Source organism: Aplidium turbinatum, chromosome 1 (assembly GCF_918807975.1).
Source record: "Aplidium turbinatum chromosome 1, kaAplTurb1.1, whole genome shotgun sequence".
NCBI lineage: Eukaryota > Metazoa > Chordata > Ascidiacea > Aplousobranchia > Polyclinidae > Aplidium > Aplidium turbinatum.
Window position 1 is genome coordinate 39,999,690 of NC_137472.1, and position 56,870 is coordinate 40,056,559.

The following is a 56,870-nucleotide window of genomic DNA, read 5'->3' on the forward strand; positions in this document are numbered from 1 at the left end:
ACAAAAACAGGATTTTGAAGAACTCGTATACAATCAAGTCATAAAACATCAATGCTTTCGTTTGTTGGCTCTATGTGTTCAAAATAGTCGCCCATTAGTTGTTTATGCCAATTTTGAAGACTAGGGATATTCCAGTAATATGCTTTACTACTCGGTATACACCAGCGAAAGGAAATACTTTTACCAATCGTAAAGACTTCGCGTGACCTACAACGCAAACAATTCCGAATGGTCATGCCAGTGTGATGTGTCCGGATTTAACAAAGGATGTGTGCATGAAGCGATATGTAAAGCATATTATGAAGAAGCATCAAAACAACATCTTTTGTAACAACCAGCGCAGGTGAAAAGTTTTGTTTTTTCCACTATTTGTGAATAAGGCACGCGATTTGTACATTGATTTTTTCTTTTCTAAAATTGGATGCTTTTGGAGTTGTAATGAAAGCAGTTATTACAACACTCTTCAACAAAAAATAACAATAGTTTGTAAACTCATTTAGGTTTGGAGAAATATCTCTTCAAGACAACAATAGAAAGATGATGGAGTACCTCTTCAAAGAAAAACGTATTCCCGACATAATTCCAGACAGATTTCTGAAAGAAGTCAATTCACCATCTTTGCTTTCACCTAGTGAAACCCTTTGTCCTTTGTGCGAAACGACATTGACAAATGAAAAGCGTACAACCGGAACTGTCTATGGAGTCGGAGTGATACATCATGGTAAGTGTATGGGAATGAAACAGGAAACAAATATTGTTTTAAAAGAGAAAAAGGTGGAAGCTATCTTCTATTCCGCATTATGCAAACTCACAACTAGCCTATATGTGAAATATGTTGCAATGAGTACATCTGCACACAACAAAAATCGAACACAGTCGCACTACTACCTATAGCCTACTGTGGAGCTTTACTCTGAATTATTATATCACATTGGGCAAATTTAGCAGACTACATTGTTAAAAGTTGTAAGTTATTCAAGTTTTAGAAACTTCTCGTTTTCTCATCTTCCACTGCCTTTTCTGGGCCACATGAAAGTTACAACATTTCCTGGCAATAAATATCAAACATAAGAACACACATATGCACTCACTACTGGGAATGTCAGCATGGTAGAGATGACAATAAAGCAAGAAATGAAAAGAGGAGACTAACAGAACAACATGTCAGTTAGTTAAAAAAAAGTTAAATTGAAGATATAGCCTACATTGATACTTTATTGCATGGGTCAGTTGGGTCACCAAACTATCTTTCATCAAGAGAAGCATAAGTAGATAACCGAGAAGGACTTTTTTTAATACAGTAGATGCAGTAGTGTTTTACGATAAACGTTCACAGTTGATGGATCGAAGTGGGTCAAGAAGAAATCTAATGATTCAGAGTACAAAAAAATGCAACTGCCGTGCTACTGTGATTCTCACTTAAACCTTCATGTTTCTTCAATATGCGGTATGTAATTGTGAACAATGACATCACCGCATTGCACAGGAGTGGCTTACTTTCTGATACAACATTCTACTTCCACTACTATTACACCTTAAATTGTGTGCTTTCAACGGCATGTTCTTCATTTGTGCTCTTTTAATTAGCTCACACCTGAAAATATCCTGCTGCGAAAAAGCAAAGCGTCAAAGGAAATAAATGAAGCTTTGTCCAAGGATGAAAACGGCATAAGCAAAGAGTACGCTTGTCTTGTCAAGTTCCCTCACATCAATCAACATTCCGGGCATGCTATTGCAGAAGTTAGTCATTCTCGGATCATAGTACTTCAAACCACTTATTGTTTTTACTGTTTTAGAGTGGTATTGCTAATTTAGAGCAGGGCTTTTTGTAAATGATGACTGTAGATATACAGTCGATTGGAAATAGTACAAAAAACGTAATAAAAAGCAATAAAACAAACGACGACAATATAAAAAACGTTTTTAACCATCCCTAATTATGATACAACTTCATTGCAGAACGGTGGCATACTTCAAAGAATGAATAACAAATTAATCCAAAAAATTCATGACTTAGTAGCCGATGAAGCATGCAACATTGCGGAAATTAAGCGAGGTTTGCAGTCGTACGTAAAACACGTCCTATTCAAACATGATGAAATGCCACACAAAGACAATCGAAGATACAGTCGAAATCGTTTAAGCGCATAGTCAATTTGTCAAGCTTTTTTATGCGCTTAAACGGTATATGCGCTTAACCGTTTACATTGTTTGACAGTATCCTATACGTCAATACTGAACGTTTATCTAACGCAAAAGCGTGAAAACAGACCGCTGGACTTTTTCGATGAACGAAGGCATTGAGCCTTAATACGTAACCCGGAGTGTTAGGAGATTTACAGAATATTCTAGAATAGTACTGTACAACCGAATTCCAAATAACGGTACTACTTTGTTTGGCTGTTGGTCAGCGAAGTGTGACGCAGCAACAACTGTTCACGCGCGTTCCTCATGGCTTTCGGGTAGCTGCCGTGATCACCCAACCGTAACGAATTCGCTTCAGCGAGCAAGAAAGAAAATTCACTAATCATGCGATTTAGATTTTCCTTAGTCTTGTGGTTCTACAGTTCGTACTGCGACGTAATGATACTTGTTTATGATGTAACAATCCATAAATGAAATGTGGTCTTGTGATTCATACAGCACTGTACTCAAATCATAGAGAAGAGAAGGCCTTTTTTCGTGCGGTTTTACTTTATTGTTTAAATCATGTAGGCGCTAACTGTCTGTCTTGAGGTGTTATCTTGAACAACTTTGCTTTGCCAAAGGAAATATGCGGTTAAGTGATAAAAGTCTACAAATCTATCAAGAATTCCTAGTCGCTTAGCCGATTTATGCGATTAATCATTATGCGACTAACCGTTGAATTTTCTTCACAAGTGAATGGGAATGGTTTGGGATTATGCAATGCTATGCTCTAAAGCGATTTATGCTCTTAACCGATATGCGACTAGCCGATTTCGACTGTATTACCAAACCAATGAAGATATTCAAAACTACTTCTTCATGGCGTACACAAAGCAAAAAGTTTCAAAAATGGATCAAGAGAATTTACATTCATTGGTTGAAGAGTGGCAAAAGAACTGCGGAAAACATGACAAGATTTTCTTTCGTCCCTACATTTCTATTAATAACGATTCGATTGCCACAGCTTCCGATGGTGCACCTGAGATGCAATGTGCTTAGAAGTTGTTGTTTGTGCATCAAATGTCGTGGCAAAGGAGACTGTTGCATCGGTATGGCCAAGGCATTTGCTTGTTAGATGCAACGTACAAGGCATCAAAGTATGCTTTACCTTTGTTTTTCTTAAGTGTGAAAACCAATGTTGGCTACCAGGTTGTGGGTACATTTATTATCCAGAATGAGCAAGCCTCTGACATTGCGGAAGCACTAAGCATGATAAAGTTGTGGTCACAAGACTGGAATCCTCCGTTTTTCATGACAGACAAAAATGAAGCGGAAATAAAAGCGATTGAAAGCGTTTTCACAGGTTAGTATATTGTGGAACTATGGTTTGTCTTTTTCCAGCTTATTCAATAACCTTGGTCCATACGATATTTTAGCAATTACTTTTTTTCTCGTATTTCTTTTGCAGATTGTTTAGTGCTTCTGTGCGATTTCCATAGAGAGCAAGCTTGGGAAAGATGGACTAGAAGATGCGACAATGGTGTTGGTGACAAGGCAGGTTCATTGAATGAGTAACACAATGCAAGCATTCACAGCATAAATTTTGTATGCAACGTCCACTTCTGGATACAATTGCAATGTACTGAGCTAAGAATATTTGCAGCGTTGGGTGTGGTTTTATCGAGCCAACAAGTGGATCGTAACCTTCCATACAAACAATGGAGTGGAATGCCAAAACAGAACACTGAAGGAGTTATACATCCGGACACGGAGGGATAAATCTTTGTCAGCTCTTGTAGCGATAATTCATAAAGAATTCTTTCCTGACAACAAGCGTCGGTGAGTGAGAATTACCATGCTTCGTTATTGTGGTAGAACTGCAATTACAGTACTACCATTTATTCTAAGCCTTGATGGGTTAGAATGCTAGATATTAAATTTCAAGAATGCCTAAACTGTCATGTCATTTTCCAATTAGCATGCACATACCATCCTAAACAATAACCATAATGATAATGACATTAGGCTATTAAGGCTGACCATACTTTTGTGGGGCTACTTTTGTAGTCTGACATATAATATGTTGCTTTTGAGCACTGTTTGCTTGCTTTGCAGGTACGAACAACAAAATCTTTCTTCTTCGGAATTCTATCGTCAGTACAACTCCTCCATTCCAGAGTATTGCACAATAGACCAAAAGAGGTGATCAGTAACTTTCTGAGAAGAATTGCTTCATCAGATGAAATTCCATACACCTCCATTTCTCAAGTTGGAGATGCATTTCTTGTGAGAAGTGCCTCGTCGGAATTAATCTATCGTGTAACGTTTGGTGGAGAAAGTACCATCCCCGATTGTTCCTGCAATGATTTCCAGAAGCATCTTCTTCTGTGCAAGCACATGTTTGCGATTATTCAACATGTTGCCCATGTGTCTTGGGAGACTTGGTACACAAATTCCCCTTTTATTGTCCTCAACCCATGCGTAGTTGACAGCTTAGCAGTTAGGCCTGGGCGTGGGCACCAACCAGACTCTGCTGAAGTGTATGACTTAAGCTGTTTAAGCAATATTTTAAGCAACGCAAGACTGAACACCATAAAGGAAACGCGGACAGTTGCCAATAAAATGTTCAATGTGGTGTATAGTGGAAGACGCAGATGAACAGACGTGACAAATGCATTTGGTCAATTGTCCGCCATGACAGATTATCTTGCATCACGTTGCAATTCTGATGCAGGATTAACAATTCGAAAGGATATGAAGAAATCTCTTAAAGTTGTGCGGAAGCGCAAACCTGACATTGCGTTTGCATGTGATCCATTGCCTAAGCCAGCGATTCTCAACCGGTGGGCCATGGCTCACTAGTGGGCCATGGAAAATTTTTAGGTGGGCCACAGTCAGACGTATGTAAAAAATTGCCAGAGTTAGTGAAAGATTTAGTTTCATTTGTGTTATAGCAACAATGAATGGTGCTGTTGTAATTTGCTGCAGAATAGCAATTTTCAATCTAAATTTTGAATAATAATAATTTTGGTGGCGTGATGTAATCAATGCCGTCTATTGCATAATATACGAACGTTAATTTTAAGCAACTACAACAATGTGATTCTTGTAGGGAGCCATTTGGCTCTACAGACGAAATCGGTTAATAGTATACTGCTTAAACGTATCAATCGTTTATTTGAATCAAAACCTGAAATCCCAAACCAAATCCAATCTAATGTTAAGTAAAAACATCGGTTAAGCATCTACCGCTTAAAAGAATAAGTCGGATAAAAGCATCAGGATTTGCTTCTAGTTTGCCTACTTCATTCATTTAATCGTATAATTGTACCCGTTAGCGAAAAGAGAATGTCTCTTTTTTGCTTCGCATAATTGTCTGCAATGTTCAAAGGCGAAATGAAGCAAAGGTGAGACAGACGCAAGCGATCAAAACAATGACAAGTGTCTGTAATCTCAGGCCATAATCTTATGTGCTAGACATCGCACTACAAAGAACCAATTTTCGCACAGCTGGGCTTCATTAAAACAGAAGAGCACACAAAAGGAATAATCACACTAAAGAAGTTTAAATGCTTTTGATATCTTCCGTCGCCGACTGGCCTTGCAAGGAAAGGACACAGACAAATTATTTCAGCTTGAGAGGGAAGTGTTGAAAATAATGTCTAAAAGTTTAAACCAGAAAACTGTGGAGAATTTTTTTTTAAATTGCTGAAAAAAAGTAGCCTATTGTTGTGAAATGCAGTGCGTAATTTCATTTGTGCAGTTTTGTTCAGTTGAAGAACATTGCAAATTAATTATTTTACCAGACAGCGCAAAACACTTGAAAAAAAAACCTTTGCGATTTCAAAACAAACAATGAGTGTGAGCTGTGTTTTTCCACCATACCACTATTTTTGTAGGCCCCTTTCCATACTCAAAACTACACAGCTGGTACAGAGCTAAAAATAGCCCGCTTGAATCAAAATCTTCAACGTCAAAGTTCGCGTTGTGACGTCACAGAGATCGGTGATATGAAAGATTGCCGATTTGCAGTCCGATTGCTGCAGCTGGCAGAAAAATGCTTTGATGGTACATACTCTCCCAGTCAGCAAAGCTGATCTTTTTTACATTGTTTCAACGTCTGCAGACAATAAATCAATGTAAAAAGGACCAGTTTTGCTGGCTGGGACATACAGCGTAGTGGTATGTTAACACAGAACTAGGAAACTCTTTGAAGTTTAACCAGAATTGTAAACAGTTGTAGGAAGTATCAGTTGTAATGTGCGTTGCAGCCTAGTCAGCACAGACATCTTCTCAACATTACGCCCATTCACAATAAACCTTTATTTAGTAAATTGGTTAAACGAATCAATCGTATAATCGTATCAAAATGTCTGGCAAATAAGTGATTCGATTAACCGATTTCGTCTGTATAAGGAAAATTTTTTAACTTAAAGGGAGGAATAATCATGTTGAGAGGAATTAGGAAGAAATGTAAATCAATCGTAAATTTATCTAAATGATCTATTAAAATGGTTAATTTATTTATGACTGAGCACATAGTTTTAGATCAACATTGAGCTTTTACAAAACTTTAGGATGTAATAGACCACTACTAAAACTTCTGCAGATCTGTTTTTAGTATATTTTTGTGAAATATTGCGGGGAGAAAATGTAAATCAATCGTAAATTTAGGTATCTAAATGATCTATCAAAATGGTTAATTTATTTATGACTGAGCACATAGTTTTAGATCAACATTGAGCTTTTACAAAACTTTAGGATGTAATAGACCACTACTAAAACTTCTGCAGATCTGTTTTTAGTATATTTTTGTGAAATATTGCGGGGAGAAATTGACAATAGGCTACTTGTGCCTTTCAAAGGAGGAATACGACATAAATGTTGAGAACCACTGTAACTGCAAGTTGATCAATAACGTTCAGGAACACACATCTCATTGATGCACGGTTCAATAATAATCTGGTTTGAAATAATTTGTGCTGTTTTTTTTTTTGTTTTTTTAAACCTATTTTGCAGTTTTTTTTTCTTGCATAAACAATTATTGGGCCATAAGCATTTTTGTGCAACAAAAATGGGCCACGAAAGAAAAAAAGGTTGAGAACCACTGGCCTAAGCGAACAAAACCAAATACATACGCGCATCGACATGGGGAGAAAGCAGATATGATGAAGTCTGCGTGTGCAGTGTCTTTCTTAGATGAATGAGGAAGCAAACCTTTTAAAGAGCGTATCATTTGCATTGTTGGATATGCTAGAGATGAGAGAGACCATAGACCAACTGGCAAGGGCAAATGGAGTAAGGTGGTATGGACATGTGATAAGGAGGGAGGAAGTTTTCTTAGAAAGGCACTAGATCTAAAGGTGGATGGGAAGAGGAAACGCGGTCGTCCAAGAAGAACGTGGAAACAACAAGTGAGGAATGAATTTAAAAAAGTCGGACTGAAGGAGGAAGATGCAAGGGACAGGGTGAAATGGAGAAAAGGGATTAAAACAATTGCTGCGCGGAAACAATCGGCCACCCCCACTAGTGGGGAACAAACCGACGATGGATTATGATGATGGTCAACATTTTTTGCTGTAAACCTTTTGGGCTTTTCAATTAAGCTATGTATAGCAGTGAAGATACTCTGTATAGAACAGGCTTGCTTGTTCTTTCTATCAACCCAGGCGACAATGAGCGACTGGCAATCGTGATACTCCCTTTTTAAGGCTAATATGCGCGTTTGTGACCGCAGGGACCTAGAGCCAAACTTATACTTATATGAACACAGCATGCAATGTGTCAGTGAAGGTGGATTGTGTAAATATCTACCATTATCAATCATTATACTAAATATCTATCTACCATATCATATCTACCGCCATTTCAATACAGTCCTGCTACCGGTATTAACTCTTCTTAAATCTCGTGAGTTAAAATCATTAAGATTAGATAGCAATAATAGTAGCTTAGATAATATGTTTCTGGTAAGATTTTGAAATTTTTTTGACTGTTGCTTACCAACCAAATCAGTTGTTCAAAATTTAGTTGTCTGGCCGTCGACAGCCACTGCATGTTGGCATAAACACGTAAGACCATTCTGCGTGTCCCTCGTAAGCAGCTAAGCACAATAAAGACAAGATCAACTGATTGTGAAAATCATCAGTAGTTTTTCATAGCTTTGATATGTTTGCCCAATCTAGGGATTTCCACGTTGTAGAGTGTAGACAACCACTAATCTTCTGCTTTTTAAGGTTAGACTGAGCTATTCAAGATTGAATAAATCAGGGAAACACCTAGCGTGTATGCTGACATTACTTTTAAGCACTGAGAGAGTTAGATCCAATGAAATTTCAGATAGGCTACACAACCAAGGGCGTAGTCAGGGGGGGGGGGCAATTGCTCCCCCGAAATATTTTTATACATACGACTGACCAACAGACTTTTAAGCTATCGGCCAATAGATATTGATAGACCGTCAGTGTCAGGTCTTGTGATGATGCAAATAAACATAACAGCAGTCCTAAGAGAACACGTAGCCCACCACACCTCAGACCTAATGTGTACATTAGATAGCGTAAGTAGGCTACTGTGCTGTATTTTGTGCGAAAGGTATTCATTGACAAACTGAAGCCTACCATTGAACCACTAGCCTATATTTACTCTTACAAATGTTTTAGTTTTATGTAACTTAAATTTAAATGTTTTACCCTCTGTTGCAGCATTACTTGACAGAGTTTTACCATTGATTTCGAACGAAAGTACTCTCAGCATACGCAATTTTAGGACATTTTTTCTAAAGTTTGTGGAAGAGACCCCCACAAAGGGTGTCACCTTCGGCGATAGGCTACGCCGTCGGGTTCACTTACACGTGCAATAGCTAGTACTCATTCTCCCCAATGGTAATAAGTGAACTTCATCCGGTCAACTGTTGAAGCGGCAATACTACTACTAGGGCAGTGGGTAGCCAGCCACGGTTTTACGAGAATTAGGCTAATTTGAATTACAGTTGCAATTTTTTCGTTTAGTTTTAGTTTTGGTTAGTTTAGTTATACAGCTCTGTATACCTTTCAGTATCAATTCGGTGGAAAATTTAAAAAAACGTCTGGCAACCTTGGGCAACGCTCGCCACATGATGCGTCAACTGTGAACTGGCCTTTAAACAGCGGTTGGTAAGCAAAACATTCAGAATATTGAGAAGCTTAAGCACTCCAGAAGTCCAGATACTCACATGATTAAAGCAGCATGAAAACAAAGCATGAATCCAACCCAAGTTGTATGCATTGTTCCACACTACAACTACAAGTAACAAATTCGCATTGACCAGTCAGTTACAAAGTACATTGAGCTTGATAGGGTTGGTGCAATATGGACATTCCCCAAAAACAACATTAAAGCTTTGTTTTGCTCCTGGGATGCTTTTGATCCATTGTAATAAACACTGATGATGAAACGCTTGGCCACATCTTCGATCATTACAAATCTAACCATAAAATGTGAAAATGAAAAAAGATTTTTTTAGATAGGCAAAGACCTGCAGTAAAGTGCATTGACAGGAAATAACTAGAGCATGGAATTTAGGCCTAACATAACCTAACGTTATTGCTAATTGAAATACTTTTGTGTGTTTGATTTTATCTAATACAAACACACTATGGGTAATTGGTGTGCATTGTGCAGTAGGGAGGGCCGTCGGGAACAGATCGCTTAGCAACTCGAGTTTCTTAGGAGGTTTCAGAGTGAGCTAGGCTATAGGGCTAGGTAACTAGGTTAAATAAGCAAGGTATGCAAGTAGCCTATATAAAAGGTGAAGGCATGGTATGCAAGTAAGTTAGCTACTAAAACTTAGGTAGCCTATATAAAAGGTGAAAGCAGGGTATGGGCATTGCAGGTCTGACCCTAGTGGGTAAGTATAAAAGTGAAGGCAGGGTATATGGACTACTCACACTCAGGTATCAGGTAAGTATCAGTGCTCAAAGAAGGCAGAACAGTAGAGTGTTAGCCTACTGACTGAAGCAAGTATAATTGGGTTCTGTTTCAGTGAAAAAGTTATTCACAATTTAGTGAAGTGGAGGGAAGTTTAAAACACAATTCGCAACTTATTACAGGTATTGAGTACCGGTACAGTAATTCGTAGTGGTGGTGGTAGCCTACCAGTTGTATTTTACATTAATTGACTGATTACAAATAATCAGTACCGGTGGCAGTTAATCAACTAATTGCATTACAGGAAGAAAATGGGACTGCGCAAAATGGCGGAAGCAGCGGAGACTAAGATAACAAGTACCTATGATTTCGCCACAGTGGCGATCAATCACGCGTGAGGGAGTGACCAAGAAGATTTTGAAGGAATCGGCCTTGGTTAAGACGAAGAATAAAATCCCGATGGCGAGAAAGACGGCTGAATGGAAAGCTTCAGTTCAATGGCCAGTCTTTGCCTCGACACTCTTTTCGACATTGCTGAATTTTCAAATTGCTGCATTCACGTGAGGTTGAGTTCGTTAAATGCCGCTGAATGGAGAGCAGTCCTTAACGTGCGTTACTCAAGCGAACACCATGAGAGTCGAACCAGCGCCGCTTGATCTTGAAGCTTCTTCGTTCCAGAAGTGACGCACTAACCAATTGAGCTATCGGGGCGGGCGGCAATACAAAAGAATCTACCAGAAAGTGCTTCCCTTTAGAGTGCTCGATCGGCAGAAAAGAACTCGAAGAGCAGAAGCGATGTACTTTCGATCTTCGTACAGTTGCGCATGAGGCGGAAAGGTATGGAATTCCGAGTTGAGCAGCAGCTGCCCTCGCAGCATTACTGGACATGAAAGATGATTTCAATCTGACGATGGTAGTCGTCAAAAACAAAAATGTTCTCCCGACATGCTGCAGCTATCTGCAAATCGAACTTCCACATTTCCGAAGTTTGGAACCGTGAATGGAAAGAAGTTGCGAGACCAACCCAATTCACAGTCCTTCCCAATACCAACACCCCACCTGGAGCAGAACTACCCCGGAAGGAATGGGTGAAGCTCAATCGCCTGCGGACTGGAGTGGGCCGTTTCAGCAGCAACATGTTCCAGTGGGACCTCGCCGATTCACCATCTTGTGCGTGTGGCTCAGATTTTCAAACTGCACACCACATTATCTATCAATGTCCTGTATACCGACCACAAGATAGATATGTGGACCTAACAACGCTCGATGAATACACAATCCATTGGCTGCTGAGCCTGCATGTAACAACGTGACCTGTGGCGGCCTCAACGCAAAAAGAAGTCAAAAACAAGCTCGTTCGTGCATAAAAACGGCTCCGTTTAGAGACGAATCAGGTCGCTTCTAGTTCGCTCGGCACAATAGTTGAAGGCCTTTACCTTGACGGCAGAAAGGATAAAACCCTTCTTTGATTGTTTTTGACTGTTTAGCGTCGTTTTGTGTATTTTCTATTTTTTTAATTATATACGTTTTGTTTTTTTTTGGGGGGGAAACGATTTTTTATTTTATTTGGGTGATATTGATTTTTTTGTGCGGCGTTTTCTCGCGGCCCGATCTAAAAAAGGTTTTCAGATCATTTGTTTGTGACCTGAGCCTTCTATCTGAGCTGAGTTGCTAAGTGATTTGACAAAACAAGTGCATTGACGGCCCTCCCTACTGTGCAGTCTACTAGAACATAGTAAAAGCTAATCCGTACACACACTCTGCTTTCACGATGAACTGGTAGCGAATGCACATTGGGATGTACGGTTTTTTACAACCTATAGTGAAACCATTCCTATAGTGAAACCATTGTTTATTGTCAGGAAATAAGTAGTTATGACCACATGTAAAATATTTTTTCTCAATTCCATGGTTTCAAGGTCCCAACTGCCACTTTTCTACATTTAAACAAACCTTATATCTACAGTCTGTACTAAAAAAATATGATAAACGTATCTCTTGAGTTGCATTAACCGATCTATTTTCTTGCTTCTGCTTCAAAGGCACCAAACCCAATATGTTAGCAAGTGCAACAATAACTTCTGTCCATTTTTTATTATTACGAGAACATGTAAGTTGAGTACTGAGCACACAAAAAAGTAGATACATTTTTGGTACACACTGTATGAAACCATTAACACTACTACAGTGTACTACAATGTTCAATGCATTCTTTCGGTGCTTTTCTACAACAAAATTTTGAAATATCAGTTTGAAAACAAACATTTCAAACGCTACCATAACACAAAAAGCACACAATCACATCAAAAACGAAAAACAAGATTGAAATTTATTGCAGCAACATTCAGGGCTGTGGAGGCAAGCATTTTTTCGGGAGCTGGATCCTTTTTTTTAATGTCTGGAGCCGGAGCTACAAAAATTTTATCCGCTTCAGCTTCAGGGCTGGGTATTGGGTAGCCTAATCTTGATTAGCTTAAAATCAAGTAGTAATACTGATAAACTGATGACATGAAGCTGCAAAATTACTACTTTAGTGTGCTTGCCCCTTTAAACAGAATTTTATATATGATATAATGCTACAATGCAAATTACTAAACCGTTGTGTCCTACTGTGGTAAATGCTATAAACGTACTTAATGGAGCCGGAACTGGAGCAATTTTTTAAAAATTTGCAGCTCCGGAGCTGGAGCCGGAGCTATTGCATGAATGCTTGATGGCTCCAAAGCTAGAGCCGGAGCTATTGGATAAATGCTTGATAGCGCTGGAGCCGGAGCCAATGCTCTCTTACAGTGGCTCCACAGCCCTGGCAACATTAAATGCTGCAAGTAATCAGTGCATCATCGGAAAAACATAACCTTTTATTCTATCACCAACCTCATTAATTTTTTCCTGTGCCTGCATATCATAGTATCCTTTACTTTTCCTTCAGTAATGCATTTTTTCACAAAACCAATTGCTCTTTCATTTGACATCTGGTTGTTTTTCAATGAATGCCAGATGTTTGGGGTAGCGAGTGATGTTAAATATGGTGAACATTGCATGGTCATTAGTGATGCAAGCCGCGCCGCGCCGCGTACGCGGCCGCTTTTGACTTTTTCGCCGCGTGCCGCGCCGCGTGGAAGGTTGAAATGACAAAGCCGCGCCGCGCCGCTTGCCGCGTAAACTTTCAAGAAATTAATTTTTCGTAAACGTAAACTTTCAAGAAATTAAACTTTCGTAAACGTAAACTTTCAACTTTTCAAGAATCAGCTATGAAACTTCAAATTTAAATTGGAAACACGGATCAGTTATTTTTCCCTTCGGAAACCCTAAGATGGAAAGCTATGCAAATGCAAATTGCAAATGGCTTGCAGTTGACAGGGTTTTAGGGCTTGCTTGTCAGGGAAGCTGTACGAATGTTTTTGGTTAGTAGCCTAGCTGATAAGCTCAGTTACCAGGCTATAGGCCTAGCGCAACTACCGCATTATTTACTATATCAGTTAGCCCAGTGAGTTCAGGCTATAAGTTTTACTCTTGTGTGTGTAGTTCATATAGCCACTGGCATTATAATTGCATTATTGCTTACAAAAAGTGTTCAAAAGTCCTGATACTGGATCCAGGAACATTCTATTTGTCTTAGTTTGTATTATGTCTTAGAACTTAGATGCATTGCTGATAAGAGAATATGATCTGGTTAGCCTGGCCAATTAGTGCACAACTGTATTGGTACTAGGTTACCAGTTATATGCCATGGATGCTTTTTCCTACAATTGACTTTCTAAACAATAACTCGTTAAAATATTTTTTTTTAATTTTGTAATTTGCGGTGTGCGGTGCGGTGCAGTGTCAAAGTTCCAGATAAATTGCGGTGTGCGGTGCGCGGATAGATGAGTCAGTTGCGGTGCGGTGTGCGGATAAAAATTTTGGGTTCGCTGCATCTCTAATGGTCATGTCATAAAAAGAGGCAAGTTTCTTTTTACTTCTCAGCAACTTTTTATTTAATGGGTTGGTAGTTATTTTATGGACATTCGGCTGATAGTAGCTGAAGTTGCCATTTTACAGTGTTACAAAACCACCATAAAATATTCTGTGAATGAATTGAATAAAGAAAAGTATAATGATATGCTGCAAGAGTGCAAGTACAATAGCTGTTTTTTTAAAAATAATTAATCTATTTAACTATTAGTTTTAGAGACTAATGAGTACTGAGTAGTGAGTAACTCATTCTAAGTCACAAAACGGCTGGGATGGGAAGCTGCACAGTTAGGGATGCACAATACAGAATATCGAATCTTAGAGATTCGAATCTCAACGTATTCGAATCGCATTTGCAGTTTCTTTTCGGATATCAGGATTTGAAAATAAATATGTTAAATGAACAGTGTGCGATGTTAAACAAATGTAAAGTTGATATTTTCCGTCTTGCGCGCCGACTTTTTTCTTCGTGGACTGTTTGTTCTAAGCGACTTTTTTCTTCCTTCATAAGGTTTGCGCAGTTATCAGAACTGCAGACACGCAGTGCGTTTCCGTGTGACCGTATGATGATGCTTGATGATGCATCGTACTATGATGCTTGATTTATCATATGTTGTACTCTGTTTGACATGTGATACTAATACAATTCAAAATAATGTATGTACAAATATTTTTGCTTTTGTTTAACATAATTTGGAAAAAATTGTAGCGTAACTTCAGAATACATTCGAAATTAAGTATTCTAGAATATTCTAGAATAGCCATTAGCCAGGTATTCTGTATTGTGCATCCCTATGCACAGTGCACATCCAGGCAACAGCCATTCATGTTTGTCAATTTTGAGTGGCCCGTTTGAGTTGACTACCTACCAGCAAACAGTACTAACAGTGCTGGACTATGTCACCGACAATCTTTAAACTAAACAGTTCAATATTTTATTCTTTATAACATTGAAGCAAGGCTAAAGTATCTTTGGCTAATGAGATTAATTATTAAACTTGCAATTATACTGCAAGTCGACCCCCGGCGTTTTCATAAAGCTGACTAGGACACTTTTGGGGCCCTTGCAGCAATTGTTTGGGGCCCTTCCAGCCCCATAGCTCTTTGAACCACAGGCTAGTGACCACTGTGGCACACTTTTTTATATATCTAACTCTTAATGTTACTCATAACTACAAAAAGCTTCAAAATCCTTTTTAGTGGTTAAAATTCACCTCCCCAGTACCATGATTTTACACCAAATTTGTTTCTTGAGTTGGGACCTTGAATTGTTAGAGTAGGAAAAAAATATTTGAGATTATGAGTTTTTAGCTTATTTCCCGACAAAAAAATTGGTTTCACTGAAAAATTAAAAAAAAAAAAATTGAAACCGTAGGCTAGCTACACCCTAATGCACATTGCAAAATGTTGAAATTCGCACAAATGCTTTTTAGATTCACCTGGTCAGGAATATCAACATCCAATCGAAATGCATAGCAAATACCACATTGCAAAGTCATGTCTTGAGATCCTGACACTTCCTTTGCAGGAAACTTAACCTCTAAGATCCGCTTTAAATTCTAAATAAAACAAGTTTGTTAGATTAGAACCCTGTTGAGTTCAACCCATTAACTTAATGCTAGGAATGTTTTCAAGAACATACTGCAATCTGAAAAATTATTAAGCATAAAGAACAGTCGTCAAATGAGCCTTTAGGGTTGAGGGTCTATCTTCTTGCTACCTCAAGTAGGCGATGTTCCCCGGACTACACCGGAATGGCCCGTTTTGGTGACTCCGATTCGGTGAGTCCGATTCGATGAGACCGAACTCTTTCGCAACCACCGAGGTCACGACGTTTTAATCTAAATAACCAGACATTTTTCACAAAAACCTGTTGTATATATTTACGCTGTAATAATATTTCATGTGATCGACGTAGACGCACAATCTTGACATCAAATGAAAGCATACATCGTCAGCTACCCGAAGATGAAAAGTTTTGCAATAAAATTTAAAACATTCAATGTACAACTAGCAACTTTTCAAACGGTATTTTTTCTAATTTCTAAAAAAAAATTAAAAATTGGCAGAAAAGTATACTTCATTATAATCTTTACTACCCAAGCATGATACAATAATATGAAAATATATGTAGTTCAATCGAATGCCAAAACAATTCTGCACATGAGAAAAATTTTACTTTGTTTCTGCGCGCAATGCTTTAGGAGATACAGCAGAATGAATAAGGATAGGTAAAGACTATGGATGGATCTGCCATCATTTACATTTTTTTTGCTTGAAACACCTTATAAACTTGGACGTATGGATATGTCCTTGGTCATCATGGTTAAAATCTCAAGACGTGTGTATACATCCGTGGTCGCGAATGAGTTAACGGGGAATTTTTTCAATTTTTTTTAAAATTATTGGGTAGGCTACTGTAGTCTAATTATCATTGCCGTTTTAGGGTTAGAGCAGTGGTTCCCAACCGGGGGGAATTCTCCACTAGAGGGGAATTTTGCAATTTTCAGGGGGGAATTTGGTTTTAGGATTGTCAAGCTTTTTAAGCCTAGAAAGTTGGCCTAGACCAGAGCTTTAAAGCGTTAAGGAGGAGCCCTTAACTCCCGATTAGTTAAGCAATTGTGCAGTGACATGGATGCAAACTATCACGTAGGCCTACTTCTTTTTAATGCAAATACTCGATGGCTTTCAAGAGGAAACGTAACCAAGCGAGCAAAGGTACTAAAAGGCTCTGCTGTCCTGATCGCGGAGGAACTACGTTTTTTCTGACCTGTACCTTTCGACCAGCCCGGCTTTGGTGGCCCTTCCAGGGGCAGATGCCAGTATTGCTCAGCATTTAAAGATGCTTTGCAAGCTTTCACTACCAAACTTGATGAATAAAAGAGAAAAGTTAGCATGAACAATTAAACATGTCACCATATTTAAAGAATTATTATCGGTGCTGGTTATTGACGGCAAAGAACAAGTTCTTCCAGAGTTGGAAAAAGAAATGATTTTGTAACATCTCACAGCAATAGAACTGGAATTCATTTGATATTTTTCCTGAAATTTATGACGATGAGCTTGATTTAATACGAAATTCATTCACATTGTTGATGGAAAAAACTTCCCGATAAATTGCAGAATGAATTTTTAGAACTCAAAAAGGATTCTTGCACAAGAGACGTATTCAGAGAAAAATCTATCACTGGATTTTGGCCATTAATGTGTAAATGCTATCCTAAAGTGGCAAAGAAAGCTATTTGCAGTATCCTTCCGTTTGCTTCCACTTATCTATGCAAATCAGGTTTTTCAACTCTTGCAGATGAAAAGAAAACAGAGAAACAGATTAGACATCGAGAATGATATTTGTTATGCTCTTTCCAATACTCTTTCATCACATTCATGAGTTGTCGAAACAAAAAAATCACAAGCTTCACACAGACTGAATGCATTGACTCGTATATTTTGAATGTTGTTGGTTCTTGTCCGATCGAATTTGGCTTTGGATGGTGATGTCATATGTGGCTTTGGAGGCCCAGTCTATGATGGGAAGGACGTGGGAAAAAATGACATTGTATGGATGGTGGGAGACGTGGCAGTTTTAGCTTTTGTTTTGTAGTATTTCGTTTTTCATGGGCTTTTTGAATCCTGTTTTTTTTTTCGAAAATTTTCGAGCCTTCTCTAGTTCTTCTTCTCCAGAGTGATCTGTCACTAGCAAGTTGTTCCCATGAATCCAGATCAATGTTTGCATGGTTGAGGGAGACTTTCAGATGATCTTTGTATCTCATTTTTATTGTTTTTTTATTGAATAAAATGCTTTTCAGCAAAGTTCTTCATTAATTAAATTACTTAAGTATATATGAAAAGAAATATTACAGGCTAAAAAACTTATTACTGTACTAGTGAAAGTTTAGTTTATCTTACAAGACTTAGATTATATGTAATGTAAACGAGTTTTTAAAAAACAAAATTTATAGGGGGGGAATTTTAATCTGAATATTGACTAAAAGGGTCCACCGGATAAAAAAGGTTGGGAACCACTGGGTTAGAGGTTAGGAACTCACCGAATCGGACTCACCGAATAGTAGCAGACCCCCGACAGGCTAGTAGAGAACAGATATTAGGGTGGTTTGAAAATTTCTTTTTTGCAATTTCAATGTGGGGGGGGGGGGTTCTGAAAACTTAGCAAACCTTTAAAAAATAATATTTACACATTTTTTTTAGTAGGCAACAAAACCCAGCTCCCTCTACCCCCCAATAAAGGTCACAAAAAGGCAAATTTGTAATGCATGGATATATCAAAATAACATATTGACCTAGTTTGAGCAAAATCGAAGTGGGTCAAACTAGGAACTTTATGATTTTCAGGACGTTTGGCATGGAATGACCCAAATACCCTAAAACTGAATTTTTTTGAGTTATCGCAAAAACTAATGCATTTAGAGAAAAACTCCTATTGATGACACATAGAAAATTAGAAATATAGATATTCTGCATCTTTTGACACCAAAACTGACTTTCTACTATGAGTAGTTAACAAGTTAGAGAATTTTTTTACTAAATTTGACCTTTCGTGATTTTTGTTGGGGGTAGGTAGCTGGGTTTTGGGGCCTACCAAAAAAAATTGTGTAAATATTTTTTTTTTTAATTTGCCAGGTTTTCAGAAACCCCCCACATTGAAATTGCAAAAAAAAATTTTCAAACCACCCTAACAGACATTGATGTTCCAACAAGCAATGCAGTTTAAAACAAGTACATGATTCTCGTTCCCTTTTTTAATTTCACAATGCAATACGTAGTAACACACCTGGTAAAGCGATAAACCTTCATTCCATTCTTCCAAATTTTGAAAAAACTTTTCACGTAATGATGAGATTGCCCAATCAGCTCCAAGAAAGTGACATTCAGGAACTACGCTCATGTTGAACGGATCCACGTTTACTTGGATAGAACAGCTACTTCCTAATAAAACACAAAAATGAAAAGAAATAAAAAATTTGTAGGACTTGGACAATGCTACATCAAAGTTGCTCGAACTACATCAAAATTATTCTAGTTGTTCCGACAGTAAATCTGAATAAGTTAAATACTAGCTAACTGCACTTAATCAAATTGTTGCACTTCTGAAAAATCGTTTTGAAACAAATCATTCCTCCAAACTATTCCTACTTCAAACAAATATAAAAAAGGGATAAATCACCATTTAAATCAAATATTTTACTGCAATAGTTGGTAAGAAAAATAAAGATTTTACTGCAATAGTTGGTAAGAAGAAAAATAAAGATTTTACTGCAAAATAAATATTTTATTGCAATAGTTGGTAAAGAAGAAAAATAGTGATTCATAAAATGGAATTCTCAAAAACATAAATTCACATGCATTGCACATTGTACAACAAAGGCCAAAGCCCTGGACTAAAACCACATACCTAAAGCAAGTCTGAAAGAAGTGGCAGCATGATTCGGGTTTTCTGGCTCTAAAATCCAGGTGTATTGCTTTAATTCATCAACCTCATTCCAAAGGCGTTCACACTGTTGCAGTGTTGCTTTAAATTGGCTGTACAAAGTAGCTAAATCACTATCTTTTGTCCACATGAAATTGAATGGCCCTGGCAAACATGTTGAAACATCTGGTGTTACATCCGGATACTGAGATGACAATGTGACATCAAGAAAATGATCTCTATCTTCTGCATCATTAGCTTTTAGCTTTAACTTCGTGAAATCTTCACTCACACATACTACCTTGCTCCAACCAAGCACCTAAAAAGTGCAATTATTGTAACAAAACAATGCAATTTTCAATAAAATTACCTTTAAACTTTTGCGTCTGCTACTATTCGGTGAGTCCGATTCGGTGAGAGCCCTATTCGGTGATTTTTTTGAATTTTTTTTTGAAAATTATCGGTACCGTAGCCTAATTATCATTGCCGCTTTCACATCGTTTTAACATCGCTAAACGTTGAAATAAGACCGTAACCCCTATCCCCTAACCCTATAACGGCAATGATAATTAGGCTATGATACACAACAATTAAAAAAAAAATCACCGAATAGGACTCTCACCGAAAAAGGCTCTCACCAAATCGAGCCATTCCGAAAATTTTCAGCACAATTTATTCAAATAGAGTCATATGATGCACCAATGCAGCATAAACAGTAAACACTGACACAAACATTTAACTAAAAGATGTTAGACAAAGACAGATCTTTTAAGGCAAAGTTATATTCTATGTAATGTCCATAAAATGTTGTAACTTTTGACAAAAATTTTGCTGTTGTCTTGTTTTGAAGAGCAATTTAGTGTGCTGCATCACTTAAGGTTTCACTGTAATACAGTGTCTACAAGCGGTTCAAGTATCATCATATTTGATTAAAACTCTTTATTATGTTAAAAATATGATAACGAATTCTGAATTATATTAATCATGGTCATTGGTCACACACGTTTTCTGTATCGTTTCCTGAAAATGTTTAATACTTTAACACAATTGTAAAGGGGGCGTTCTTCCTGGCTTTCAGCACAAGGCACTCAAGGCAATGGTTCGAAAACCTTTGTGGCATGAACTAGTAATGCCATACTGAAGAGCACAGCCTCATGGGCGAAACACAGCGCACTGTCAATTCTTGCTACAATCTGCTGCTGACAAACACTTTAACACAAGTGGCTATTTCAAAGACAATTAAAACTACTGATGTTTTGTTGTTTGACTGCCAAGAAACAGGTGATATTTTGTTGCCAAATACCAGGGTTGTTGGTATTTTACCCGACCCAAAAAAACCCGGGTGGGTTTTTTTAATAAAACCCACTTAAAAAAAACCAAAAAAACCCATAAAAAAACCCAGAGCATCATATTTGTCCAGTTTTTATTGGAAAATTAAAAAAATTTACAAAAACACTACAAGGCACTTACTGTACAACAAACTTTAAATTAGCACTTAAGGATGTGATTGTGAAGTAATTTCCAAGAATAAACTGAAAACGCAGTGGATATTGCACAGTACACAAAAATCAAGTAATGTCACTTTGTGTATACTACACTAAAACTCATTTATGCAAGAAGGCCTTATAGTTAAATTGGTGAAAGTACTACTCTACTGTAGTCTGTATATATGATGTGAAATGCAATTTAGGAGGCTATTTACCAATTACAGATTCTGGATTCTAACGCATGGCTGTTTCAGAGCATTTGCCTAATTGGCCACGCAATCGCTCAATTGCTCATCCATTACTATATATAATATATATATAAATGATAACTGCAGACAGTGCACACCGTTTCGACCTCCCGGTCTCATCAGTGCAGTAGTTACACTGGAATAATGGCCATGGAGATATATATACCTCCATGTGACATTTTCCCATTTGTGGTACCTAATCAGTGACCAAAAATGGTACTACAGCCAACCTTGCCAAAGTGCTCAAACTGCAAGCAGTGAGCTTTGCGCAATGCATAGCAAGGTGCCTCCAGTAAAGTGCTCAATTGGCATAAACCAAGAGCGTCAATAACTGCAGACAGTGCACACCGTTTCGACCTCCCGGTCTCATCAGTGCAGTAGTTACACTGGAATAATGGCCATGGAGATATATATACCTCCATGTGACATTTTCCCATTTGTGGTACCTAATCAGTGACCAAAAATGGTACTACAGCCAACCTTGCCAAAGTGCTCAAACTGCAAGCAGTGAGCTTTGCGCAATGCATAGCAAGGTGCCTCCAGTAAAGTGCTCAATTGGCATAAACCAAGAGCGTCAATAACTAATATATAAATATATAAATAATAATATAATAATAATAATATATATATATATAATAATAATATAATAATAATAATAATAATAATATATAATAATAATAAATAATAATATAATATAATAAATAATAATAAAATATAATATAATAATAATAATAAATAATAATATAATAATAATAATAATATATAATATATAATAATAATATATATATAATAATAATATATATATAATATATATATAATAATAATATATAAATAAATATATAATTATATAAATGATATGTAAAAAATATTTAAACATGATGGCATAAATGCTCCTTGCCTTCAAATCTAAATAAATGATGCAATAATGTGATTTCTATCACAGTAGCATCAACTTGGTATAGAAATCAGTGGATGATGCAACATCCAACTTGATCTTGAAACTAATGGATGATGCAACATTCAAGCAACAACAGCCCTAGTGCATTATTTTATTGAGTTATGCAAGCATGTACTGTGAGTGAAAGGCAGTTCACTCGTAAAAAGTAGTTTTGAGGTGAAATAAGCATGAATCTACCTTTTTTGTCATCTTTTTTAAAAAACCCAATAAAACCCAAAAAAACCCGGGTTTTTTTAAAAAAACCCGGACGGGTTGGGCTTTTTTAAAAAAACCAGGGTTTTTCTCAACCCTGCCAAATACTAACTAATTGAACAGGTTAAATGCATTTTAATGGTAAAACATCACTTTTGCCTTTCTTGATGAAAAAAAAACACTCCTCACGAGCTAACTTCCCATGGAAGAAGAATTAAGCTTTGCATAGTGGTTAGTATTAGGCTACTGGTTAAAAATTCATTAGAATTCAAAACATCCAGTTTTCAATATTTATATATTATATATAAAAAACAATGAAAACTATTAATACTACAAAAAGTGCTCAATGCCAAGCAAAAAGGCAAAGCAGAGCGAATTAAATCATCACTAATTACAGTTGTAATATTTAGAATTAAATTACAGTTGTAATATTTAATATCTTCTCAGGAAGTACAGGTTTAGAGATTTTTTTTGGCAGATTAAATTACAGTTGTAATATTTAATATCTTTTCAGAATTATCGATTCTTTACTGTTTACATGTTTTTTCAGACCTTCTGATGATCCGTTAGGTGAAACAATTTGTAAAGGCTTCAGATAGTAATAACTACATTTGATTATATTATTATATATAATATTATATATAATTATCAGCAAACTTTTTGTAGTTGAATAAATAATGGTTTACATTAGCTCTGTCTTTTAAACATTGAGCACTTTTATTTGCAACTGCTGCAATCAATTTCTGGATTATATTATATAATATATATATATTCACTGGCACCGACTTACGGGGTTACGGGGTGGCCACTGGCCACGCCACCCCGTAACCGCTGTGACGGGGTAGCAGCCACCCCGTTTAGGTTACATTACTTGCTGCAAATAAATGTAATTTGAACGGACGTTTAAATCTTTTTTTGATCATTGGTTTTCGCTTCAAGTCAACGTAAAGCAAGAGGTGAACCAATACAGTATTGCGAAGAAAATGATAGTTTTTGTCACAAGCATAATACTCGCATAACATCAAGCAAGCTACGTGAAGATTACACAGCACATGGCTACGAGTTTTTTCCTTGTTGTTGTTGCGATCGTTTTATTTGTTACTTGTCATAAGTCATTGTTACATTTGTTAGGTTTACAATGGGATTTATTAATCAACAAAATACGATCTTTCCATTGTCTCCCTCAAAAATCTTTTTTGAAATTTTTTAAACTGCTCATGATATCGCTATAAATTATGCCAGCTATAAAATACTTGGAAATAAAATTGACTCGATGATTGATAGCTCCACCCCCTAAATAAATAAATGAATATCTATTTTCAAATTTCATTAAAAAAATGCAATTTTCGAAACTTTTTGAGTTTTATTTAAAAAGTGCACTTAGTAAAGTAGCAGTTTTAATGTTCTGCAAATTTACACGTTTACATGATTCTATTCGAGGAAAGCTACACCCCAATTCCCAATAATAAAAGCAACCTTTTTCAATTACTCAAGATTTTGCATAATGAATTATTTTCCGATTTTAATTGGAGTGTACTGTTATCTACTTCTACTTCATGCTTTAATTTCTACTTTGTTATCTACTTCATGCAGTAATATTGCGTGCCAATGCATGACAAACTGTGAGGCGGGAATTTATTGGTCTAACATAGGAGTTGCTTGTTACATCATAGAAAAAATCACGAAAAGTCGTCCTGTAAAAGTCTGAGGCGGGAATTTATTGGTCTGACATAGGAGTTGCTTGTTACATCATAGAAAAAATTACGAAAAGTCGTCCAGTAAAAGTTTTCGCCGACATTCCAGTTTTATTCAGCTTAAAGATGCCACCGAAAAAGCGTTCAACATTGCAGGTCATGTTTGTTGCGTCTAGTCAGGATTTCAGCCAGCATGAAAGTGACCAAACGCCTGAACGAAAGTGTGCCACTGCCAAAAGGTGTTAGCACGATCAGGGAGGTGGAAGAACCGAGCACGAGCAGGATAATCGCTGTTGAAGGGGGAAGCTTTCAAAAATCGTGGGAGAGCGAATTCCCGTGGCTAGAATATGATAGATGCAAAGATAGAGCATTCTGTCCGATTTACAACTATGTCGCAACTGCTTGATCTATTTGCAAGCAATGAAACAATTTCATTAATGCTTCCAACGTGGTCTGCAGTGTGAAAATATACTTATCGTTGCCTTCCACCACCTGCGAGGCGGAGCGATCGTTTAGTGCACTCAGGCGCATAAAAACCTACTTGCGATCTACCATGACGCAACAGCGATTGAACCACGTCCTAATTTTAAATGTTTATCAAGCAGAAACTGCAAGGTTACAACTTGACCAGTTGATTAACAGAGCTGCTGTTCGCAAAAATACTTTTGCCAAATGTTAAGTGTCAGAGCAGCAACGTAACAATAAAATTCACGACGTACCTCCTGTGCTTTGTTTTAAAGTTGCTTTGTAAATTATCGAGCTACAAATCAGGTGTGAAAAGGCAATTGCCATCTACGAAACACGCTTAGTAAAAATCAAACAAAAACATGCAGTTTGAAAGTTAGTGTGGATGTTTCTCAGCATATTTGCAACTATTGCAAGTTTCAAATAAAATAAAACAGTGGATAAAGACATGAGGAAATCGAAATGAATTTTGCCTTGGAAAAAATGTTTAACAACTAATGACATGTTGAGAAGCAGCGATCTTCCCGGCGTTAGCACTACCTGACATGGACGAAACACGTGTCTATCGCAGTTAAGTGTCAATTCTTGCTACACTCGACTGCCCAGAAACACAACTAATGACATATATATTATGGTTGTAGATGAAAAGTAGGTGAGAATACATGCCTCAAATTTAGGCCAACAACGACTGAAAATGGCTTTCACTTCAAAACACATAAACATTGTACTGCAACAAAATTTTATAAACTATAGCCTATTATATGCAGGCCTCGAAATTTGTACTTTTTTCCGGCGGTTAAGCATGTCCTACCGGACTGGCCCTTTCAGCGGACATTTAATATCTCAACCGGACATATTTTTGCATGTAGATTTTGCACAAAATCACACTAAAGTATTGTGTAGTCGTGTTTGTAGAAGATTTTCTACAACAGAATGACTCTGCAATGGTTGATGGCTTAATTAACCGACCCTGAAGTATACTGGAGCAGGTTGCTTGCAAATAAATCAGTGCGTTAATGACAGTCGTGTAATGACGCAATAAACACAATTGAAAACAACAATCCAAATTTCCTTATTACAAAAGCAACTACGATCACTTATTCCGTGGCTTTCGCGTTATAGAATCGTTGTGCCAAGCGATTACTGCCGGCGCGGGTCGTAAATCTCCAGCTCAGGACCGTCCAGACAAATGCGCATTAGTGACTCAATAGTGTTAGTGTTAACTAACTAACACAATAGTGTTAGTCTAATACCCTCCCCTTCCTTCTGTGCAGAAATTCTATTTCTATCAGTATCAGCGTGAATAAGGTCGCCACATTCGCCTGGGCACGTGCGGAGCCCAGCTGAGACTTGCTTCTCTGTGACGTTTCTTTTTAACAAACGATCAATGTAACGCAATAATCCTCATTGTTAAAATTAGAATACATATCCTGCCGAAAAGTTCAGACAACTTTATTTCAAGGCAACATTGCAAGGCGTTGAAATGATGTAAAAATGGCTACTTTTGCCATCAGCTCGTTAACCACGCCACTCTAATGTGATCTTTAAAGCAATTGCCTGTACTATTTGTTTCAGCTCCGTATTTGTTCGCATTAAACAAACAATTGTAACAATTCAAATTTAAAATGTATTTTTGCTGCATTAGCTCTATTTTTGTCAAGAATTTTGCGGCGGTCATTTATGACCGACCAATGAATCGGCTTCGGCAGACATTCGAGGTCATTCCGGAGGTCATGTCCGCCATGACCGCCGGACTTTCGAGGCCTGATATGTATCATATTTTAGAGTAACTTGCCCATTAATGCCCAACAAACACTTAACAACAATGCTACGGTATGCCTGGATATTCATTAAGACAGCTTCAAAATATCAACAGCCATATAGTTTTCCTAAACTTCTAAAATGTGTTACAGAACAGTTGCACTTAGATGTTTTTGAACTAGACTATTAAAACACAGTGAATTATCATGGAAAAATGTGTGCATATCTTACCAATTCACAAAAATTTGAGAGAATATCAGCTATTTTACAATCTACACATAGAATAGTATGTCATCTACCTTGCTTTAATAATTTAATATATTAACTGAGTCTGCACTGTAGCTTAGCACCCACCTGCAAGTGGTTTAAAACAATATCATAAAAAGCTGGATTACAGATTTCTTCATATTTTTTGTCCAAACTATTTTCAACAATGGATTTCAGTTCATTGAGAAATTGGTCAGTACTCTTGCATTCATTGAACCGTTGCTGTAGTAACTCCAAATGCTTATGGACACAATGGCGAAGCTTCCAGTCACAATATATCCTTTGAAAATATACACATTAATATACTATCATAGCTCATCGCTTAGAATAAGCTAAGTATAACTTTTGTACAAATAGCCTAGACCTGTACTGAGTCATTAAAACAAGTAAAATGTTTATGGCCTATTTTTGTAAGAAAAATGTCATGAGGCAGAATATGAAGTTGCCAAAGGGAAGTTATTAAGAGTTGCTAGATGTAAGTCAACAATATGTCATATATTTAAGCGATTTAAGAGTTATCTGTTACCGGAGATACTGGCAGAGGTGGGCAACTGGGCATCTCCTACTTTCAAAGTAGCATGCTACCCAGGCTAAAGTAGCGCACTACCGCCACTTCTCTTGGGGTCCACGTCTTTTAGGCGCAGACAGTTAGGCGCCGGTCAAATAGCGTCTAGATATTTAGGTGCGGAGCACTGTGGCGCCCGTTCATTTAGGTGCTATTCCTAGTAAAGTCTGCAGATTGTATCAGCTTGGCAGGTAGGGCAATGCTTTTCACACAAAATGTTATATTGAACAGAAAAATATGTTGTTTTGGTAATGCGGATGTGGAGAGGTGCGAGACAACGCTCTATTACTCTTGATATTAGCACATTTGCTTTGCATCCTGAACACAGGTTGCAGCCAGATGGAACCTTACTTAATCTGTTATTTTTCGCAATTACTTCTACTCGGGATGGATTGGTCGTGTGGCAAGTACCTATGAGACAACGCTCTACTACATGAATACATTTCTATGGGCTATATGAAGCCTGGCTACAAGTTGCAAGCATAATGGTGCGACTTTGCTCGTTATTAAACCTAGTCGGGGTTTTGACGGAAAACTAAGTTACTGTTCACTCAAGCTTACCACCCGCTTGAATATAGGCTATATATATTTTTATAGCTTGAATATATATTTTACTTATATATGTGTAGTGTAGTTATTATTTTACTCTAAAAGTGAACTCAGTCATGTTCGAAAATTTGAAACCTGGACTAGCAACAAATAAATGCCGAACACGCGCATTAAAAGACAATATATTCTTCAGTTCAATATAACATTTTGTGTGAAAAGCATTGCCGGTTTAAGCAGCTTCACTCACGGAAGCCATGACATATTATTTTGTTCAATAGAATATTTTGTGTGAAAAGCATTGCCCTACCTGCCAAGCTGATACAATCTGCAGACTTTACTAGGAATAGCACCTAAATGAACGAGCGCCACAGTGATCCGCACCTAAATATCCAGACGCCACAGTGTGCGCGCCTATTTGACCGGTGCCTAACTGTCTGCGCCTAAAAGACTTGCTCCCTTCTCTTGCTCCTTTTGTCAACTTAAACTGACGCAGAAAACACTTTGTGATGTCAAAATGACCTTGACAATAAATGATATCATTCGTCTACACTGCTGTTCTATCGTCATGACAGAAAACAAGTTCTAGATGAAATTCATTATTATGCATCTTTCAAAAACACAAGCATTTCAAAATGCAAGTCGCTGAGTCAAGCCAGCTTTAGCACGTCTTTTTAGAGAAAAATCTCTCCATCGCAGCACTGCAAGAATTGGGGTGTTGTGTTTAATAATAAAGAGACGTTATAAATCGACATTAGGAAAGCCCAAGGACTTGCATCTGTCTGAAAAAAAGGCCTTCACAATTAACTTTTCATTCCATACCAACATCTCATGCAATGGCACCAACACACTAAAAAATTTATTCTCTGAGTCGTGACTGATGTTGGTGTCAATTTTATTGGTATTATTCAACGTGACTTGATGTCTCGGACCGCAATAGTCAAATGATTGCTGCTTTGATTTTTTCATGCATTGCTTCCATAAAAAATCTCAAAAACCAGTCATTTTTTCACTTTTAAATTGGAAAGTAGCAGGAGTATGACCAAAAGAAATGTAGCAGAGTCTCTCAACTACTTTGAACAAATAGCACCACTGCTCCAACAAAACTGTAGCGGTGCTACCACTACCAAAAAACGTAGCGGTGCTATAAAAGTAGCGCACAACTGTCCATCTCTAGATACAGGTGCAACGGTCCACGAGTTACCGTAACTTCCAGATCACCTACACGCGGTCCAGAAGTGACCAAATGAGGGTTGCCAGATTGGGTGGTCGCAGCAGCTTTAACAAAAGTAATAAGAAAGTTCAAACAAAACTTTGACAAAAATCATTGTTGTGCTTAAATGAAAAATATGTACCTTTGCTTTAATCTAGCAATATCACTTCAATTTTTTTTCTTATTGTAATTGACCAAAAAACTTTGTGAATGATCCTTTGTGATGCATAACAATACCACTTTGTTCAAAAATTTTTCCCATGGGCGTGAGAGTTAATACAGAGCTTCAACTTCAATTATGTGAACCTCAGAAAGATCCGTTTTTGCTGTCAAAAAAAAGTAAAATCCTGCAAGCGTTTGGAAGTTAGTGTCAAAGAAGAAGTTTCCCCTTTTAAAAGATGCTGTTTTGAACCTGTAGGCCACTCGATGATTAAAAGTACACACATTTGCGAATGTACACGTTTTTGACAATGAACGATATTAAAACCAAAAATCGAAATCAACTTGGAAACGAAGCTCTTTACGCTTGTGTTTGCATGGCCACAAACTACGATTGTCGTGGATACCAATGCTATTGTCTAAAATTAAAGTTTAAAGTTGATAAAGTTAAACATGATCCCCCATTTGGGGTGAAACAAGCTGTAGAGGTTTTAGAGAGTAGTAACTACATGCCATAGGCTATGTATAATTTGCCAGCAATAAGCCTATGAATCGCTATTTAAAAACGGGTCCACGTCTTTTAGGCGCTGACAGTTAGACGCTGGTCTAATAGGCGCGCACACTGTGGCGTCTAGATATTTAGGTGCGGAGCACTGTGGCGTCCGGTCATTTAAGTGCTATTCCTAGTGAAGTCTGTAGATTGTATCAAATATATTGTTTTGTTAATGCGTGTGCGTTGTTGGTCATGGCTTCAGTGAGTGAAGTTGCTTAAACCGGCAATGCTTTTTCACACAAAATGTTATTTTTTTGAATGCTTTTTCCGAAACCGGCAATGCTTTTTCACAAAATGTTATATTGAACAGAAAAATACGTTGTTTTGTTAATGCGTGTGCGTTGTTGGTCATGGCTTCAGTGAGCTGCTTACACGGCAATGCTTTTTCACACAAAACGTTATATTATAATTTTAAGCAAAAAGTTTACGTAATTTAGCCTACAGTCTTTTTGATCGAGAAATTCCAAACTAAGGGGTTGCCTAGTCAGTTTTGACTGCCAATTCCAATGAGTGAAAGAAAAAAAATCCACTGCGTCCCCATCTTTAAGAAGTCCTCATCTGATAACTGCGCCGCCAAAATATTTTTTCTTAATTAGCCAAAAAAGGACAGGCAAAGACTATGGATCTGCCATCATTTACATTTTTTTTGCTTGAAATAGGCTACTTTTTAACCTTGGACGTAGGGATACTTCCTTGGTCATCATGGCAAAAATCCCAAGGCGTGTGTATACGTCCGTGGTCGCGAAAGAGTTAACTAAAAATGAACTCAATAATGTTCGGAAGCTTGAATAATTTATTGATAAAGCTTTCACCAACGCAAACTTGGACTAACAACAAATAAAACAATAATAAATCAATAAAACAACAACATATTTTTCTGTTTAATATAACATTTTGTGTGAAAAGCATTGCCAGTTTAAGCAGCTTCACTCACGAAAGCCATGATATAATTTTCTGGCAAGCTGCCAAGCTGATACAATCTACAGACTTTACTAGGAATAGCACTTAAATGACCGGGCGCCACAGTGCTTCGCACCTAAATATCCAGACGCCACAGTGTGCGCGCCTATTAGACCAGCGCCTAACTGTCAGCGCCTAAAAGACTTGCTCCCTTAAAAACATTGGCCCGCAAGATTAAAAAAAAAAGTTTTTGGCCAGCGATGAAAAGAAGTTGGACCACGCTGGCTTAGAACATTTGAATCATGTTAATCTTTAATACAGGCCTTAATAATACATTGGGCAACCTTTCAATTGGATTCAAGGCAGATTTGTTCATGCTTGATGGCAGACTAAGTGGCAAAAATAAGATGCTTGTCTGAGTTGTAGTCGAGAAACACAGTATTTTGGGGTCCACGTCTTTTAGGCGCTGACAGTTAGGCGCTGGTCTAATAGGCGCGCACACTGTGGCGTCTAGATATTTAGGCGCGGAGCACTGTGGTGCCCGGTCATTTAGGTGCTATTCCTAGTAAAGTCTGTAGATTGTATCAGCTTGGCAGGTAGGGGCGTAGGGCAATGCTTTTCACACAAAATATTATATTGAACAGGAAAAAAATTTGTTTTGTTAATGCGTGTGCGTTGTTGGTCATGGCTTCAGTGAGTGAAGTTGCTGAGTAATGCTTAGTGGCAGCGCTGAGTAATAGTGTATTCAGGTAGGCTATTTTTCAACATAAATGCTTTTCTTGACTAGGTCAATAGTAAACCAGTGCTTGTTTGTTAAATGACTTTTAAAATGTTTAAAAGCGCACAACTTTGATTATTTAATGCTATAGTGTGTACAAACTTGAGATGTCCAAAGCGGTTAAGCTATAGCCTGAAAAACTGTAGCCTACATTAAAAACTATTAGATAGATTTTCCTATTAGTTTACATGTAATGTTTTAGTTTACATGTAATAAAATTTTAACCACCCGCTTCAATATAGGCCACGGTATGATATTTTTTTTTACTGATGTTTAGTGTAGTTATTATTTGACTCTTTCGCAACCACCGAGGTCAAGACGTTTAATCTAAATAGTACCAGACATTTTTCACACAAATCTGTTGTATTTACGCCGTAAAAACATCTCATGTGATCGACATAGACGCACAATCTTGACATCAAATGAAAGCATACATCTTCAGCTATCCGAAGATGCAAAGCTTTGCAATAAAATTTAAAACATTCAATGTACAACTAGCAACTTTCCACACGGTATTTTTTCTAATTTCTAAAAAAAATTAAAAATTGGCAGAAAAGTGTAGCCTACTTCATTATAATCCTTACTACCCAAGCATGATACAATAATATGAAAATATATGTAGTTTAATCGAATGCCAAAACAATTCTGCACATGAGAAAAATTTTATCTGCCATCATTTACATTTTTTTTGCTTGAAATAGGCCACCTTTCAACCTTGGACGTAGGGATACTTGGGGATACTTCCTTGGTCATCATGGCAAAAATCCCAAGACGTGTGTATACGTCCGTGGTCGCGAAAGAGTTAACTAAAAATGAACTCAATAATGTTCGGAAGCTTGAATGATTTATTGATAAAGCTTTCACCAACGCAAACCTGGACTAACAACAAATAAAACAGTAATAAATCAATAAAACAACAATATATTTTTCTGTTCAATATAACATTTTGTGTGAAAAGCATTGCCGGTTTAAGCAGCATCACTCACGGAAGTCAGGATATAATTTTCTGGCAAGCTGATACAATCTACAGACTTTACTAGGAATAGCACCTAAATAACCGGGCGCCACAGTGCTCCGCACCTAAATATCCAGACGCCACAGTGTGCGCGCCTATTAGACCAGCGCCTAACTGTCAGCGCCTAAAAGACTTGCTCCCGTATTTTGCTATATTTAATGTAAATTTGTGTTCCCTTTTTGCCACTGGCAACATGCAAAATGTTAACTACATTTTGGTAATCATGCTGAAACTCACAAGACAATCTGGAAATACTGGTTTCAAAAAGAAAATTAACAAAATGTTTGGCAACCCTGGTAACTCCTGGACTGCAGTTTTACAACTTCTGGACCATTACAATGGAAAAGAACTAAAGTAATGAATGCTTCTTTATTGTAAGGCAGTAGGCTATTTTTACCATAGTAGCAGATATATATATGTTTGTAGTCAAATGCAAAAATCATAGCGCCAAGTACGAAATATAAAATCGTGCATGCTATAATAAATGTATCAAGGTGGCAGAGTTTAAAAAACGACAGAACCCTTAGCACATGTGATAAAACTATTTTCTTATAATAAGTAGGCCTATATATTGTTAATTTAGTAATAAGTATATAAGTTTAATTTTTGCAGCCATTTTTGTAAACTAGGTTAGCAAATAACAAGAAAAGAAATTTAGTGACCCAGAGCAAACAGTTGTGTGGTGAAGATCATAGGCAAGTTTGTTTGGAAAACATGGTCATAACCTTTTTTGGCAAACGAAAATTTACCAAGTAAAATTCTCCAACTCCAGCAAAATCAAAAAGCTCTAACTAAACTTGATTATTCATACTGTTACAGCTGGAAGTGGCAAAAAACATCTTTTATCGATCAACTTCTGAAAAATTAACAAACGCTCCTGGGCGGTGTCGAGCTGACATCTTTGGGAATCTGAGACCTATTTAGACTCAACGCTATGGACATTCGCACTAAAATCAGGTTTTTTGTTATTGAAGAGAAGTGCAGTTCAGTTTATTTATTTTTTCAGCAACGACCAAACAAAAATATACACAACACAATAAATAAAAATAATTTGCAAAGCAAGGATGGCAGCGAAAGACCAAAAGGTCACCACAGTCAGCTGCCACCCGATATGCTGTGATAGGCTTTGGAAGACGAGAAAAAATATGTCATGCTTGAGCAAACAGGTGAATATAGTCTCTGAGGCCTCTGAGACAAAAAATTGGTACAATTTGAAAAAGTTGCATAAAGTAAAAAATCAGGCCGTTAAAGAAAGCATAAAATGGTCATGGGTCAAGTCAAACCTAGTCAAACCTGTCAAATAAAGCTGTCTTGTTTTTTGTTGCATACACCTATAATTATCCAAAAAAAATGTAAACATTGCTTCAAACGTTAAATTTTACATGCTGACAAAACTTGTGCTCTTTTTAGGCGATGAAAATATGGTACAGTCGACCTAGTGTACACAAGAGACGTTTTTCTGCAAATAACTCAGTTGGTTAAACACCTGACTTTGTGCACGTAGAAACCTCAAGAGCAAGCGGTCCTAGTTTCACTCTTGGAGTGTGCACTTAAGCTTGCAATGCATTTTAGGTTTTTTTTATTCAAAGACACCTAGTGGATAAAACAGATCACAGACAACAGGGGCGGCTCGCTAGTGCGTGCTGCGGTGCGGCAGCACTCCCATGAAAGTTTTCACAAGAAGTTTTTCAAATATCTTAGCATTTCTTCTGCCCAAAATGTATTTTAATTTCTCTGTTCACAGAATTGCTGACTGTTATAAGTGTAAATTATATTTGGAAACTCTGCGTGCTGTGAAATATTTTGCGCAAGGTTACAGCTAAAGATACACTCGACTGTGACATCGTAGAGCCGCGTGTTTTCTTGAATTGCCTGTACAAGCGAATAGGAAAGCGATGTGCTGTGTTTAAAACGGATGCAACCTAGTTCATACCCTGAACAGTAAGGCGATGTGAAATTTGAATGGACAAAATCGAATTATTACACAGGGGGACTACTGTTGTGTAGAGTATTTTTGTGAAGTTTTATGCAATAAAATCCAGTATCCGTAAACATGTAAGCATTTTTAGGTTAGTATTTTCTAATTCTTGCAAGGTGATTCCACAAAAAATACTATCACAACGCATCAATCCACGTGTTCTAGATAGCACGCTCTGAATGGCTAGTTAGGGAAAACGCGTTGTGTGCCGCACACACAGGCGCGTCGCGCGCGAGCGATTGCTGTCTGCTGCTGAGAGCCTGAGACAGTAGAGACTAGAGATTTACAGCTTGATGCTAATTACTGAAGAAAAGGCTGCAAAATTCAGATAAGAAGTTGTGTTCTGCCGAACTGTTTGCTGTAATTTTATGCTTGGTTGTTAAATAATAATCATTCAGGCTTCGGTTCAAGTTACGTTACGTGAATTTGATTTAGAATTACCAAGACTGAATGCTATATTAGACTAGGTTTTCTAAATTGTGTAAAGTAGGAGGCAATGTCTGTAATTATCAGGTCTTCTGGAATAAGAACTGCTTATTCAGGTTAAGTTGCTATTAGCGGTTCTGACATTTGTGCATTTTTGATATGTAGCTTTGATAATGACACTAATAAAGTTCATCGTATTACGGAAGGCTCAGACAACTAAGTTTTCAGCACTTAAATTCTTAGTTCTGTCTACTGTATATAGGCTATGTAGATTATCTTTTTTCAAAAAATTACATTAATCTCTTCACATAGCCTATTATCTTTAATTTATAAAGCTGACCTTGTTGTGGGTAGCTCATTGTTAACTGTTAAATCATGCCTAAAAGTTCTAAAAAGAGAGTAAGAAGCATGGAAAGCTCTTCTGTCATTGGACCCTCCAAGGGGCTTCCCAGTCCCACTGCTGATTTACCAACACTATAATATGTTCTTGCATTCTGTGCTTTGTTTAAGGTGATACTCAAGTACTTTACTGCTGTAACTTTTTCTCTGACATGTTTTGATTAAGGTAGTGGCATAAAACATGGACCAACTCGTATGGACCAACAGTACACATACAATAAAATAACCAACTAGCAGACACTTTTTAAAACCTTGATGTGTTGACATAATTAACAGCACGTTCACAGAGATAGAGCACTCATAAGGAATTATTTTTTCAGGAAGCTGGAAAAAAGCTAACTATTCTCTTTTTAAATGAAGATCGCATTCCTAAAACAGAATTGAAGTTTTTCCTATCCCAACGTTATCATGGAGTAGAAGCACCATTATACCAAATTGGGCCTCTTGACAGAAGAACAACAAAAACGCTTCAAAAGAGAGTTTACAAAAAGGTAAGTTCTTTCATATCTTTTCAATTTTTTCTGTCTAGTAATTTTCTATGAAATGTACCAAACTTTTGTTTGATCACAGGCTTGTATGAGTATATTCTTTGATAACATGGTCATGCAGAGCCAGGTCCCATGTTGTGTACTGGGGTTGGAAAGTTGTTGTCATTGACGTGGTTCTTCTAACTACATTTGTTGATTGGAGCCATATGAGAAAGAGAATGGGGTTACTGCCAATTCTACAACCCCACTTCACCATTGCAGATGTAGTGTAACCAACTCTAGATAGTAGGTGGTTTAAGGATTAAGCATTTCCTCGCGGAAAAGTGATTCAGATGTTCTGATTTCTATGTCTGTAAAGGCAGGCTTGTGCTTTCACTAAAGCTAGTCGTGCTATGTCGAGAAGATTTTTATTCACTATCACTGATTTTTGCTGCCATTTGTCCAAAAGAGTATTATTTGTTATGTTTGTCATATATTGTTTTTCGTTGTGACAGTCAGAAATAAAAACAAACTGAACTGATTTACATGGATTATTTTGTGTTCTTTGCACTTATCATTCACACAAAAAACTTGTTTTTTAAGACCCTCAAACAACAGCAAATAGATGACTAGGCTGCAGCAAAGAAGTCACAAGTGATAAAGGAAGAGAACTAGAAAAAACAGCAGTTTTCTGCAGCAATTGATAAAGAAAATGACTCTCCTTTCGAACCAGCTGCACCTGGTACATCTGAATGTGACAATGCCCTGGTATCCAGTGATTATCCTGCTCTGCGATCTTTTGCTGTAAACATGTTAGAGAAAATATTCACAAAGGCAGTAACTCTGGTGATGTTTCATGTCTGCACTTTTACCCCACCAAAATTAAATTTTGATGCCAACTCACTGTGCTCTTTAATTGATTAGGACAATGCCACGCTTACTGAGTCTATCTTTACTTCACACTTGAACATAGATGAACTAAAGGATTTGATAAACACAAAGTTTGAATGCCTCATTTTCCTGACTATACTCAGGCTGCGGAGGGCCTCATTCGGGAAGTCACTAACGCCTGTGGAAGTGTTGTTGGCCATCGACGACGGGATGGTTTCATTTGGGAGGGAATTGCTTGGCGTAGGGTCTTGCCGACCGAAAGCAGACACGAAATATGACTTTCTTTTATTGGCTGCAGTATAATGTTTTGATATTCACCACTGTTTCTTGTTCATTGTCTTTATTCGTTTGTGCACGTTTTACAAGCACAAATAAAGTTGGTTGGTTGATAAGCTACCATTGGTTGAGTTGCAGTTAGTATGTCTGTCAAAAAACAAATGTAAATCGGCGAAAACAATCGAATATTAATGGAGTGCGTTGTGTGATTATGTAATACTTATTACTACAACAAAACCAAAGTGTCATCTTATGCACAGTGCATTCCAACTCTTGCCATAGAAGTGAAAAAAAGCTTTAATATCATCAGTTTTTGCTAACCAAGCAAAAATAGGGTTGCCAGATGATTGTTTAATATCTTATTGTTCACCACCAGTCTTTTCCTAAAAGGGCAACTAGCAGTCGCGTCATATGTAATTGTTGTTGTGGTTGTTAAAGTAGGAAATTTTTACAATTTGAAAAAAATACACAAACTTTTTTTCTTTAAAAAAATTTGCACCTGGCAACTCTGTGCTGGCAACAAATGCCAAGGACAAAATTGACTACATGTTTAAGGTTACTGAATATTTTTGCGTGAAATTTTACAGAAATACTCTACATAGCAATAGTCAGTTAGTCACCCTGTGGGATAATTCGATTTTTGAGTTTTTTAAATTTTTTGATTTTCACATCGCCTTTAAGTACTGAACAGTTCGTACCCTCAGTTCGTACCCTGAAAAGATCAAGAGAAAAATGAAAAAAAGCGGAAGTCGCTGATCGCAGTTTTCGCAAACATTTTAAAATTTTCCCCCTGAAAAGATTGAAAGAAAGATAGCACAAAGCCGAAGTCGCTGATCACAGTTTTCGCTAACCGTAACCCTCACTCTAACACTAACCCTCGCTGATCGCAGTTTCCGCAAATATTTTTCTGCACTTTCCGCTAACCCTAACTCTAACCATAGACTAATCTATGCTCTAACCCTAACCCTCGCTGATCATAGTTTTCGCAAACATTTTTCCGTAGTTTCTGCTAACCCTTACCCTAACCTTGGAGGGATGCAACCTAGTTTGTACTCTGAACAGTTCGTACCCTCAGTTCGTACCCTGAAAAGATCGAGAGAAAAAATTAAAAAAAGCCGAAGTCACTGATCGCAGTTTCCGCTAACCCTCACCCTAACGCTAACCCTCGCTCATTGCAGTTTCCGCAAATATTTTTTCGCAGTTTCCGCTAACCCTAACCATAGACTAATCTATGCTCTAACCCTAACCTTCGCTGATCGCAGTTTCCGCAAACATTTTTCCGTAGTTTCCCCTAACCTTTACCCTAACTCTAACCATAGAGTAATCTATGCTCTAACCCTAACCTTTGCTGATCGCAGTTTTCACAAACATTTTTCCGCAGTTTACGCCAACCGCAGTTTCCGCTAACCTTTACCCTAACCATAGAGTAATCTATGCCCTAACCCTCGCTGATCGCAGTTTCCGCAAACATTTTTCCGCAGTTTTGCAGTTTCCGCTAACCTTTACCCTAACCATAGAGTAATCTATGCTCTAACCCTCGCTGATCGCAGTTTCCGCAAATATTTTTCCGCAGTTTTCGCTAACCCTCGAGTTTGTTTGTGAAAAATCCAATCAGCGAGTCGGCTTTGTGCTATTAAACTGCAATCAGCGACTTCAGCTTTTTTTAATTTTTTCTCTCGATCTTTTCAAGGTACGAACTGAGGGTACAAACTGTTCAGGGTACGAACTAGGTTGCACCCACCTTAGAGTAATCTATGCTCTGGATGCAACCTAGTTTGTACCATGAACAGTTCGTACCTTGAAAAGATCGAGAGAAAAAAATTAAAAAAGCCGAAGTCGCTGATCGCAGTTTCCGCAATCATTTTAAAATTTTCCCCCTAAAAAGATCGAGAAAAAAATAGCTCAAAGCCGAAGTCCGCTGATCGCAGTTTCCGCAAACATTTTTCTGCAGTTTCCACTAACCCTAACCATAGACTAATCTATGCTCTAACCCTAACCCTCGCTGATCGCAGTTTCCGCAAAAATGTTCCCGCAGTTTTCGATAACCCTTACCTTAATTCAAACCATAGAGTAGGGTGGTCCAAAAAAAACTTTTTTTGTAAATGTTAATGTCTCACCCTAAAATATTGTTACCATTGATGAGAAAATGACATATGTGAATTTTCATAAAGATTGGTTGATATTTAGAGGTTGCTACCGGGGTTCAAAGTTTTGTCGTTTGCCCCAATTTTAACGTTTCGAGAGGATATGATATGATACGGTACAGTAAAAAATACAGTACAGTGCCATGGTATATTGCAAGAAAAATACAGTTTAATAATTACTCTATAGTCTGTTTATAAACTCATGTGTCTGTATTACGAATTATATACTGGTGTACATGTACGAAATGTGCGACTTTGTATAAGGTAAAGGTGAGTCCCATAATTGAATACAAGCATCGAGGGATGAGGTTCTCATTATACTAAGCCAGAGCTGCGATTTTTTCTTTCTTGTCGAACGACCAAAAATTCTGCGTCTGTTTGTCGAATAGTAATATGACGTCATAAGAGTCAGATTATAAGCGTTTGGCCGCGAATTGCCGCACAAGTTGTGTGGTATCAGAGTCACTTACTTAAGTATTTAATCGCACGCTGGTTGAGTGATTGCAAAGGAGTATCAACCGCTAAGTTATGTACTTACCGGACATGTATATTATTTGTTTTGCTCTATGAAGAGAACTGTTAAACGCGAAACTGAGGATCGCAAAAGATCTTTCGATTGTTGGTGGTACTTAAACATCACAGGTCGTTTCAACTTCCTGATGAGCTTGAACATCTAGTGAAGCCGTGCTATCGCCAGGGCCTGACCTTGCATTTGCATATGGTAGCTCACCGACCGAACTGCTTGTGCAAACTCAGAAACGTCATCACTGTCTCGTCGAGAAAAGAATGTAGGCTATCGATACGTTGTTCCTTATGCAATTGAACGGTTTATCTATAAAGTTTTATTGTTAAAAACTGAAAACGTAGTAGGCGCATTTTACTAAGCATGCTTTTGCTTACCACTATTAAATTAAACATGTTCAAAATTGAGAATGCGTGCGACGTTAGGCTACTAAATGCTATTAGCCGGAAGTTTACCTGAATGATAAGTTCCAAAGTGACGTGGCAATGCTTCTCTCGATAGCTGCTTCGAACAGATCCCGCACTTCACTCGCTGTTTGCTGAACCTTAACCGCTTCTCGGTAAGACCGACCGAAGCTTTTGCCATCCGTGAGTCGGAGGATTCTTTCGTTTTTTAGTCATTATAGGATACTGACTAACTGAAGACTATCCTATCTGTATTTGGGCAAAGCTATGCTGTTCTTACAACTTGCCTATTACCTTGCCTTGTCCACTCCCAGTGACCACCTAGGCTACTATTCTTCTAGAAGCGAACTCCTATACAGGCCTCGAAATTTGTACTTTTTTCCGGCGGTCAAGCATGTCCTACCGGACTGGCCCTTTCAGCGGACATTTAATATCTCAACCGGACATATTTTTGCATGTAGATTTTGCACAAAATCACACTAAAGTATTGTGTAGTCGTGTTTGTAGAAGATTTTCTACAACAGAATGACTCTGCAATGGTTGATGGCTTAATTAACCGACCCTGAAGTATACTGGAGCAGATTGCTTGCAAATAAATCAGTGCGTTAATGACAGTCGTGTAATGACGCAATAAACACAATTGAAAACAACAATCCAAATTTCCTTGTTACAAAAGCAACTACGATCACTTATTCCGTGGCTTTCGCGTTATAGGATCGTTGTGCCAAGCGATTACTGCCGGCGCGGGGTCGTAAATCTCCAGCTCAGGACCGTCCAGACAAATGCGCATTAGTGACTCAATTTCAATAGTGTTAACTAACTAACACAATAGTGTTAGTCTAATACCCTGTCCCTCCCCTCCCTTCTGTGCAGAAATTCTATTTCTATCAGTATCAGCGTGAATAAGGTCGCCACATTCGCCTGGGCACGCGCGGAACCCAGCTGAGACTTGCTTCTCTGTGACGTTTTTTTTAACAAACGATCAATGTAACGCAATAATCCTCATTGTTAAAATTAGAATACATATCCTGCCGAAAAGTTCAGACAACTTTATTTCAAGGCAACATTGCAAGGCATTGAAATGACGTAAAAATGGATACTTTTGCCATCAGCTTGTTAACCACGCCACTCTAATGTGATCTTTAAAGCAATTGCCTGTACTATTTGTTTCAGCTCCGTATTTGTTCGCATTAAACAAACGATTGTAACAATTCAAATTTAAAATGTATTTTTGCTGCATTAGCTCTATTTTTGTCAAGAATTTTGCGGCGGTCATTTATGACCGACCAATGAATCGGCTTCGGCGGACATTCGAGGTCATTCCGGAGGTCATGTCCGCCATGACCGCCGGAATTTCGAGGCCTGCCTATATACAGCGACCTTATCTGTGTTTCTGATTCTGAACATCTGGTCAGAAACTAGGCTATTTTCTTGATGTAAAAAACTTGCGCAATAAGTAGGCTTTATTGTGTTCTTTTATTGTGTGCTTCTGCGATTATTTTCTCCTGTATCAACCACCTGCTTTAAGTTATATAACGGAAAGGAAATCTTAAATTTGTTTTCGTCATCATGCACTGGCTACATAAATCTATCATTGTTAAATCTTTCAAAGGATGGCATCTTGCCTGGTGCGAGACAAATTTCTTGCAGATGTCCAGACTTCCCAGCCAGCAAACTTGTTTATACATGTCATGCATCGTGATTCAACGTCTGCAGACGAATCAATGTAAAAACGACGGGTTTTGCTAGCTGGGTTGTGTGCTTTTGTGAATGTGCAAAATCGCCCATTACGTAATCACAGAAACTCTTTTGGTGGAAGGAAGTCGAGTTGCAACTGTGTTTATCTGTCTACTATTCTTTATTCACATTGCAAAACATTTCTGCAATCTTGGAACAACAAGTGCATAAGTCAGACATAAATACAAACTTGCAAACACGTTGACAACTAAAAGTAGCCTACTTCGGTTATTTCATCTATAAAAGAAACCCGCTGTGTCGAATAGCACGAAACGTGTTTTGCAAAATGTTTAATGCCAGGCGTTGGAACTTCGATCAAAGCATTCTCCCTCAGTGTTCAAAATGGCGGCGCTGAGCCGCTGACACCTTGGGAGTTTCTCGTGTGAAGCGTCGCTTTTAGACCTTGCTTTGAAGTACCTGGCGCAAGAAAGTTTACGTAAGTCAGCACTTTTATGATTGCATCACGTGATGTCCCCCCCAATTGTTCCTCGACCTGACGACGTTTTGTCCTCTCTCAGTTTTTTTTTTCCTTTTTATTTTCCTTTTTTTTCGGTTTTTTTTTTCCGTAAGGCATGGCGTTTGTCGAATAGTGATGGCGCGTGTCGAGTGACCTCGTCATCGAAAAAGGCGAAAATCGCAGCCCTGTACTAAGCCTTCGGCACTAACGAGAGTAGGGTGGCCAGTTCCTTTCTCTCGGCCGCCTTTACTTCAGCAACTACGCCCACCCAATATATTACACCCTGGGTAGAGGTGGGCGTGGGCGGTGTTTGTCAACAACCAGTATAAGCCGGGAGTCGAACCAGGATTGCATAATTGGAAAGCGAGCGCGTCACCGCTGCGACTTTGTATACTTGTGTTTAAAATTCAGAGACTAAATTGGACATTCATTAACAACTTTAGAATACAACAAATAAACTACATGTACAAATGTACATGATGTAAACTAATATACGTAGTACATACATACAGGAATTATTGCGCGAGGGTCTTTCTACTACAGTCTGGATATCGCTGACGGAGTGACGGTGATCGGCGACGACACGCAAAAGATACTGTTTTTGTTCTTCGTCACATGTGTGTAATGTGTTGTATTCCGTGATCAACGCCACTCCACGCTCGGCAATGTCACTTACAACCTTCATTTCACTCACAATTGCTCTCGCTCTTTGATACGCGTCATTGGTTTCCCAGTTATCTGGATCTATCTCCAAAAATGATGAAGACAAATTCAGAGCCTTAAAAAATCTGTTTGTATTTGATGTAACAAAATCAATGAATGACCATTTTATTTGAAAACCAAAGACTTGTTGTATTTGGCCTGCCGTCATCATATTCACGAGATAGTTCTCGAGGCAATATTTTCATGTGTGATGGGTCGTTCGACTGGTCCGGACATTCTACTCTTCAAGCGTTTTCAAATGAAATGGTCATTCATTGCTAAAGATGATGTACAATGTGCGTGAACTGACGACGAGGCTTTAAAGCATGTGACAGACGTAGCAGATGCCATAAGAACCTTCGCTAATGAAAATTGTTAATACAGCAACATTGTGACGACTACAGAGCTCCTTGAGTTGACCATCATATTCTTGGGTAGAGTTCCTCTTCGTGGCATCAAAATCATGGCTCCTGGTGCCCTTCATCGTGCCAGGTGGATGGCGAAAGCCATCTATGCACTCAAAGTTGGGATGTACCGAAAACAGTACACGTTGACTAAAAGGGAGGATGTCGCTTTGCGCAATATCTGTGTGTTTGTTGTGAGAGTGTACGTGAAAGCTTGGTTTCTCGCCCCATCGCCGATTCTTGCACTATCTCAGGATCTCGCATTTCTCAACAACTCGATCAGTACAAGGATATTCATTCAAAGATGGCAAAGGCCGCAGTGAACAAGATGTTGCGTCATTTGTGGTACCTGGGAGAGGAGCTTATCGCGTTGGCATTCTTTGATAATTCTTTATCATCAGACACTAAACGGAAGATGATGACTCCAATAAAGACATGTGACGAAGGAGTACAGCCTAGTAAAAAAGCTGTAATTGGCCACAAAGAAATTGCAGACAAAAGTTTGAAAGTTTTTGCTACATCAAATACAAACCGATTTTAAGGCCCTGAATTTGTCTTCATCATTTTTGGAGATAGACCCAGAAAACTGGAAGACCAATGACGCGTATCAAAGAGCGAGAGCAATTGTGAGTGAAATGAAGGTTGTAAATGACATTGCCGAGCGTGGAGTGGCGTTGATCACGGAATACAACACATTACACACATGTGACGAAGAACAAAAACAGTATCTTTTGCGCGTCGTCGCTGATTACCGATATCCAGACTGTAGTAGAAAGACCCTCGCGCAATAATTCCTATATGTATGTACTAAACAATAAAAACTATTAATACTGCAAAAAATGCTCAATGCCAAGCAAAAAGCCAAGCAGAGCGAAATAAATCAAATATATATAGTTATTACTCTCTAAACCCTTGACAGCCTGTTTTAACCTAAAAGGAGGACCTTCTGATGATTACCCTTTTAGGGTGAAACAGGCTGTCAAGGGTTTAGTTTAGACAGTGGTTCTCAACCTTTTCTGAGTCATGGCCCCCCAGACTGTGGCTCTAAAAGACCATGGCCCCCTTGAGTGAAATAAAAATGTATTTGTTTAAAGAACAACGAAACGAAATCAATAAAAACAGTTAACGAGTGATTAAATGATTTAATGCTTTCTTTTTCGTAATAGACTACGCCAGTAAATCAAGCGTATCCTTAATTGTTACGTTACAATCACAAAAGATGATGCAACATGCAGTGAGATAGAACATACGATGAAAAAACATGCTTTTAGCTAGCTTTACGTTACTAACACCTACATGAGTGTTTTTTGTGTCACAATTCTACGTTTCTGTCAATACATGTTATAATTCATTAATGAAGCCTTTTATTGTGGCTCCCCTGAGAACGCTTTGTGGCCCCCTTGGGGGGCCGAGGGCCACGGTTGAGAACCCCTGGTTTAGAGGTTAATAACTATGTATGTACTATGTATATTAGTTTACATCATGTACATGTAGTTTATTTACTGTCTTCTAAAGTTGTTATTGATTGTCAAATTTAGTCTCTGAATTTTAAACACAAGTATGCAAAGTTGCACATTTTGTATATATATATGTAGACCAGTTAGTATAATTCGTAATACAGACGTACATGAGTTTATAAACAGACTATAGAGTAATTATTAAACTGTATTTTTCTTGCAATATACCATGGCACTGTACCATATTTTTTTACTGTACCGTATCATATCATATCTGTATCACATCCTCTCAAAACGTTAAAATGGGGGTAAACGACAAAACTTTGAACCCCGGTAGCAACCTCTAAATATCAACCAATCTTTATGAAAATTCACATATATCATTTTCTCATCAATGATAACAATATTTTAAGGTGAGACATTAACATTTACAAAAAAAGTTTTTTTTGGACCACCCTACCATAGAGTATTCTATGCTCTAACCCTAACTGATCGCAGTTTCCGCAAACATTTTTCCGCAGTTTTCGCAAACCTTTACCCTAACCATAGAGTAATCTATGCTCTAACCCTCGCTGATCGCAGTTTCCGCAAACATTTTTCCGCAGTTTCCGCTAACCGCAGTTTCCGCTTACCCTAACTCTAACTATAGAGTAATCTATGCTCTAACCCTAACCCTCGCTGATCGCAGTTTCCGCAAACATTTTTCCGCAGTTTCCGCTAACCCTAACCCTCGAGTTCGTTATTTGTTTCAAATTGTTTGGGGAAACTCCGATCAGCGACTTCGGCTTTGTGCTATTAAACTGTGATCAGCGACTTTGGCTTTTTTTAATTTTTTCTCTCGATCTTTTCAGGGTACGAACTGACTGTACGAATGGTTCAAGGTACGAACTACCGTACCGTAGGTTGCACCCTATGCTCTAACCCTAACCCTCGCTGATCGCAGTTTCCGCAAACATTTTTCCGCTGTTTCCGCTAACCTTTACCCTAACTCTAACCATAGAGTAATTTATGCTCTAACCCTCGCTGATCGCAGTTTCCGCAAACATTTTTCCGCAGTTTCCGTTAACCGCAGTTTCCGCTTACCCTAACTCTAATCATCGAGTAATCTATGCTCTCTAACCCTAACCCTCGCTGATCGCAGTTTCCGCAAATATTTTTCTGCTAACCCTAACCCTCGTGTTGTTTGCGGAAACTCCGATCAGCGACTTCGGCTTTTTTAATTTTTTCTCTTGATCTTTTCAGGGTACGAACTAGGTTGCACCCGTTTAAAAGAGCACACGGTAAAAGGCAACGTTGAAGAAAAAAGGCCATGCGAAAAAACAATAATTGTGTGGCGTCGTGGTACCAATAACGTCAAAAACAGGTTACGGCGCAATAGCGACACCAGTTTAAATCCGCCTTCACGTTGTGAAATTACGGTCCCACGAATTACCCATAAGTACCCATAAGCACCATAAGTACCCATAAGCCCCATAAGTCGTGTCGAATTACCCATAAGTACCCATAAGTCGCGTCGAATTACCCATAAACCCCGTAAGTCGCGTCGAATTACCCATAAGCCCCATTAGTCGCGTCGAATTACCCATAAGCCCCATAAGTCGCGTCGAATTACCCATAGGCACCATAAGTAGCATTGAATTACCTAGAAGTAACGTCGAATTACCCATAAGCCTGTAGAGTGTAGTCTATAGCCGTCTAGAAGCCTAATAGTAGTCGGCTGCATAGCCGAGTGGTGAGGAGCACTGGCTGGGCGTTCCAAAACATAGTTCGACACCGCTCAAGAGCAGGACACTTGAAGGCATGCCTAAAGGTGGACACAAAGATTGGCTTCGTTGCCTTCCCGTCCGCTTATGTGTAATCTGCAGTTTGCTGCAGCAGATGGAGTGTTTTGTCCGATAAAACACCTTAACATTGGGCAATTTTCCCTATGAACCAGGTGACTGCAGCATAGCAATCGTTCTCGCACTCAGCTAGAGACTTAATTCTTGCTTTAAACCTGATAATTAAAGAAAAAAAAGAATAATGGCAAGGGTGGGAATCAAACCCGTGTCACCAAATTCAATAGCCTTTGCCTTAACCACTCAGCCACGCAAGCGCTCGTGAAATCTTTGCTTAATTTGTTTATATGGGTAATGTTTCGAGAACGTTCACAATATTATCAGTTTAGTTTGTTTTTATTTCTGACCATCACAACGAAAAAACAATACACGACAAACTTAGCACAGATCTATAAAAGGTAGAAGCGACAAAACGCGGACGTTATAACGTGCACGATACCAAAGCCTGCAGATTACATATACGCTGACATGAGGCGTAAGTAATTCCACGTTGCTTATGGGTAATTCGACGCGACTTATGGGGCATTTGGGTAATTCGACGCGACTTATGGAGCTTATGGGTAATTCGACGCGACTTATGGGGCTTATGGGTAATTCGACTCGCGTCGAATTACCCATAAGTCGCGTCGAATTACCCATAAGCAACGTGGAATTACTTACGCCTTCATGTCAGCGTATATGTAATCTGCAAGTCGCTGTTGCGACTTGCGATCGTGTCACTTAAACTGATTGTCCTGCTTTGGTATCATGCACGTTATAACGTCCGCGTTTTGTCGCTTCTACCTTTTATAGACCTCTGCTAAGTTTGTCGTATATTGCTTTTTCGTTGTGATGGTCAGAAATAAAAACAAACTAAACTGATAATATTGTGAACGTTCTCGAAACATTACCTATATAAACCAAATTAAGCGAAAATTTCTCGAGCTCTTGCGTGGCTGAGTGGTTAAGGCAAAGGCTATTGAATTTGGTGACACGGGTTTGATTCCTACCCTTGCCATAATTCTTTTTTTTCTTTAATTATCAAGTTCAAAGCAAGAATTAAGTCTCTAGCTGAGTGCGAAAACGATTGCTATGCTGCAGTCACCTGGTTCATAGGTCTATAAAAGGTAGAAGCGACAAAACGCGGACGTTATAACGTGCATGATACCAAAGCAGGACAATCAGTTTAAGTGACACGATCGCAAGTCGCAACAGCGACTTGCAGATTACATATACGCTGACATGAAGGCGTAAGTAATTCCACGTTGCTTATGGGTAATTCGACGCGAGTCGAATTACCCATAAGCCCCATAAGTCGCGTCGAATTACCCATAAGCTCCATAAGTCGCGTCGAATTACCCATAAGCTCCATAAGTCGCGTCGAATTACCCAAATGCCCCATAAGTCGCGTCGAATTACCCATAAGCAACGTGGAATTACTTACGCCTCATGTCAGCGTATATGTAATCTGCAGGCTTTGGTATTGTGCACGTTATAACGTCCGCGTTTTGTCGCTTCTACCTTTTATAGATCTGTGCTAAGTTTGTCATGTATTGTTCGTTGTGATGGTCAGAAATAAAAACAAACTAAACTGATAATGTTGTGCGCGTTCTCGAAACATTACCCATATAAACAAATTAAGCAAAGACTTCACGAGCGCTTGCGTGGCTGAGTGGTTAAGGCAAAGGCTATTGAATTAGGTGACACGGGTTTGATTCCCACCCTTGCCATTGTTCTTTTTTTTCTTTAATTATCAAGTTCAAAGCAAGAATTAAGTCTCTAGCTGAGTGCGAGAACGATTGCTATGCTGCAGTCACCTAGTTCATAGGGAAAATTGCCCAATGTTAAGGTGTTTTATCGAACAAAACACTCCATCTGCTGCAGCAAACTGCAGATTACACATAAGCGGACGGGAAGGCAACGAAGCCAATCTTTGTGTCCACCTTTAGGCATGCCTTCAAGTGTCCTGCTCTTGAGCTGTGTCGAACTATATTTTGGAACGCCCAGCCAGTGCTCCTCACCACTCGGCTATGCAGCCGACTACTAGGCTTCTAGACGGCTATAGACTACACTATACAGGCGTATGGGTAATTCGACGTTACTTCTAGGTAATTCAATGCTACTTATGGTGCCTATGGGTAATTCGACGCGACTTATGGGGCTTATGGGTAGTTCGACGCGACTTACGGGGCTTATGGGTAATTCGACGCGACTTACGGGGCTTATGGGTAATTCGACGCGACTTATGGGGCTTATGGGTAATTCGACGCGACTTATGGGGCTTATGGGTAATTCGACGCTACTTATGGGGCTTATGGGTAATTCGACGCGACTTATGGGGCTTATGGGTAATTCGACGCGACTTATGGGTAATTTGACGCGACTTATGGTGCTTATGGGTACTTATGGGTACTTATGGGGCTTATGGGTAATTCGTGGGACCCTGAAATTACGCATTGTTAAAGTGTTACACAATAAACCAGTTAGTACCGGTAGTTTACATTTTCGCTGATTAGTGTTATGTTAGTTACAGAAGAAGAACGCAAATAGGGAGGCACTAGAAAAACTGATACTTTCTAGGATAGGTCTACTTCTCATCTTCGGAAAAAAAAATGCTTGAATTTAATATGTCATGCAATAAGCAATGTATCTACAACATCCAAAATGTAAAGTGACATAGGCCACGGGAGTTCGCAGCACTCCCATTTCTAGGACTTACCAGCCGCCACTGACAGACAATAACACATCAACAACAAACGCACTCACTCAGATAACAATTTCGGTGACCAGCCTTGCATCAGTGGTTAAAAGCCTCCACAAATATACCAAAAAACTACGGTACCAAGAATGACCTATCAAAGACTTTTTTAATCCAAGAATAAAGATTTAAAACCAAACAAAAACACCAGCCTAGAGAGTTACCGTACCTTTTAATTGGTAGACTTTCATCAAGAAAAATGTGAAAAAATTCACCTCCTACTTCCAAAAAACCTTCAAACTTGGTTCTACTTCTATCAATAGAGATAAAATCATTCATAACAACTTGGATTTGTGATTCCTTAATCCTGAAGCACATCACAGTCACACAAGAGTAAAGAATTGAACCCAGGGCCAGGGTTGCCAGATTGATAAAACAAAAAAGGCCAAATGCATCCCCAAAAAAGGCCAAATTATAGAAAAAAAGGCCAAACCTGAGGTTTTGTTCTCTTTGTTGAAATCAGTGGTGTTTTTGCACTTACTTTCAACAACAAATTAGATAATATTTACCCAGTTTCTATTGTTCTACATGTTATCTGTTAAATAAGAATCGCTTAGTAAAATTCCTGAAAAAATGCAATCCATAAAATAAAAACAGATAGGTATGGAAACAATTACAATACAACTGTAATATGCATACAACATTAGGCTAAGCATCATCCTGTAGACTAAAAAGCCATTAACGTCCACCAGTGAGACCAAGGTGACTAGTGAGAAAGAGTTAATATTGGCATATCACTTAATGCAATATGAAATAGTATATAGGTTATATACAATATTTATACCCAATACAATTACTTGTAGGCTACATTAAACACCCAACATTGCAAAATCAGAGAAATCAATTGCATTTATGTCCAACATCCTTCCACAATGAACACTCCTTATTCTAGGAATGCTAGCGCCTCTGCCATTTCGTTACTGCTAGTTTCACCATAAACAATATCAGATGTGCAACGCCTTATCATTATGGCACTGGCATCAAAGTTTGTGCAACATTTTCCATTCAGCAGCATGTCCGTTTGTATTCGCAAAATCGTTTCCAAAAGCTCAGTCTGCATTTTGTTTCGAGTTTTTTTTTTCACTGCAGTAAGTAATAAAAAAATCCTCTCTACTACTGCATTACTGACAGGGATGCAGAGACATGTTAAAGCATAGCTAGCAAGGTCTTTGAAATGGGCATGATGTAAAACGCTACCCGGTACACCAAAACTTTTCACTGTTGCTAGGGATAACCAAAAGAACTATGAAAACCAAAAGAAAAAAAGGCCAAACAAATGCCAATCGGGAAACTAAAAAAGGCCAAGCGGCCAAACAAAAATTGTCCAGCCAAACACTTTTCAAAAAGGCCAAATTTCTGACATTTGGCCGTAAAAAGGCCAATGTGGCAACCTTGCTCAGGGCCAGTGCCCACTGCCCAGTTACACGCCAATAGAACGAACCAATGCTGCCACAGCAAATTTGGAAAAAGCACAAGATATAAGAAAAAAAAGCACAAGATTTGGATACAAAAGCACAAGATTGCGAAATTGAACCTTTGCCACCCATTTTGTGCCAATTTGAGGAATAACATGACTCTGAAATCAACAATTTAGAGAAGATACATGCTTACTAATGTTCTCTTTCTATTCGTGGTCTTTAATTTAGTTCACTTGTTTATATTTCTACAGTCCATCATTTCAAAAAAATTAATATTACATATCTCACAAAAGGCTACATATCAATCAGTTTTGTCTTCTTGTATCTAACTTTTACAATCAGGATAATCCAACCATTGACAATTAAAAGGCTGTTTATACCACTTTTTCGTTTTGGGCTTGGTGAATGATTGTCATTATTTGATGCTGATGTACTCTTTTCGCTGCTCTTGTTATCTAGTATCGGGCAACACAACCTCTGAGTTTGACGACAAGCACATACTAGTGATGCAAGCCGCGCCGCGCCGTGCCGCGTACGCGGCCGCTTTTGACTTTTTCGCCGCGTGCCGCGCCGCGCCGCGTGGAAGGTTGAAATGACAAAGCCGCGCCGCGCCGCTTGCCGCGTAAACTTTGAAGAAATTAAACTTTTGTAAACGTAAACTTTCAAGAAATTAAACTTTCGTAAACGTAAACTTTCAAAGAAAATCAGTTATCAAACTTCAAATTAAAATTGGAAACACGGATCAGTTTTTTTTCCTTCGGAAACCCTAAGCTGGAAAGCTATGCAAGCATGAAGCAAATGCAAATTGCAAATGGCTTGCAGTTTGCAGGGTTTTGGGGCTGGCTTGTCAGGGCAGCTGTACGAATGTTTTTGGTTAATAGCCTAGCTGATAAGCGCAGCTCCCAGTTACCAGGCTATAAGCTTAGCGCAACTACCGCATTAGTTACTATAACAGTTAGCCCAGTGAGTTCAAGCTATAAGTTTTACTCTTGTGTGTGTACCGTACCGTAGTTCATATAGCCACTGACATTAAAATTGCATTATTGCTTGCAAAAAGTGTTCAAAAGTTCTGATACTGGATCCAGGAACATTCTATTTGTCTTAGTTTGTATTATGTCTTAGAACTTAGATGCATTGCTGATAAGAGAATATGATTTGGTTAGCCTAGCCAATTAGTGCACAACTATTAGGCTACTGGTAGGTTACCAGTTACTGTATATGCCATGGGTGCTTTTTGCTATAATTGACTTTCTAAAAAATAACGCGTTAAAATATTTTGTAAAAATTTTGTAATTTGCGGTGTGCGGTGCGGTGCAGTGTCAAAGTTCCAGATAATTTGCGGTGTGCGGTGCGGTGCGCGGATAGATGAGTCAGTTGCGGTGCGGTGTGCGGATAAAAATTTTCGGTTTGCTGCATCTCTAGCACATACTGTACTCTCTTCAGATCAAGTTTTTAGCTAATCTTGTCTGGCCCGATAACTCAATGAGTAAAATTGGTCAATATGCCTAATTGCCTAAGTACCATATGGAACCGAAAACATAGTTACCAAAACCTTTTAGTTCCAGTCCTTAATTCTCTACCAAACTCAAACCATGGTAGCAACGATTAATTTGACTTTGATCAAAAAGCACAAGATTTAGCCAAAAATCGATCGGAAAGCACAAGAACACAAGATCAAAAGTAAAAACACAAGATCTTGTGCTAAAACACAAGCCGTGGCACCACTGGAACGAACAGATCTGCCAAGTGCCAATGATCATTCTATATTTAGCACCAATAAGACCACCGTCATTCTGGCAGAATAATTTTTCTTTAGAATTTATTTTTGCGATATTCATTAAATTAATAAGATTTTTGCATACTTGACACCTCTTCAAACATCTTCGAATAAAACTATAATCCGCAACACGTGCCACTTAAATTTTACATTCATCGGATTCAGTATTAAATTACCTTTCCAGCAGTAGCGTAGCTAGGAATTTTAAAAGGGAGAGGTTTTGACGACTCAGCGGCGGGGGGTCTAAGGGGCCTCCTCCAGAACATTTTGAAAAATTACTTTGAATTTGGTGCATTCTGAGAGCATTTTCAACAAAAATATGGGTATGAATATTCCTGTAAAATGGTGCTGTCCGGTGGCATAGCAAAAGGATAAGATCGTGTTTTCGTCGGCATTTTTCGGAAATAAAGCTAAGTCTCTATATTTTCTTGTTGCTAATTCCTGGCTGAGATGTTTGAATGTTTGGTATTGGCAAAACTCGCTCTTTTAATGCAGTTTTGTTTAAAATTAGGCAATTTTAGACTGAAAGCATCATTCTCAATATCGTGACGTCACATTCGTGCCAAAGGGGAGGGTTGTAACCTCCAAACTCCCCTCCCCCCTTGGCTACGCCACTCTTTTCCAGGGTAATGCACCAATAGGTGGGCATTTGGAAGGAACTCCCAGCAGAACGCTTCAAAGATGCTGAAGGATATTGTTCCCGACAATTTTGTTCACCAAATCAAACGTCATATAAAACCGTTCAGGTCTACTGAACCTTAGCGTATTACGTCATGGAATTTTTCCTAAAAAATTAGCCAATATTGCACTATCGTTCGTAAGACCTGATGAAACATTGCATCATCACCTTATCACACCTGTTGAGAATTACTTCACAATGTTTCACTATTACGTCACAGTAACTGCGTACGTGAGTTTAATATATTGAAATTTATTCTCTCATTCGTAAAATGGTTGCTTGAAAGTTGGCCGCATATTTAACTGTTTGCTTAGTGCTGGCCAGCTGGACAAAATTTCCGTCTTTTATCTAAGTAGTTTGTTGTAGTGACAAGTTTTAGTGGTGTACGGTGTTGCATCCCAATTTCGACAGCCAGGTGGCTAATTTTACAGAAATACAATTTTGAATAGACGGTTTCAAAAGAGTGTTTCTTTCGGTCATTACATACAGACGAACGGATCCGGTAATCTTATGTTACAATTTTCCCATGAAGAGATTATGGTTTACCACTGTGACCAGATATATTTATACGATAAACATTAAAATAATAAGATTTTTGCATGATTGACACCTCTTCAAACATCTTCGAATAAAATTATAGGCCTAATCCGCAACACGTGCCACTTAAACTTTACATGCATTGGATTCAATATTAAATCTGATATTTTGGGGAATACACACAGGAAAGAAAAGTGTAGAAAATGTTTTCGATAAACTTAAATTTAAAATTGTTTTCCTTTTACGCACAATATTTCTAGTTCAGTCATTGACGACAGTGCTTTTATTTTGCACAACATTAGCCTACATTGAAAAGCATTCTTATATTTTATAAAATAGAATATTCCTTGAAAAGCCAGTTATGTTTGTAGTGTATACGTTTGTAGCGGACGTATGTTTGTAGCAAACAACACCCTTGGGCACGATGGGGGCGCAGGGGCGCCGGAACGATTTTTGACTGGGGGGGCAAGATCACCAAAAAAGGGCACTTTTGTTTACTAAAAGGCCAATTTTTTTTCAAGTTTTAAGATAAAATATAGCGATAATGATAATCCAGTATACAAAGAAGGGCACCATGTTATGTTATAATGATGTAACCTACTGTCAAGCCTTAAAGTAGTGCTTGAATGAACCGCCGTTGCTACCTCCTCAATCGGCCAAGTTTGACCGCCGGTCTCTTCTAGCCAATTATTTAATTTCGCAATAGAATGATCGTGGATTAACTGTCGAAAATATGTAGTATCAAAGAGTGACGCAAAATTAGGTCAGCGCGTCATAATCGCCACTGTTACATTGTGCGGGGAATATTTGTTATTGATGGAATATATCCATCTGCGATCGCCAGCGCTGTAAGTCTTGTTTGTAATTCCCGACGTATATTTTAACAAAGTCTTAATCCGAAGTGCTAATTTACATCGGCTGGAAATTTTGTCGTTTTTATGTCGATTCGATGTTGTCGGACATTGAATCGTTGTTAAAAAGGAGAACTAAGTTAGTTGACATCAATGGGGAAAACATTTTTTGATCATATTTTGCAAAATTATGCTTCTTTTAGTAATGTCTTTTAGTAATGTACATCATTGAAATAGCTAAAACCTCAATTGCTAAGGCAACAGGGATCAGATGTCAGTAGATGTAACAGAAAAAATATTTCGCACTTGATAGTGCATCGTCAGTTCTGATAATGGGCAGTTAAAGCCTACAAGTAGGCCTAATGTTTTAATCATTAAAATACTTATTGTATTACCTTGCCGTCATCGTCAACACATGTCGAACGTTGTTTTTCGTTGTTAAAAAGAATTCTAGGAGAGTGGCGAAGTTCTATAAAATCAGCCACATTGGAGACACTCGTGCGAGTGTCGTTTGAATAGTACTGGATTACAATCCCGATAAAGCAGTTATTGCGTGGTGCAACGATTCTATTGTAGGACGTCGCCCAGGCCCAGACTTCAACAACGCTAAGTGATCATTTTAGCATTGTTGCAAGTTTAATTCTATTTACTTGTGCTATCGTTATTTTGTATTTTGGCCTTCAAGCACGCAGATTTGGCCGCCGAGAAGGAGCTCCCGGTAGGCTACGATGGCTGCCGAAAAAAAAAACGAGTTTTAAGCCCTGTAGGCTACTGTGTTGCAAAATTTTGTGTCGTAAATATTATTTTGAGACAAAAAGAAAGATTATAATTAGGCTAAAAGCGAATAGCAGAAATTGTTATATTGCAAAATGTGCAGTAGCTTACATGACTTTAAAAGGGCACCGTTGCCCCCCCTGCCCCTCCATCTGCAGAAATTTTGAGGGCAGGGGGGTCATTCGCCCCCCCCCCTGCCCCCCCGCTTCCGGCGCCCCTGTGGGGGCGAGGGGTGACCAGGACACACAGTCTTCAATGCTTCTTGTTCTAATTTATATTGAGTCCAGACGTGAAGGCGAAAGATAACACAGCAAGTCAAACAGACTATTAAAACAGAAAAGGAGCATATGTCGACCAATCCAATGTTGGTTGGGTGATTGGTTGGTTTTGAATTTTTACTCAGACTGACAAAACCTTGATTAGTTATTCCGGGTAGTTTCGCATACTTGTAGAGAATCTTGACACAGGACTGGTTACCGAGATTGGCAAAGTGAATTTTTTTTTCAATTGTTGGCGTGTTCTGAAGTTGTCGTTGTGCTGAACGGACGTGTTTTTTTTTCTCTCTTCTCTCTGGCTTCGGGCGTAATGCCAAGTGAAAAATCAAGAAAGTCTGGTACTTTTGTAAGAGAGGGTGACTCGGACAGCTCTAATCAAAACAGTTTGGATAAAATGGTTGAAAAATGCATGCCTAGAATGGAAGAATTGATAAACAAAGCAATGGAAAGACTGGTAAAAAAGCACGAGGAAGAGGTTTTACTACTTAAAACTGAAATTGAGCAGCTAAAAGACAGCCAAAACTTTATATGCAACAAATATGAAGAGTTGAAGAAACAATAAGTTACGAGACCGTGGTGAAATAAAACAATTAAGGTACAGGAAACTGAAATTGAAAAGCTAAACACTAGTGCAAAGAAGTTAGAAACCAAAACAAACGAAGAATGTATCAAATTAGATAATCTAGAACAATACGAAAGACGATAAAATCTTGAGTTTGTCGGAATACCAGCGAAGAAAAATGAAGATATTTGCAACATTGTTATTCAACTGGCCAGCAAGCTCGATGTTGAAGTAAAAGAAGATGAAATTATAGCAGCACATCGACTACAACAGAAGGACGATGCGAAACCACCTGCGGTCATCGTGCGCTTCAGTAATCGCAACGTGCGCAACCGCATCTATAAAAATCGCAAAGCTGCTCGAGACCAAGTATTCCCAATAGAAGGAATGAGAGGACTGTACATCAACGAAAATTTAACACAGCAACGAAAGAGACTTTTCTGGCTCTGCAAACAAAAAGCAAAAAGCAAAGAATACCGATATGTTTGGACTACAAATGGACGGATATATGTGAGAAAGAGTGATGTTTTCGATTCAATTATAATTAACAAAGAAGACGATCTAAAAAAGCTGTGATGGTGGGTGTATTTGTTATTCCTCTTGTCTTTTCTTTACTTATTACTTTTACCTGTTTTTAACTGTTTTGGAAATACCACAACGGTATGCTTATGGAATTAATAGATGAAGACTTTAGTAGTAACTATCGAAATGTATGTGAAAAACACACAACCACCAGTGTCATAAAAGAATTACTTACTAACACGACATCAGATCTAACTGTTTGTCATGTTAACATAGTGAGTCTAAATAAAAACATAGAAAAACTAGATCAACTCCTTTCTGACATTTTAAAACCAATAGATATACTCTGTTTGACTGAAACACGACTAACCACTAGCACTGAAAGTCTCGTTCGGCTTCCTGGGTACGAACTAATTAACG

The 56,870-nt window shown here is 38.3% G+C and overlaps 1 protein-coding gene across 1 annotated transcript; it reads right to left on the reverse strand.

The window, feature by feature from the left end:
- Positions 1 to 9,436: 9,436 nt before the first annotated feature.
- LOC145765637 (E3 ubiquitin-protein ligase FANCL-like) lies at positions 9,437 to 49,351 on the reverse strand. Its single transcript, XM_082577472.1, has 6 exons — positions 49,225 to 49,351; positions 26,574 to 26,766; positions 19,400 to 19,733; positions 18,779 to 18,933; positions 15,429 to 15,548; positions 9,437 to 9,592 (listed from the first exon to the last, which is right to left on the reverse strand). Exons 1-6 carry the CDS (start codon positions 49,332 to 49,334, stop codon positions 9,437 to 9,439), a joined length of 1,068 nt encoding a protein of 355 aa, XP_082433598.1. The 5' UTR covers positions 49,335 to 49,351.
- Positions 49,352 to 56,870: the final 7,519 nt, after the last annotated feature.

Coding starts and splice junctions, on each gene's coding strand:
- LOC145765637 (XM_082577472.1), bottom strand. CDS start 49,334: ATGAATGATTTTATCTCTATTGATAGAAGTAGAACCAAGTTTGAAGGT. Junction 18,934..19,399: donor TTCTTTCAGACTTGCTTTAG/GTATGTGGTTTT, acceptor GTGTTTTATTAG/GAAGTAGCTGTTCTATCCAA. Junction 15,549..18,778: donor AAGGTTTATCGCTTTACCAG/GTGTGTTACTAC, acceptor TGTTTTATTTAG/AATTTAAAGCGGATCTTAGA.